The following is a 72,089-nucleotide window of genomic DNA, read 5'->3' on the forward strand; positions in this document are numbered from 1 at the left end:
CTTCTCTGGATCATTTCTTCTTATACACGGAGCGTGTTTTAACTCTACGCGGAGCGTGCCTGATCCAAGCCCTGCGTAGATGACCTCCTGGACTTCTCTTTGGATCAAACCCTCAAGTACGCGGAGCGTGTAATAAGCCACGCGGAGCGTGCCCCACATGTTGTGTGGCACAGTTTGGCCTCCTTGCTCGCTTGTTGCTCGTGCTAGATTCTTCCTCCGACTTCCCTCGTCCAGACCCGATCCTAGGGAAAGATGCCTCGCATCATACACTCTCTCTTAAAAAGAACTTGACCCCAAGTTGCTTGCCACATATTGATGAGACGTGTTCGTTGTGAACAGACCCAAGCCCTCAAATCGAACCAAGGTGTTGTTCGAGATAAATTCAAGGAGTCCACTCCAATTATTGCCGGACTCATCTCCTCCTCACGAGCTTTTCCCCATATCTCCACAAGTGCCTCACCCCGGACTTCATTTTCCGTGGTACTCATCTCCCAATCTCCACCAATCTCGGATGCTCTACCAACATCGAATGGTATGTCTTGGCAAAGCTTGTCAAACCACTTCCCCATAACTGCTTGGGTGATCTTCCAACGTCCCTCATTTGGTTGCACGGACCACTCATAGACCCTCTTGATCTCCCCATCACGAACTTGAGGAATCAAAACAATCTTCTTCCGCTCTTGGCCTACCTCGAATTGAATGCCCCGACGACACGTATCAACCCAATTAGAATCAATCTCACAAATATTCTTCAAAACCCCAACATGATCTTGAGTCGAATATGCCCGGACCTCAATGTACCTCACGCCATCAACCCGGATGCTAGGCTCAATCTCCACTCGCTCATAGCCAAACTCAAATGACATGTCCCGTTGCCATATATCAACCCAAATTGGAGCGATCCCTTGAGTACTCTTCACAACCCAAACATGACTTTGAATTGAATATGCCCGGACTTGGCTATCACTCATTCCACTAACTCGGCTATCATGCTCATTCTCTCCTTGCCCATGGCCCACATCAAACGGAATATCCTGGCGACATTTGTCAACCCACATCATAGTGAACCCAAGCACACACATAGTAGCTCCTCCCTCACCTTGGGTTAACAATCCTAGAACTTCAAGATTTGCCGCCTTATTAACTTGGCCCTCAATCCCCATGTTTTGAATTTCTTCTACCTTCTCAACATCTCTCAGGCGGCTATCCCCATTCATCAAAGACTTCATAAACCCCACTCTCTTCATCACAAGATCGCTTCTCATTGACTCCTCATAAGGTTGATGCTTCCTCAACAAGCACAACATATACCCGCACACATTCATGTCAATAAGCATACAATAGTGAATTTCGGATTTACCAAGTCTTGACTTCCTTCCATCTTCTCTATATTCCCCGGGAAGCCATTCCCCCTCAACAAACAATCACCAAAGCCCACAACAAGATCAACCCTTATGGTCCCATCATAGGAAATGTTCTCTCTCAACATAAAGTTCACATCCCTCACAACAAGCTTACCTCTCATAGCCTTATCATAGGGAAGGCTCTCACTCAACATAGAGTCTACATTCCTCGCAACAAGATCATCTCTCATGGGCTCATCATAGGGAATGTTCTCCCTCAACATGAAGCTCACACTCCTCACGACAAGATCACTTCTCATGGGCTCATCATAGGAAAGATCCTCCCTCAACATGAAACTCCCATTCCTCATGACAAGATCACTCCTCATGGGCTCCTCATAGGAAAGATCCTCCCTCAACATAAAACTCCCATTCCTCATGACAAGATCATCCCTCATGGGCTCCTCATAGGAAAGGTTCTCCCTCAACATACACAACCAAGCTTCCAACACATATATTTCAACAAAGCACAAAAGAATAAGTTCAGATTTTACCCAATGAGTGACTCGATTCTCTTGCATGTGGCATGTGCTAGGCATCTCGGTGCTATCAATAGGCTTCATAGAGTAACCTTCCTCTTCCTCTATAGAGCTCAACTCACCACATGTAGAGCTAGGTGCACTATCTCCCGGATCCCATGCTATGTCTCGTGGTAGCCTTCTCAAAGGTGGAAGCCCTTTAGAAAACCCCTTAGGTGGCTCGTTGAAAGACATGTGCTTGTCACCCTTGGACATCGGCTCAACTTCCTCACTTCCAACTTCGCTCTTTCCCTTCTCAATCGCATTCTCTTCCTTAGTTCTAGCTTCATTAAGAGAAAGGTTAGGTAATTCCTCCATGGAACCCAAGTCAAGATGATTCAATGTCTTATCCGTTCCACCAATGCACCCATTCATATTCAACTCCCGAGTTGGCCAATCTTCCAAAGTGGTCTCCGTTTTCTTTCTAGGAGAACTCTTTAAAGGTGTAAGGACATATCGGATTCCGCCTTTGCGGATGGTGTAGGTGTTGCTTCTTCCCGCATGTGAGGCATCACAATCAAATTGCCATGGCCTACCAAGTAGCACATCACAAGCACCCATCTCCACAACATCACACATAGCTTCATCCCTATAAGCTCCAATAGTGAAAGGAACTTTACACCAATGAGTAACTTGAAGCTTTTCCACCTCGTTGACCCAACCAAGGTGGTAAGGTCTAGGATGTGGCTTGGGAACCAACCCAAACTGGCTCACGGTGGACCGACTAATGATATTCACTCGGCTTCCTCCGTCGATCACCATCTCACACTTCTTCCCAAGAACTAAGCATCGAGTTCTAAATAATCGATGACGTTGGCACCCTAGTCACCAAATACACATTGTGTTCCTTGTCATCATCATCAACTTCATAGGTGTCTTCATACTCAACACTTCCCGACTCATCCTAATCTTGGAACCGATTCTCTTCATCATCACAAGCATCTTCATTTTGGTTCCACCCAACATTCCCCAACTCATATTCATCTCAGAACCGATCTTCATCATACTCATAAGTGTCTTTGTTTTGGTTCCACCCAACATTTCCCGACTTGTAGTCATCTCGAAACCGATCTTCATCATCATAAGCTTCTCCACTTCGGTTCCACTCTGTTGGTCCCGTGTAATTAGTTCCAATGGGGGGTTAGGAACTAATATAATTTTTTCATTTTAATTATGCTGACTGAATATAATTCTTTGAGTTTCACAGCTCAGTTTTGGTCAGCACGGCCGAGTGAGGCGTAAGACGGCTTTAGTCAGATACTGACTAGAACTGTTTTACTTGCGAGTTGGGAAATGACACTTTTGTGGTCAGCTTCCAACTCAGTACTCTGATTTACTCAGTGTCAGTTTAAACAATTTATATACTGAGTAAATATAGCAAGCAACACATACAGATATATATTGAGAGAGAGTTAGAAGTTACTCAGCACGACTTATCCTGGTTCGGCCTCTCCGTCTACGTCCAGTCCCCAGAATCCCTCCGGGCTTTTTCAATCCAATACTAGGCTCTTTAAAGGTAGAGCACAAACTGTTTACAAGGCAATTGAATATGCAAGAGTATCGTCCTCTATTCGTCTACTCAACTCCTACTAAGTGCTATAGCCGAACACCTAGATTTCTCTACCGCTGAGTACTTAAAACCGAGTACTCAACACAACTCTCTCAATTTTACAATTGATACAAACTTGTTCTTTTTCAGACAAAGAACACTTTAGATGATTACAAAATCAATCTAGCTTTTACACAGAAATGGAAATTTGGTGTAAGATCTTTTTCTTGTTTTGATGTGCTTTGTATGTATGCCCTTTTTCTCTTGTATTTTTGGCAAAGGATCCAAGAAGTGTACTTGTCCTTTTATAGTTGAAATCTGAAGACACAATCATTTGAATTCGGATCTATCCGTTGAATTCAAACGGCTCTTTGCTTGCGTCATTGTTCTGGTCAGCTTCAGATTTGCAGGCCAATCCTGTCATCTGAATTCGGCAGGCACCAGGCTTGTCTTCTTCCCGCAGGTTTGTCTTCTAGCACAGATTTCGTCTTTTAGTTAGCGGACAGTTGACCCATGCGTCTCGAAACTGTATCCATGCATATTTCCAAAGCTCTCTGATTTAGCGCAGATCTCTATCGGATCTTGTCTTTTAGCAAACGGATCATTGGTGCTGTCCTGAAAAACACACAGCTTGACTTTGATAGCCATTATCTTTGATCGTTGCTATTTCCGATACTGAGTTGCTTTTTCACTCAGCTTCCACGATCAGCTTCGTTCTGCAAGATATAGCTCCGAAGAAGACTTCTCTTCTTTCATGCTAAGTTGCTTTCTACTCAGCTTTTGTGATTAGTTTCATTTGTAGGCTTCGATACCGAAAAAGACTTTCCTTCTTTCGTACTGAGTTATTCTTTACTCAGTCTGTGCTATGTTATCATGCTGATTAAGTTCTGTCTTACTTGATTCCTGTTCTTATAAATATTTTTATACTTAACATTGAACAAACCCATTAGTCCAATTAAATCAAAGCACTTAAATTTAATTGTCTTAATCATGGATCATTTTGTCAAATCAAAATTATGTGGAAAAGTGTTTCAACAAACTCCCCCATTTTGATGTTGGCAAAATATTTAGTTATGGAACTCAGTTTTAAAATTCCCCATGATTGAATTACATTACATTCTTCTGAAATTACTCCCCCGTAAGGGTTGCATCCATTATCTTAACTCTAAACCTTCTAAGATTTAATCGAGTAAAAGGTAAGACATGCCTATACTGACTTAGTTCAATTCTACACCTTCCAAGATCTAATTCAGATGAGACTAGGTCAGCTTTCAAAAGAGTTTAATGCTTGGAACATGTATTTACTCAGTTTGATACGCTGTCAGTTTAGGTATCAGAGAGATTACATATATGGATTCATGTATTAGAGCAAATGTATTCATGTATCAGAGCAAGTGTGTGTTGAGCATTTTTCTCATGCATGTTCCCTTTTAATTTTAGTGTGTTTGTTCTTTTAAGATAGTTCAGCATATAGCATAACAAGTAAGCATCGCATATAGATAAGTCAGTTTAAATGAAAAGATGCTTTAAAATAGATAGATTGTCAGCATACAAAATATGAAAGAACATACCAGATAAACTACAAGTCAAGTATTAAAACTAGACAGTCTTACTTCTTCCTGTTGACTTGAGCTTGGTGAGCAGGATTAACTTTGCCTTTTCCTTTGTCAGTTCTTTGTTGCTGACTGCCGGATGCTTCCCCCAAGTGTTGCTGAGTTTCATCAGCTTGGTCTTTCTCCCCCGTTTTGCCAGCATCGGGCTGAGGAGGAGCGAAGGTTTCATTAAGAACAGCACGAGTCAATTTCACTGAGTACGCCTTAAGTTGTTTCGTGCTCTCCCTGAGACCGTCGAAAACAGGAACGCCATCGTCTATAACGGAGCTGGGGACTCGAATGGATGCACTAAGCATACTGAGAAGATATTCTTGTGATTTCCCGATCCAAGTGATCGTGTCAGTCGGCCTGGCATAAGCTTGATGATACATTTTGAGCAAAGCTGAATCGTTGAACTGACGTTGAGCATTAGTATAGCAGACCTGTTTGAAGGTGGCTTGCGAGTATTGCAGAATTTCATTAGTCTTCACCAGGTCAGTATCCATCTCTTCTTTACTCAAGTTGAGTAGACGGATGGCTTCGCCAATTTGCTCGATGGAACACTGGGAGGAGGAGGAAATTAACTCACGAGCACCAGTCAGCTCAGAGTTCAGCTTGGTGAAGTGTTGATTTAGCTCAGCAGAAGTTGCATATACCGAGTTCACAGCTGACAGATTGTGGATTTGTCCTTGGAGGGAATCCATTTGGTTCACCATCATTAACTGGAGTTCAGCCAGCTTCTTTATTGAGTCTTGTTTGGGTTGTTGAGATTGAAAGGTGGTCATAACACTCACAAGATCTTTGAGACCCTTGATCTCGTTCAGGAGCTGAGTGACAGAAGAAAGTTGGGGTGACTCAACATTAACAGACCCAGCAGCATCGGCATGAGATTGGTTAAGATCCTGGAGTAGGGATTGAGCTGATTCAATGATTCTGCACCCAGACTCAGTTGCATGTAGGTAAGTATAAGTTGTCTCAGGATTTTACTCAGCGGTCGGAATATGAGTAGTACCCGATGGTGGAGGAGTAGGTTATTTTCCAGAACCAGATGGGCCAACTTGGTTAACAGCGGGACTTTTGTTTAAGTCAGTGTCAGGAGCTAACTGTTCAACATTCTGCGATACTGGGTTAGGAAGAGGTGGATCGGCAGAGATGTTGACCTGCTCAGTATCAGTCTGAAGTTGAATTGGTGTAGGAGGAGACACTTCAGAACTTACATGGACATGATTTTCCTTTGCTCGCTCACCTTCTTGAGCAGCTTGAACTTCGAGCTCTTGCTCGGCAGAAATTGGATTTTCAGGAGTCTTGGCTTGTTCCTCAGTATGAGTAACAGAGGCTTGCTTTTGTGTGAATTTATCTAGAGTTGGCTCGACGACGGAGGAGAAGAATTCGTACTAAAGTCCAGTTAGGTCAGTGATTGGTTCTCTAAGTGGAGAATCAGCCAATAGGTCTAGAGAGTTGGACTTGTGAGCTTTGCGTTTGAAACGCTTTTCAGAACTGACCGTTCCGGTTGGAGGTGAGGGGTCAGCAGCAATTGAATCAAGAGACTCGGAAGAAGAATTGAGCCATAGGGCAGCATTAAGACTCCTCACAGCTTGAACTCTCACTGCTTGGTCAGCTTGTGGTTCAGTTGGCTCAGCATCAACTGACTTAGTTTGCTCAGCAGCATCCTTATCTTGCTCATCATCAACATTAGCTATTTTCTCAGTTTCAAACTGACCTCCAAAATCTCCCAGTTCATCTTCCTGGTCAGTAGGGGTTTTCTCAAGATCAATCTCTTGACTTCTCACAAAGTGTGAATCTTCAGAGATTACACAATCAAGAGGCAGTGCATTGATCGGGGTTGGACCAGATACTTTCTTCTTCTTCCTCAGAGGTGTCTCCAGAATTTCCTCACTTTCGACTTCCTCAGGCTCAACTGGCCTTTTCTCTGCTGACTTAGGTACCTGCTGACCTTGCTTAGCATCAACTTTCTTAGCACTGGATATTATTCTCAGCTTCGTCGGAGCTGTGTTGATATCCTTTGCTGACTGCTCAGCTTTCCGCTTTTTGTCTTGTCGATTTCGGTCAGTTGGTTTCACCAACACTTTCTTTCCCTTCTTAGATGCTATATCCTGTCTGTTGGGGTTTAGTGTCCTATAGACAATTGTTCTAGGATACAAACTTAATGTAAATGAATTGTTCTTTATATCATTTGTTTAATGAAATATATGTTTTATAACTATATAAAGGCAATCCCTTTTAAGCACTAAATAAAGTCTAATAAAAGGAAATCTGTAAGTTTATTTAAAGTGATTATAAAGTGTTCATACAAGCATGAAGTGGGACAAAACTTTATAATAAACTGATAAACTTAAAACCACCCCAAGTCAAGTGATATGTTTGGGATTGACATATCACTGTTGAGACTTGTATGTAACAATGTCTTCTGTCCGACAGAAAGCTGATCTCACAAGCTTCATATATACAGATATCTGGACAGTTACATAGATCCGATGAAACATTGTTCATTAGGATTGGGGATCCGATTTGAGATAACAGGATGGGTAGATTCATCCTTGTCACATGTTCATCTCATTGGTATTAATAGGTATAACTAATCCTCAGTCCCAAAGGAATATTAATTGGTATTCTGGATTACGGAATGTGATGCTTTGACTCTGGTGTAACACGATCCTTAACAGAGATGACTCTGGGGTGTGAACAGTAGACGTTGGGTATCACAGGAAGTAATTGCGGAGTCGTTATATATTGGATTGAGCATTTATCACCCCCGATAAATGGGAGATACATCCATGGATCGCTTGTGGAAGACTCGACTCTAAATCCTTGCAAGGTGATAGCTTAAGAGTAAGAAATACAGATTTCACTTAACCTATCTTTTTGAGTTGACTCGACCTGTACAAGTAAAATGAACGTCTCGCTATATGTGACTTGACATCACCCATAGTCATAAGATTCAGTTCAAGGATGTAGTTGATAAAGGATCGAATTATACTGTAACTAATACGGAAAGGTTAACGATAGAATCAATCTGTCTTCTTATAGCTCTGGAGGAATGATTACGGACTTGCTAATCACATACTCTGTACATCATTCCGTTATGCAAAGATTAAATATAATTCTTTGAAAATTAATTTAATGTTGTTGCATACGGCTAGAAGCAATAAGAACCTAATGGATCACACATAAGACTTGGAACCTAAAAGAGAGATAGATGTTAATTAATTGATAGAAGCCCAATTGAGCCCAATAAGGCCCATGGACATAAGGGGGTCGAAATTCATGTAGTGATATACATGAATAATTAATTTGATTTTGTTAATCCTAATTAGATTAGGAATATGAATTAAATTAATTAAGAGATAATTAAATTAGGAGTTTTAATTAGATTAATATACTCCTATTATTATCCAATAAGGTTATTATTATTATCCTTAATATATTAGATATATAGTGAGATAATAATTAGGAATTCTATTCCGAATGGAATTCCTATTCAGTAACCTAATTCTATCTAACTAGGGATTAGATACAAGAGATTATAAATACCCATTCCCTTGAGATTTTCAAAATCCAAGCAAGCCATACCCTACTTGTGTTTTTCGAAATTCACCTAGTCCAAGAGAGAGAAAATTCGACACCCCTAGTTCGAGGACGAGATTTCTCTACGGCTTCGTTTGATCAATTGATTTTCATCTATTTCTTTTATCCTTGATCTTGTGTTGATTAATTAGAGGCAATCTACTTTGGTTGCTATTCAACGGTTGATACTAAATTAATCTTCCCGTGTTTTATTTCGTGTTTGGGAACTCGAAGAAGAAAAACAAACAAAAGGGAGAAATTCGTTTTACTACTCCTACATCAGGTCAGTTCACGATTTCGTGGATTCCCGGAGATTGAACCGTCGGATCGTCGCGATTTTTGGACAGGAGCTTCTAGACATATTCTTCCACGTTTCCACCCAAGGGATTGTCATTCGGAGGTTTGGAACGTCTGTTTTGGATAGGGGCAGATTGGTAGACAGTTTCTATCTCTTTTGAAGTTGTGGGCACTTCGTTTGCAACGGTAGATAGAACTTCTAAAAGGTATTTCTTCTTATCCTTCTTTATATGAAATAACGGTTAACGGATCTTGTGGTTAAATGGAAATAGGTTAAAAATTTTATATTTCCGCTGCTGTACCTTAGCCTAATTTCCAACACTATCCTTCTTCAATCATGACCCCCTTTCCTTTCTTGGGTTTGAGGGGTTGGTCATAGACCAAGCCGAACAGTATGGCTGCAGTAATTTCTGTTCCCCAAACATTGATCTCTTCAACTAAGCTCACCCTATAGTCTTTGAGTATCTTGGTGATTAGTGAGCCTAACCTAAGTGTGCCCGTACTTCGTTGGAAGGCCCCGATGAGAAACACATGCATATTAAGTGGTTGGTAGGTCAGTATGTGCCAAATGAAGCACTGCTCAAAATTAGACGCTGAGGATGTGGAGTTGACTTTGGGGAAAATGAAGTTTGTCAGAATATAATGGGCCATCTTCTGATTCTAACCCATAGAAGTGCTAGCAATTTCTCCTACGTGACCAGCGGGTTTACAGAACTCCGAAGGGTAGTCAATTTTGGTGTGGTCATTCGTGGTTCTGAGTTTGGTTCCTTCATTGGTCAGTTTGAGCAATTTAGCGAGATAGGGAGGATTGATGAATATTTCTTTTCCCTTGACCTTGGAAACCATGTAATCACGATCATCATCAGCAGCTCTTAAATTGGCGTAGAATTCCTTTACCAATTCGGGATAAGTGGGTTCTCGAAGAGAAAACAGTCCGGCCCAGCCATTTTTCGAAATCAATTCGCAAAAAGGTTTTTAGGCTTCTACAAACCCTTTAGAGAACCAGCGAGAATGGTCGATCTTCCAGCCCCTTACACTGCTGAAGACAGGAGAGTATGTTCTTTCAGTGGGTTTCTTCTCCTTTTTCTTCTGTTTCTTTGAGGATGTTACTTGGTCATCTTGGGGTTTCTTACTCGGAGTAATGACCTTGGACATGTTATGCTGACCATGTTCTTGAGACTTGGTGGGAGTCTCGACGTATTCCTGCTGAGCAGGAGAAGGTGGATTTTCATCGGAGAGGTTGTCGTCGTAACCGGCACCGGAGATGTTCTGAGAGTCCGACATGATTTTTCTCAGAGATTTTTGAGGGTATTTGAAAATTTAGGGATTTAGAGAGAGATGGAAATCAGATGCCAGAGATTTCAAATGTAAAGAGATGTGAGTGGGAATTCATCCACTATTTATAAGGATGTCGAGTTGATCTGATACGTTGGAGTAGCCGTTTTACCTCGAGATGATCAAACAACAATAATCTGGCATTTATGACATGTTCGGCGCATTTGTTTTCTAATTATTGCGCTTACGTCATCCTAGGTGGCTATTTATGGCGCGTGTGCTAGCATTTAATGTGAAATGGATTTTACTCAGTATTTGGAATTCGAAACGTTTGAGATACTGAGTGCTCAGTTTTACGTAGAAGAAATTTTCATACAAAAGTAACTCAGCCTATAGTAATCACACAACATGTATGTCTAGTTAGCATAGGGTGATTCTATGTTGTACAGTTTAGCTCAGTTTGAGTGAGTTACTTAGCATGCAATAACTACTCGGCATATAGTATAATCATTCAACATTTGATCAAGAATTTATTTAAATGGGATTACACATACCGATAGCTTCCCTTAATATGCTAAATTGCTCATGAGCCAGAGGCTTAGTGAAGATATCCGCAAGCTGTTCATATGTTGGTACGTAGGTCAGCTTAATCTCACCCTTGAGTACATGGTCTCTGATGAAGTGATGCCTTATGCTGACATGCTTCATCCTGCTGTGTTGGATTGGATTTTTGGATAGGTCAATAGCGCTTTTGTTATCGCACTTGACTTCAATTGTTTCTGTTTTGACTCTGTAATCCTCAAGCTGTTGCTTAATCCATAGGACTTGGGCCACACAGCTTCCAGCAGCAATGTACTCAGCTTCGGTTGTAGAAAGGGCAACTGATGACTGCTTCTTACTGAACCAAGACACTAGACAGCTTCCAAGGAAATGACATCCTCTAGAAGTACTCTTACGCTCTAGCTTGTCCCGTCCATAGTCAGCATCAGTGTATCCAATGAGTGTGAAGTCATTTGAGTTTGGATACCACAAACCTATTCATCTTTTAAAGACATTTTCTGAAAGATCCATAGCAATCAAAGAAGACCTATGGAGGTTGAGTTTGAAGCGCAAGCAGAGAGGAGAGCTATAGGAGGATTGGACACAAGGGCTTGAAGAAGCCTAAAGTTAAGACTGAGTGGGTTGCCCAGAATGAGAAAGGGGGGACTATGGCACCAGAGGCTGGTACTAGCAGTGCAGAGGTAGAGAACGGGGACAAAGATGGGCCTCTTTGGATACCACAAACCTGCATTAACTGAGCTCTGCAAATATCTAAAAATTATTTTCACAACTATAAGGTGTGATTCTCTGGGGTCAGATTGATATCTAGCGCAATAGCATACTGAGTACTGAATATCAGGTCTACTAGCAGTAAGATAGAGTAGAGAGCCAATCATACCTCGATATAACTTACTATCTACTGACTTACCTTTCTCATCCGTGCACAGGACAGTGTCAGCACCCATTGGGGTTGATATGGGCTTACAATCTTCCATATCGAATTTCCTTAGCATTTTTTTGGCGTACTTAGACTGACTAATGAAGATGCCATTCTTCCCTTGCTTGATTTGAAGTCCAAGGAAGAAGTTGAGTTCGCCCATCATAGACATCTCGAACTCAGTTTGCATCTGTTTACTAAATTCTTTGCACATAGATTCGTCAGTAGCACCAAATATTATATCATCTACATAAATTTGCGCCAGCAGGGTATTTTTACCCTTCTTCTTAATGAATAAGGTTGTGTCAGCTTTGCCTTTGACATAGTTCATGGTCAGCAGGAAATTGGTCAACCTCTCATACCAAGCACGAGGTGCTTGTTTCAGGCCGTACAGGGCCTTCTTGAGTTTATAAACGTGGTTTGGAAACTTTGGATCTTCAAACCCAGGAGGCTGATTAACATATACCTCTTCGTTTATAAATCCATTAAGAAAAGCACTTTTGACATCCATTTGATATAGTTTGAAGTTCATGAAACTAGCATATGCACACAATATACGTATAGCTTCTAACCTAGCAACGGGAGCAAAGGTCTCACCATAGTCAATGCCCTCTTGCTGACTATAGCCTTGGGCTACAAGTCGGGCTTTGTTTCTGACTACATTGCCTTGCTCATCTAGCTTATTTCTAAAGACCCACTTTGTTCCTATGGTCTTTTGATTCTTAGGTTTTGGTACTAAATCCCATACCTCATTTCTTTTGAACTGATCAAGCTCCTCTTGCATAGCATTGATCCAATGTTCGTCGTGCTCAGCTTCAGCGAAATTCTTTGGCTCATGAACTGAGACGAATGCAACATTGCTGAGATATTTTCTAAGCTGATCTCTTGTCATCAGCTTGTTGTCAGCAGCATCAAGAATGGACTTCTCCGAATGTCCTCTTGGAATTTTTATTTCTTTGGGTAATGTTGAGTTGTCTGGAATAGGTGTTTCTATAATATCTAAAGGAGTAGATTGGTCAGCAAAGGTAATTTTGGTGTCGTGTTTACCTTTGGTTAGCCCTTCCACTGAAGACTCAGAGGCTCCATTTTGGTCAGCGGAAGCTGAGTTTGGTTCATCTTCGGCAGACTGAGTTGTCTTTCCTGCATGATCAGTTTCATCGAACTCGATATGGACATACTCTTCTACAACTTGAGTTCGTTTATTATACACCCTATATGCTTTACTGTTAGTTGAGTACCCTAAAAAGATCGCTTCGTCAGCCTTAGCATCAAATTTAGCAAGGTTATCTTTTGTGTTGAGCATAAAACATTTACACCCAAAGGCACGAAAGTAACCAATGTTGGGCTTTCGTCCTTTCCAAAGTTCATAAGGAGTTTTCTTGACTATAGGTCTAACTAAAGCCCTATTCAGTATATAACATGTCACACCCGACCCTAAACGACCTCAATCGGCATCGGGCATGAAATAGAAAGATCATAAGCAATACTTAGGAGTCTCCAATTTAACCCAATATCATTATATTACAATTGCAATACCAAAGTTCTAACCATAATTCTAATAATAAGCAGCCAACGTCCAAACTTCGCCTAAACGGTCGGTAACCTTCTCTATATACTGTACTTTCTCACCTAAAAACATTAAAACATTTAAAAAGGTGAGACAAAAATCTCAGTAAGAAACTATCAGCTATAAAAACCAACTTTACTTAACATAGCTACATATATACATTTGTAAATGGATTTAATCAAAACCTTATAAAATATACTCAAAACTTAAGCTTATAAGATAGTCATCAAAACCTTATAAAATATACTCAAAACTTAAGTTTATAAGATAAAATTTGTGTATGTGTATCCATCCTCGAATTCCACCCGTGTAGATCATAACATCAATCATAACAATATCGAGATATCTCATTTATATCTCGTTCCTTGCCTAACAGTTAGGACTACCAGCCGTGCACTCTGGTCATGCCGCCATTAGATATGGTCTTACAAATACAACTCCTACCCCGGGAAATCCTAGATGGACAAAACCATTAAATCTGTCAAAATATCACAACTTCTAAAAATCATATTTGGACTTCAATCCAAAATAATAACAATAACCGCAACAGATTTCTCAATCCAAAAACAATTCGTAAGAAATCATCAAATTCATTTTATTCAATATAGATATATATTGAAACCAAAAACATATATGTATATATGTAAATCAACCAAATTAAGCCTTAAATCAACATAATCAAGTAAAATCTGAAATTCGCATAGAAGCAGAATCAATAGCTTCATTTAAACCGTAATTTCACAATAAAAAGCAAAATCATGAAAAACCTCAATTTTACAAACTTCTTGCATAACCCTAAAATATCAATTTCTGAAACTTCTTTGATTATATATATATATATCTATATACATAAACCTCAAAATATAGTTGATAATTACTTACCTTGGCTACTAATTAAAGACCACAAACCCGTTCAATTCGCCTCTAAACTCTGTCTAAGACATTTTCCTCCAAACACTGCCGAAACTCAAAAACTCTTCGGCTAGGACTTAGATCTATACATAAGGATGCTATGGTTTCAATTTCAAGTGATTCGAATGGTCGAATCTCCGTAAATCAAAGAAACGGTGAGGAAACGGTGAGGAATCGATAAATCTGCAGAAGAAACAGAAAGAAGAGAAAAAGAAAAAGAAAAGAATGGAATAAAGTAGAAGGCCGCTGAGATTTGGGATATATATCCCAAATCCGGTAAAGATTCCGTCTGGTCCTTCATCTTTATATAATCTTTAAAAATTACCCTAAACTTTTAATTTACACCTAAAACCATCGAATTAACTCCAAACTTTTTCTATAACACCAAATTAATATCATATACCCAATAATTATAATATATATTACTATCAAGGTATAAATTCTAGAAATTTAGACACGGACGTGACAATTCTCCCCACCTTAAAAAATTTCGTCCTCGAAATTCACGTTCTCTAATCTAAATTTTCTTCCTCAAATAATCTCTAAGATCACAAAATTATTTCACATTATCAAGATTCCTCATAATCATCATAGACCACAAATTCTAATGTTTTTTTCCATTAACTTCATCATTTATCCATATCCACATCACTGTAATTCTCAATTTCAACCTAGTTAATTCCACCACCATAATCCACAATAAAACTTCAAATATCATTCGTATCTTCCTAACAGACACCAAATCTCACTTTAATAAATTTAAATCACAATTGATTCCATCAATTGCATATATATCAATTATATTTCACCTATCTCCAAGTTCTACAGACTTCAAAAATATCACTTTTGAACCGCTAATATGTACGATCTTATATTTGTCTTCAACTTCAAATAATTCCAATCAATAAACATCATACACCTATAATCATATTTCATCATAATAATACTTAAATCTATAATTTTTCACTCCAATAACTATTTATATTATAATCTTCAATCATTAGCATCAACATCATCATCACTCTTATAAGAGTCATTTCATAAACCTCAACATTAACATCACCAATATAAACCTCATTATGATGATACAATTTCCTATCAATAAGACTAATTTCCATAAAATTTTAATATCAATATCACTCTTATAATTTTCCAGTTAACTCCTTAAAATCAATTAAGGTAACCTGCTATTTTTTTTATAATCATCACTATATATACCATCAATCCAACCAAATAAACTTTAATCGTTTCTCCAAACGATATAATCAAGAAATATAGAGTACCTACATTATGATAATAAATATTTTTTTTTCTTCTCCAAACTCCAAATAATATCTTTATACCCATAAAAGTCAATAAATCTATAATATCATTCGATTTTCTTATTTGATCTATAAACACTCAATTTGATCCTTATATAAATTAAACCATAATCACAAAAACTTCAACTAAAAATAACTTCTATTAACAATATATGTACTGCAAAACTTCAATTCTCAACATATATATCCTCTTATATCATATTTATCACTCAATTTCCTACCTCAAACTGTGCTTAAGGTCAGCAAAATTTGTCCTCAAAATTCATCTCTTAATTATTTCCCCAAACACTATTTAAGCTTACCAAATTTTCATATTTAATCATCAAATCATGAACTCCAAATATATTCTCTCACTTTACTTTTCATTGATCACTAACATCGGTATCTCTCTAAACATCATTTATATAACTCTCAATAATTCTAAACCTCAACCCAATGAAGTTCACCAACAAAAAAGTAATTTAAATTTCAAATCTCATTTATTTAACTTAAGATTCTCCCAATTATTAATCAACTTCCAAAACAATTAAATGAAACCTCCATATTTTATCTTTCTCAATCCCATCTTTATTATCTTCAATTGATCACTTTATCATTTCCTCAATTTCCCATATTCCTAAGAAGACCAACTTATCATGTAAACCAGTAGCAATGTCTCTCAAATAAGGAGAAAAATCAAAGCAAAAACCAAATTCTGGTTCAACGCTAAAATGACCAACATATGCCGTTTTCAGCATAACTTTTTCATACGGAGTCCGATTACGGCGATTCAAAAACCCTGGGAAACGTAAGATAATAATAAAGAACTTTTATTTAGGACTCCATGACAGATTCGGCCTATATCTGGTCTAAAAAAGCATAACAAGATTCAGGTACGAATCTGATTTTCCAGCAGCACATATATAGACAAATCTCTATATCTCTAGCTCAATGTTATGACTTACTCATAACCCATATCACCAAAATTTCATACACCTAGATATTGCTAACCATCAAATCTTATTTTTAGTCCTCATTAGCTAGTTACTCAATCCTCGACTAATTCCAAATTATTTCTTAGCTATCACTAGATATTCATATTCCTCAATTACTATCAATCTTAGGTCCGAAGAATTTAACCTAGAGCTCTGATACCAAACTGTTACACCCGACCCTAAACGACCTCAATCGGCATCGGGCGTGAAATAGAAAGATCATAAGCAATACTTAGGAGTCTCCAATTTAACCCAATATCATTATATTACAATCGCAATACCAAAGTTCTAACCATAATTCTAATAATAAGCAGCCAACGTCCAAACTTCGCCTAAACGGTCGGTAACCTTCTCTATATCCTGTACTTTCTCACCTAAAAACATTAAAACATTTAAAAATGTGAGACAAAAATCTCAGTAAGAAACTATCAGCTATAAAAACCAACTTTACTTAACATAGCTACATATATACATTTGTAAAGGGATTTAATCAAAACCTTATAAAATATACTCAAAACTTAAGCTTATAAGATAGTCATCAAAACCTTATAAAATATACTCAAAACTTAAGTTTATAAGATAAAATTTGTGTATGTGTATCCATCCTCGAATTCCACCCGTGTAGATCATAACATCAATCATAACAATATCGAGATATCTCATTTATATCTCGTTCCTTGCCTAACAGTTAGGACTACCAGCCGTGCACTCTGGCCATACCGCCATTAGATGTGGTCTTACAAATACAACTCCTACCCCGGGCAATCCTAGATGGACAAAACCATTAAATCTGTCAAAATATCACAACTTCTAAAAATCATATTTGGACTTCAATCCAAAATAATAACAATAACCGCAACAGATTTCTCAATCCAAAAACAATTCGTAAGAAATCATCAAATTCATTTTATTCAATATAGATATATATTGAAACCAAAAACATATATGTATATATGTAAATCAACCAAATTAAGCCTTAAATCAATATAATCAAGTAAAATCTGAAATTCACATAAAAGCAGAATCAATAGCTTCATTTAAACCGTAATTTCACAATAAAAAGCAAAATCGTGTAAAATCCCAATTTTAAAAAATACCCGTATAAACCCTGAAATATCAATTTCTGAAACTTCTTTGATTATATATATATATATATCTATATACATAAACCTCAAAATATAGTTGATAGTTACTTACCTTGGCTACTAATTAAAGACCACAAACCTGTTCAATTCGCCTCTAAACTCTGTCTAAGACATTTTCCTCCAAACACTGCCGAAACTCAAAAACTCTTCGGCTAGGACTTAGATCTATACATAAGGATGCTATGGTTTCAATTTCAAGTGATTCGAATGGTCGAATCTCCGTAAATCAAAGAAACGGTGAAGAAACGGTTCGGAATCGATAAATCTGCAGAAGAAGCAGAAAGAAGAGAAAAAGAAAAAGAAAAGAATGGAATAAAGTAGAAGGCCGCTGAGATTTGGGATATATATCCCAAATCCGGCAAAGATTCCGTCTGATCCTTCATCTTTATATAATCTTTAAAAATTACCCTAAACTTTTAATTTACACCTAAAACCATCGAATTAACTCCAAACTTTTTCTATAGCACCAAATTAATATCATATACCCAATAATTATAATATATATTACTATCAAGGTATAAATTCTAGCTTTGTCATTTTCAAGCTTTTTAATCAATGTTATGAACATCTCAAATGTTTCATCCTTGCTACTCATTAAGATGATCCAAGTATACCGAGAGAAATCGTCTACAATGACTAAGGAAAATTTCTTACCTTCCAAGCTGAGTGGCTGGACAGGTCCGAAAAGATCCAAATGTAGTAATTCCAATGGTCGCTTGGTTGAGACAATGTTTTTACTTTGAAAAGACTTTTTTGTTTGTTTACCTTGCTGACAAGCATTACATAATTGATCCTTTTCAAATTTCAATTTGGGCAATCCCTCAACTAGTTGCTTTCTAGCTAATTTGGCAAGGAGGTCCATGCTTACATGACCAAGTCTCCTATGCCATAGCCAGGAGTTGTCCTCTTTAGATACTAAGCATATATTTTTGGAAAACTGTTTTTCTAAACTCAATATATATACATTGTCAACACAAGGGGCAATTAAAATCAAATCGTTTGTTTTTCCCTCGAGTATCCGACACTGAGTGGCGTCAAATATAACCTTTCTTTCGCTGTCACACAGCTGAGCTATGCTCAAAAGATTATACTTGAGACCTTTGACTAAGGAGACTGACTCAATAGTGGGGTTACCTCCGATAGTACCTGATCCTACTATCTTACCCTTTTTATTATCTCCAAAGCTTACGTTACCACCTCGTTTAAGTTCAAGTGTGATGAATTGAGTTTCATCACCAGTCATGTGCCTCGAGCATGCGCTGTCAATATACCACAGTTTTGATTTCTCCACGCACCTCAGGCTCACCTGCATTTTGAATCATTCATCTTTAGGTACCCAATTCTTTTTGGGTCCTCGATGGTTAGCATAGACAGGTGCTATATCATGTTTTAATTTGTGACGGTATATATTTATGGTGTGGCCTTGTTTACCATAGAAGTCACAATGAGTTACCCTTTTAGGGTGATTTTGTCTTTGGTCAGCACCATTGTGCTGAGCATGCCAACATACCTTGGTGGTATGACCTTTCTTTCCACAGAAGTCACACTGAGTGAACTGTCTATGCTGACCAGTACCTGAGTACTCAGCGTGGGATTTATTTTTAGTTGAACCTTTTATTTGGTTCTGTAGGGTTGTGACATCCTTTCTCAGTTTCTTTGAATCTGATTGGACTTCCGAGATAAACTTGTGCATGATTTCCATGTTATCATGCAGAGTTGAGTTATCCTGGAGAAGATATCGAAGGTCACTGATTTTGACCTCTTCAATCTCGTCACACCGCCTGCTGAGTGCCTTAATTTTCTTGTTACACTTTTTAGTCAGTGTGCATAAATCACTCAGGGCGTTAACCATTTCATTTCTAAGCAGGTGTAGAGATGTTACCTCATTGGAATGTTCCTCTTGGTCAGAATCGTCAGAAGGATCAGCGTGCTCAGATTGGCTTTGGTCAGCAGCATCGTCGGCCATGAAGCATATGTTTGCTGTCTCATTTGCATCAGCTTCTGATGAGGTTGACTCATCACTGTCACTCCATGTGGCCACTATTGCCTTTTTGCTTCCCTTCTTTTCTTTCTTTAAGTTAGGGCAGCTTGACTTAATGTGCCCAGTTTGATGGCACTCAAAGTACGTGACAGGCTTGGAGCTGTCCTTCTTATATCCATTGTCACTGGACTCAGCTTTGTACCTATCACCTCTTTTGTAAGGCCTCTTGCTGTTTTTATCATTCTTTCTGAATAGCTTCTTCATCTTCCTTGTGAACATGGCCATTTCCTCATCATCTGATGAGTCAGCTTCGGTTGAGTCATCTTTCATGACAAGTGACTTCTGCTTCTTGTCTTCTGACTTCTCTTTAGCTTCAAAATTTTTCATAAAGATCTCATGAGTCAGCAGAGATCCGATCAGCTCGTCATACTTATATGTGGTCAGGTCCTGAGCTTCTTCCACAGCTGTCTTCTTAGCTTGCCAGCTCTTGGGGAGACTTCTCAGGATTTTCTTCACCCGCTCCTCTTCTGTGAAGATCTTTCCTAGTCTCTTAAGCTCATTTATAATATTGGTGAACCTTGAGTTCATCTCTGAGATGTCTTCGTTTTCGTTCATCTCGAACAGCTCGTACAATCTCATATGTTGGTTCACTTTGGACTCCTTGACTTTGCTTGTGCCTTCATAGGTCACCTCGAGCTTTTTCCATATCTCCTGTGCTGACTCACAACCTGAAATTTTGTTGTACTCTGCAGCATCTAGCGCACAGTGAAGCATATTGATAGCCGAAGCATTTTTTTGTAATTTTTTAAGGTCATCTTCTGACCACTCAGTTTCACTCTTGACAACCTTTTCATTGTCAACAGTTTTGTACAGCACATATGGGCCTTGAACTATTGCAAGCCACGCACTCATGTTTGTAGCTTGAATAAAGTTCTTCATCCTGTTTTTCCAAAATGTATAATTTGATCCGAAAAACAAGGGAGGCCGACTAATTGATAATCCCTCAGGGAGTATCTGTGTTGTTTGATTTCCAGGAAGGAAACGAGTGCTGTTCTCAGCCCTTTATCGGGATCAGCTCAAGATAGTTATATCTTTGAGTAGTGAGCTATTATGCTTTGATACCACTTGTTGGTCCCGTGTAATTAGTTCCAAATGGGGGGGGGAGGTTAGGAACTACTATAACTTTTTCGTTTTAATTATGCTGACTGAATATAATTCTTTGAGTTTCACAGCTCAGTTTTGGTCAGCACGGCCGAGTGAGGCGTAAGACGGCTTTAGTCAGATACTGACTAGAACTGTTTTACTTGCGAGTTGGGAAATGACACTTTTGTGGTCAGCTTCCAACTCAGTACTCTGATTTACTCAGTGTTAGCTTAAACAATTTATATACTGAGTAAATATAACAAGCAACACATACGGATATATATTGAGAGAGAGTTAGAAGTTACTCAGCACGACTTATCCTGGTTCGGCCTCTCCGCCTACGTCCAGTTCCCAGAATCCCTCCGGGCTTTTTTAATCCAATACTGGGCTCTTTAAAGGTAGAGCACAAACCGTTTACAAGGCAGTTGAATATGCAAGAGCACCGTCCTCTATTCGTCTACTCAACTCCTACTAAGTGCTATAACCGAACACCTAGATTTCTCTACCGCTGAGTACTTAAAACCGAGTACTCAACACAACTTTTTCTTTTTCAGACAAAGAACACTTTAGATGATTACAAAATCAATCTAGCTTTTACACAGAAATGGAAATTTGGTGTAAGATCTTTTTCTTATTTTGATGTGCTTTGTATGTATGCCCTTTTTCTCTTGTATTTTCGTCAAAGGATCCAAGAAGTGCACTTGTCCTTTTATAGTTGAAATCTGAAGACACAATCATTTGAATTCGGATCTATCCGTTGAATTCAAACGGCTCTTTGCTTGCGTCATTGTTTTGGCCAGCTTCAGATTTGCAGGCCAATCCTGTCGTCTGAATTCGGCAGGCACCAGGCTTGTCTTCTTCTCGCAGGTTTGTCTTCTAGCACAGATTTCGTCTTTTAGCTAGCAGACAGTTGACCCATGCGTCTCGAAACTGTATCCATGCATATTTCCAAAGCTCTCTGATTTAGCGCAGATCTCTGTCGGATCTTGTCTTTTAGCAAACGGATCATTGGTGATGTCCTGAAAAACACACAGCTTGACTTTGATAGCCATTATCTTTGATCGTTTCTATTTCTGATACTGAGTTGCTTTTTCACTCAGCTTCCACGGTCAGCTTCGTTCTGCAAGATATAGCTCCGAAGAAGACTTCTCTTCTTTCATGCTGAGTTGCTTTTTACTCAGCTTCTGTGATTAGTTTCATTTGTAGGCTTCGATACCGAAGAAGACTTTCCTTCTTTCGTACTGAGTTATTCTTTACTCAGTCTGTGCTATGTTATCATGCTGACTAAGTTCTGTCTTACTTGATTCCTGTGCTTATAAATATTTTTATACTTAACATTGAACAAACCTATTAGTACAATTAAATCAAAGCACTTAAATTTAATTGTCTTAATCATGGATCATTTTGTCAAATCAAAATTATGTGGAAAAGTGTTTCAACACACTCTACATTTCCCAACTCATCATCATGATGGAATCTACCTCCATCATACTCATAGATATCTTCATGGTAGTTCCGTTCAACATCCTCCAACTCATCATCACAATAGAATCTACTTTCATTATCTTCATAAGGAGCCCCATGTCGATCCCACTCAACACGCCGACGCCCATTCTCATCATAGTAGACCCCATCTTCGTCTTCCTCATGAGCGGCCCCATATTGGTTCCACTCAACTCTTTGATGTTCATCCTCCTCATGGTAAACTCTACCATCTTCATCATAATCAAACTCATATGCACTATGACAAAGTTCACCATCCTCACAGATTTCATATTCGGAAGCGTGCTCTCTCTCTTCAACCTCATCCTTGAATTCACCTTCATAATAATCACACTCCTCATGTCTTACTAGCTCATTCTCAGATTGGTTCTCCTCTTTAACTCCTCTTCTTCATGGTTGTATTCAAATTCATTTCCATCTTCATCCACGATCCGTCTTTTCCCACGACCTCTCGTTTCCTTCCACTTCTCTTCATAATTCGAACCGACTAATTCACGTGCCAAGTCGCCCGACTCAAAAGACATGCTACAACTCAATATGGTAGAACCACCAACATCTCTCCCATCACCATAGCCATCAATCTCCATACATAAACTAAATTCATCTTTCTCCTTAAAGAGATTAATAAGCCCAAACTCCTTCTCCCCCTCTTAAAGACAATTATCCTTAATGTCCTTAAGCATACATATGTGGCTATGCCTAAGGGGCATTTCATCAAACACTTGGGGAGTACCCCTCTCAACATGGGTTTCTTCAAAATTTCCACCTCTCAATCCCCACTCCTCCTCATTCACACATGCATTTAAATTCTCATCAACAATTTCATTAACAATAAATCTACAATGAGAACTTAAATCTACTTCAACATCACAAACAACCAAACCATCACTAATAATAGGCATACCCACAACTTCCACATCAAGAATTGAAAGCTTTGGATTTACCTCTTCCTTGTATAATGGAGGAAAGATTTGGGGTGAACCTTGAGAAGACAACATGGAGGTTTCTTCATCCTTTTTCCGTTGGGCCCGACGTTGTCGCCTACGTTTGTTTCGGTTGTCTCTTTGTAGCCTTTCTAGCCTTTCTTTCTCCAAGTTCTCTATAGTCTTCCTCCTCATCTCGGCAAGCTCAACATCCATCTCCCTTGCTTCGGCTTGGAGTACTTCAAGGCTCTTGGCGACATACTCTCTAATGGCTTGTAGAAAACTCGGTTGAATCATCGTCGAAAGAAGTCTCCATTAGGATAATGATCGGCTCTGATACCAACTGATACAGCGTGGATTTCACTGAATTCGTGACGTGTTAGTTTTAATCGTAAACTAACAAAGATGTTCTTCTCTAGTTAAACTAGAAGGAGTGAATCCCAATTTCATGGACTAAATCCATAGGAATAATAAAATCCCCATTGTTGAAGGTAGAACCTTAACAAAGCTTCTTGAAGAAGAATTATATTTGATTGATAAAAAGTTAAAGCATTACAAAGAGAAATAGATGAATTTATATCATCTCAAAAACCCTAATTGCCAAATTACATAAAAGGCAAATTACATAGCTAATTAAAACATAAAGATAAGGGGTAAATGGGTGAAATATAAAGGGTGGCATGGATGGTAAATAGGGAGTGGCATGGTTGTAATAAAGGAGTGGCAAAGGTGTAAATAGGGAGTGGCAGGATTGTAAATAAGGAGGAAGCTGGAGTAAGGAGCAAGTTCCTTAAGTTGAAGGCACGCGGGGCGTGCCTTGGCTGTTGAGCTCTTCTCCGGATCAGTACTCATTATACGCGGGGCGTGCCTAATTGTACACGGGGCGTGCCTTGGTTGCTGAACTCTTTTCTGGATCATTTCTTCTTATACACGGAGCGTGTTTTAACTCTACACGGAGCGTGCCTGATCCAAGCCCTGCGTAGATGACCTCCTGGACTTCTCTTTGGATCAAACCCTCAAGTACGCGGAGCGTGTAATAAGCCATGCGGAGCGTGCCCCACATGTTGTGTGGCACAGTTTGGCCTTCTTGCTCGCTTGTTGCTCGTGCTAGATTCTTCCTTCGACTTCCCTCGTCCGGACCCGATCCTAGGGAAAGATGCCCCTCATCAAGTTGAAGGTGCTTATATGGCAAAGGGTTCATCTTCAAAAGAAAAAGCTCAGTCCAAATGTGATATCTGTAGCAAGCCCGGTCACCATAAAGACGATTGCTAGCACAAAGGGAAGCCTCACTGTCACAAGTGCAAAAGGTTTGGGCATATGCAAAAGAATTGTAGAACCAAGTCTGAAGAAAGTGTCAAGTTGACACATGTTGCCGAAGAAGAAGAAGAAGAAGAAGAAGAAGAAGAAACATTTTTTGAAATTGGTGAGATGTGCACCAATATGAAGCATTTGGAGAGAAGTGCTCTAATTCTAGAATGGTGATGGGAAGTACATCATCAAAACAAACTTTGAATCAAGAGGGAGTGTTGATATTTGATTAAAATACGCTTAGCAGATACAAGTTGGGTGTTTGTAAATACTAAGGCAATGAGGAGTTTGTTGGAAATGTGCCTTAGTTAGTTTATTAGCGGATAATGTTTTATTTAATTATTTGAATTCAGGAGAAGTTATTTAGTTATTGCTTATGTTTAGGAGAAGTTATGAAAGTCAGTTGTAACTGATGTTTGTATTGCTGTATAATTTCCTGAAGTTCAATAGAAGTTATTGTTGGTTCCAAACTCTTTGTATTGGTTCTAAACTCTTAAAAGTTAATTACTACAATCTCACTCCCTCTAAAAGGTATCTTTAAGATATCAAGGAATCTAACTCACATAATACACTCCTTTACAATTTTCTTGCAATACTATTGTAATGAACCGATCCGAAGTGTATGGCACCATGGTGGAAGGCCTGAGCAAGGAGCGGTCCTACATGATGACGATGGGGGAAGGAATGAACTGAATCACACATCAAAAAATGGAGAGAGAGAGTGACTGTGGCTTATTAGTAAGGTGGGAATCCAATATATATAGACGCATTTTAAAGATGTGAGGCCCAAAGTGTTGGATTTGGGCCAAAGTGGACAATATCTATATGGTATTAGACCAGATTGTTACAATTGGTATCAGAGCCAACACTCCATGTACAATGTGTCGTTCGAGGAAAAACCAGGCAGAAGCTAAATGGCTTGTAACAACCTAGTCCAGAGTGGGTGGCCATGGGGTAGAAGTCTTGAGTAATGAGTAGCCCTAAGGGATGGAGAAGGGAGAAAGAATGAACTGAACCCCGCATCAGAAATGGAGATAGAGTGATTAAGGATTATTAGTAAGGTGGGAATCCAATACATGCAGATGCGTTTAAAAAATGTGAGGCCCAAGGTGTTGGATTTGGGCCAAAACGAGCAATATCTACATAGTATTGGACCCCATTCTTACAGTTGGTATCAGAGCTTGTTGGGATTTTATGTCCTATAGACAATTGTTTTAGGATATAAACATGTTAAATGAATTGTTCTTTTATATCATTTGTTTTAATAAGATATAGTTTGTTTTAGCTATATAAAGGCAGTCATCTTTTAAGAACTAAATAAGTCAAATAAAAGAAAATCCTAAAGTTTATTTAAAGTGATTATAAAGTGTTCATACAAGCATGAAGTGAGACCAAACCTTATAATAAACTAATAAACTTAAAACCTATAATAAACTAATAAACTTAAAACCACCCCAAGTCAAGTAATATGTTTAAATAGGGATTGACATAATACTGTTGAGACTTGCATGTAATAGTGTTTTCTGTTATGAAGAGAGAGCTGATCTCACAAGCTTCAGATAACGAGATTTCTGGACAATTACATAGATCCGGTGAAGGAATTCATTAGGATTGGGGACCCGATTTGAGATAACAGGATGGATGAATTTATCATATGTCACATGTTCATCACATTGGTATTAGTAGGTATAAGTAATCCTCAGACTTAAAGGAATATTAATTAGTGATTCTGGATTATAGAGTATAATACTTTGACTTTGTTCAAACACGATCCATAACAGGAAGGATTTTGGGTGTGTGCGGGCAGGCATTGGGCATTACATAAAGTAATATTTCTGTTGCCCCTGTGTTTGCCTATTTTCCTTCAGAGCTGACTCTCTACATACGATGTGTTGTTCGAGGATGAACTAGAGGGAAGCTAGTGGGCCTATAATGACCCGGTCCGGAGTGGGTGGCACCAGGCTAGAAGGCCTGAGTAAGGATCAGCCCTAAGGGATGGTGATGGAGGCAGGAATGAACTGAATCCCATATCAGAAATGGAGAGAGTGTGATTGGGGCTTATTAGTAAGGTGAGAATCTAATACATGCAAATGTTTTTTAAGGCCGTGAGGCCCAAGGTGTTGGATTAGGGAAAAATTGAATAATATCTACATGTTATTGGACCAGATAGTTATCATTGGTATCTGTGCCAACTCTCAACATACAATGTGTAGTTCGAGGATGAACCAGGCAAAAGCTGTTGGTCCTGTAACGACACGGTCTAGAGTGGGTGGATTTGGGATAGAAGGTTTGAGTAAGATGCAGTCCTAAGGGATAGCGATAGGGGCAGGAATGAACTGAATCCAACATCAGAAATGGAGAGAGAGTGATTGGGCTTATTAATAAGGTGTCAATCCAATACATGCAGACACGTTTTAAAGTTGTGAGTCCCAATGTGTTGGATTTGGACCAAAGCAGACAATATCTATATGGTATTGGACCAGATTATTACAATTGGTATCCGAGTCGACTCTACACATACGATATGTGGTTCAGGGACAAACCAAGCGGAAGTTGGTGGGCTTATAACAACCCGATTCGGAGTGGGTGGCGCCGGGGTAGAAGGCTTGAGGAAGGTGCAACCCTAATGGATGGCGATAGGGGCATGAATGAACTGAATCCCATATGGAAAATGGAGAGAGAGTGACTGAGGCTTATTAGTAAGGTGAGAATTTAATACATGCACACACGTTTTAACGCCGTGAAGCCCAAATTGTTGGATTTGATCCAAAGCATACAATATCTACATGGTATTAGAACAGATTGTTACAAATGGTATCAGAGTCGACTCTCCACGTACAATGTGGTTCGAGGATGAACTAGGCGGAAGCTAGTGGGCTTGTATCGACCCAGTCCAGAGTGGGTGGCGTCGGGGTAGAAGGCTTGAGCAATGAGCATCACTAAGAGATGGTGATGGGGTAGAAATGAACTGAATCTCACATTAAAAATGGAGAGAGAGTGACTGGGGCTTATTAGTAAGGTGGGAATCCAATACATGCAGACGCGTTTTAAAGCCGTGAGGCCCAATGTGTTGGACTTGGACCAAGACGAACAATATTTACATGGTATTGTACCAGATTTTTATAATTGGTATTAGAGGCAACTTTCCACGTGCGACGAGTGGTCCGGGGACGAACTAGGCATAAGTTGGTAGGCCTGCAACGACACGGTCCGGAGTGGGTAGCGCCGGGGTAGAAGGCTTAATCAAGGATCAACCCTAGCAGATGGTGATAGAGGAAGGAATGAACTGAATCCCACATCGGAAATGGAGAGAGAGTGACTAGGCTTATTATAAGGTGGGAATCCAATACATGCAGACGTGTTTTAAAGCCGCGAGGTCAAAGGTGTTGGATTTGAACCAAAACAGACAATATCTACATAATATTGGACCAGATTGTTATAATTGGTATCAGAGTCGACTCTCCACGTATGATGTATGGTTCGAGGACGAACCAGGCTGAACCTGATGGACCTGTAACGACCTGGTCCGGAGTTGGTGGCGCTTGGGTAGAATGCATAAATAAGGAATAGCCCTAAGGGATGAGGAGACCGGAATAAATTGAATCTCACATTAGAAATGGAGAGAGAATGACTGTAGTTTATTAGTATGGTGAGAATTGAATACAAGCAGAAATGTTTTAAAGTCATGAGACTAAAGTGTTGGATTTGAACTAAAACATAAAATATTTACATGGTATTAGAATATATTAATACAACTATTCTATTGCTTTCTCTCGAGGGCTGAGGAATCCATCATTGAAATCCTCTGTATCTGTTCTCTTACATAAATTCATAAGTAGCTTTCACCTAGATATTCCACAAAGGCATTATAATCTTTTAGAAGGATTTTACTCTCCGTTTTTTTTTTTTTGGAAGAAATTCACTTTACTATTAATTATGATAATAATAATAAAGCAAGAAATGTAGAAGTACATATTTTAAGAAGAAAGAGGAGGGAATAATTAAGTGTAAAACAAAGAAGATACATAAATAAATATTAAAATGTTAAAAAGAATAACAAGTACAACAATACATTAATTAATTTAGTACTAAATGTTTTTTTTTTCTTCTTCCTTTTCGGTCCCAGTCAGTGACTTGTTTACAAAAATTATATGAGCAGTCTTTGGTATTAAATACTAGTAATTAGGGATTTGTTTTTTTTTAATAGAAAGTGAGTGAAATTCAAGAGCATATATATGTTTTTACAAGGAAAAAATAGGTGGCAAAAGCTATATAAGAGAGTTATTGGATTAGGTGAGGATGATGTGAAAAGGTAAACACAGTTAATAAATGATCATCAACACCTAATCAAATGAGATTTATGTGGTTTTGTACTTGAGCTTTCTTCATCTCAAGTGTGGACGAACTTCGTCATATTAAAAAAAAAAAAAAAAATTATACGACAGAGATTGGACTGGAGTATGATTAGGGGTGAGCAATTTTATATTTACTGAACGCTTTTTTTTAAATGGAAAAACTGTTTTTAGAATTTAAAAAAGCGATGACAAATTAATTAAAAAAAAAAATTATCCTTCAACGCGTTAAAACTATAAAAATATTATCACTTTTTAGAAACTAAAATTGAACTAATCGAAAATTAAATATATTTACTCTTTTCACGTTCGAGACTTTTAATGTTTTAGTGAATACACCGTCGACACTTTTAATGTTTTAGCGAACACACCGTCAGACATTTTTAATGTTTTAGCGAACACACTAAAACGACAGTGTGTTCGCTAAAACATTAAAAGTGTCCAACATGAAAAGAGTAAATATATTTAATTTTCTATTAGTTCAATGTTAGTTTCTAAGAAATTATAATATTTTTACCGTTTTTATTTTTAAATTTTTTATATTTTTCATAAATTAAAATTTAGTTTAAAAACTAAGTCATTTGAATCTGAAAAATAAGAAATTAATTTTTTTAATGGTAAAGACATAATAAAAATGAATTCAAAAATGTTATCAAAATAAAGAGTTCATTTAAATTAATTAATAATGATAATATGTTTTATAATTATTGAAAAATAAAATTAAAATAAATAAAAACTTTCTAAATTAAGATGAGGTTGGGGGAATTGAACTTATGACCTCTTGAATAAGAGCATACATTCTTAATCGCTTATCCACCTTTAAATAATATTACATAGAATCAATCTATACTAATTTTAAGGGGGCTACAATTGACAAAACAATAAGTACTCAATGTGAAGCAATTTAAAAGATTTTATTGATTGAAGATGACTTTTACAAAAAAAAAATCCTCAAACTTGTTTTATTATAATATAAGCATCACATTCAATCTTTTTTTTAAAAGAAATATCTCCTATGTAATGCAACTTCTCACTAGACATATAACCTAGTCTTTTTTGCTATAGACCTACTTCATCTATATCATCCACAGCAGATAACAAAACCGAATGATCAACCTATAAAGAAGAAGAAGTTGTGTATTCACTTTAAAAGAGACGTATAAATAAAGTTTACAACCCTGAAGTGTGCAGCTAAGATAAGCTAGAGATAGTTATAATAATAACTAATTACAACTGTATTTATCTAAGATAAATACAGAATATGCATTGAATAATATCATAACAGTAAATGACTAAGTCAGTCCTTATCACACAAATCACTAAGTCAGTCCTTATCATGTTCCCTCAAAATGGGCTGCTAGGAAGAGAGACTAATTTTGTGAATTAAGACAGCAAAGGTGGAGCGTGGCAGCGGTTTTGTAAGAGCGTCTGCAAGCTAATAAGAGGTGGAGATATAAGCAACATGCAGAAGGCCAGTATGCACATTTTCACGAACAAAATGGTAGTCTAAAGCAAGGCGCTTCATCTTCGAATGAAAAACGAGATTAGCATGGACATATGTAGCTCCTGCATTATCACAAGATATAACTGGAGTAGCAACATATGACAAGCCTAACTCTTGAAATAGAATACCCAACCATAAGACCTCAGTTGTTGCGCAGGCAACAGCTCGGCATTCGCCTCCATGGAGGATTGTGCTCATGTACATTGTTTCCGAGATGTCCAGGAGATAGGATTCTTCCCAAGGTACACAATATGTCAAAATATAATCATCTTGATCAAGAGCCCAATCTGCATCAGAGAAAGCATGGAGTTGGAGTGGAGAGTCTTTGTGAAGAACTAAGCCCATATTTAATGTGCCATTTAAGTATCATAGAAGGCGCTTCAAGGCAATCATATGATCATCGGTTGCACGGTGCATGTACTGAGCTAATTTATTTACTATAAAGGCAATATCTGGTCGAGTTAAGCTAAGATACTGCAAACTATCAATCAATGCACAAAACTCGGCGGGATCTGGAATAGATATGCCTGTCAATGTGAGTGGAGGGTGAGTGGCTTGAGGAGTTGCAACATGTTTAGAATCATCCATTTTAGCTCTGCATAGAATATCAGAAAATATATTTGTTTTGACTTAAGAACAAGCCATTGGGATGAGGAACAACTTCAACTCTAAGAAAATAAAAGAGTGTGCCCAAATCATTAAGAGAAAAACGAGATGAGAAGTTTCTTATGAAAGCTTCAAGAATAGATGGATCATTACTTTTAACTATTATATCATCAACGTATACCAGGAGATATATAATGGAGCCATTTGAATAAAGAGTAAACAAAGAAGAATCTGAAACTGATTTTTTGAATCTCGTCTAAAACAAAAAAATTCACAACTCGTGATACCAGGCCCTTGGGGCTTGCTTAAGTCTATATAGAGCCTTATTCAATTTGCACACATAATTCGGATGAACAAAGTCACTGTACCCTGGAGGTTGAGATATGTAAACTTCATCTGTGAAAGTACCCTGCAAAAAAGCATTGTTAATGTCAAGTTGCCGTAGAGGCCAACCTTGACTCACAGCAAGAGACAAAATCAATCGCAGAGTAGCTCGCTTAACAACGGGACTGAAAGTCTCCTTGTAATCAAGACATGTGCATTGATGGAAACCCCTAGCTACAAACGGGCTTTGTACCAAATAATCTTTCCATTTGAGTCGCGTTTGATGCGAAAAATCCATTTACATCCAACAACATTGAGATACAAAGGGTGAAACAAGATTCCAAGTTTTGTTTCGAACAAGGGCATTCAATTCAACATCCATCGCTTGTCTCCACACTAGACTTTTAAGGGATTGGGTGATTGTTTTTGGAATAGACTTAGAATGAGTTACCTGAGCATGAAGGGTAAGTTTAGTGATGAGTTGGCTGATATTGTTTCGGAGAGGAGTGGTCATTGGGTGACTGGCAAATTGGAGAGGAAGGTGGAGATGGAGAGGAAGAATTTGAGGATGAGGACTTTGTAGTAGCCGTAGTGGAATGAAAATATGAATTTTGGTTTGGGAAAACAGTCGTGTGTTGTAAATTGTCAGTATATAAAATGAATAATTTGATATCGATTATGTATTTTGTCCACTATTATTACTTCTTGAGAACTATAGCCTTACAAAGTACACTTTTTACCCAAAAAGTTGACCTCAAACTTCATATCTCTAAGTAACTTACTCACTGGCATCAAATTATATTTGAAGTGCGGTACATAGATTACATTCTGTAACTTGAAACCATACTTAAATATCATACCTCTTGTATGAGTAACTTTCTGCACTAAACCTCAAGCAAATAAACATTTCGAGGAACATATAGTTTTGCAAAATTTTGCATTTTCTCACAAAGCTTTACTTTCATGTGTGATGTAGCTCCAGAATCAACTATCCAGGACAAGTCTAATGCATTATGACAAGCCAAAGTAGAGGTGTGCTTACACAAGCACCAGCAAAACAAGAGAAGTTTAATGGACCTGAATCTCGAACCACTTTCCTTTTCAAAATCTTGTTGACCTCTCTTTGAACAATTTGCTTCATCCGAATCTGAATTTGTGACATTGAGTGGTGTTTGAGTGTCCTGAGTCAAATTATCTTATTTAAATTTGTAGCCTTTGGACTAGTCAGGATAACCTTTGAGATAAAAACACTCGAATTTCTCATGATCTTCCTTTTTACAATGATGACAGAACTTATCTTCTTTCCTTTTAAATCTTGTCTTATAGTTATACTTGTAATTTTGTTTGACATTTTGCAGCTGAGATTTTTGACCTCCAATAGTAACATTCACAAAATGTGTTTGCACTTTAACATAAACATCTTATTGCTTCTCAATGCGTTGTAACATTGAATAAGCTCGATTAACTGTAAACAGGTGATCCATAAGAAAACTGCACTAACGACTCTTCTTGACACTTTTCATGTGCGATCTTGAAAGATTCTCCACATTTACAAGAAACAGTAGACTTCAAAGCAACATATGCATCCTACATCCATTTAATCTTGTTAAACAAACTGAACAAAACACAGATTCCCCTGATTAACTACATATATCTCTCTTCTAAGATGAAAAATCAACGGACTTTACTTTCTTCATATCTTTGTTCTATCTCCTTCCACAGATAGTAAGAAGATGGAACATGTAACACCCTGGTTCAATACCATGTAGATATTGTCCGCTTTGGTTCAATTCCAACACATTGGGCCTCACGGTTTTAAAACACGTCTACATGTATTGGACCAGGGTGTTACAATTGGTATCAGAGCCGACTCTCCACGTACAATGTGTGGTTCGGGGATGAACCAAGCGGAAGTTGGTGGGCCTGTAACGACCCGGTTCGGAGTGGGTGGTGCCGGGGTAGAAGGCCTGAGCAAGGAGCGGCCCTAAGGGATGGCGATGGGGACAGGAATGAACTGAATCCCACATCGGAAACGGAGAGGGAGTGATTGAGACTTATAAGTAAGATGTGAATCCAATACATGGAGATGCGTTTTAAAGCCGTGAGGCCTTCATTGTTTAGAATGAAATTAGTTTTATGTTTCGCACTTAAAGCAAGTAACGTAGTTTCCCAGAAATATTGTTTTTTCTTTCAGCGGATAACAGAGCTAATAAGAACAAGATATGGATTATCAGGATTCTTGGAATTTTGTGTAGAAGAATATTGGTTACTAGACTAAAGTTCATTGTCTTGCGACTCATCAACATTGGATCGATTCTCATTGTTCTTCGATCCTTTGCTCTGATTTCAATTGTTCTTCGTTGTGTGTTTGCAAAGCTTGCAAACTCTTCTTCTCGATGAACATTAACACCTAGTTCATGATGAAAATTGTGTAACAAATCTCTAGATCGATAGCTAGACTCTTTGATACCATGAAGAAAGATAAACAAATGAAGCTTTATTTCTTATAAATAAAAAAATTTATTGTACCATATCAATAAAGTCAATATGTCACGTTATCGAAATAAATATACCACGTCATCAAAACTATCACCCTTAGTCAAATTCTTTCTGCTAAATTGACAAAGCCACGTGGATTTTTTTTTTCTTTTTTTTTTCCCTAAACTTTATCTGAACCTGGTAACATTTTTCTAGTTTAACCCTGTTCAAATGAATTGCCATATGAATCAGCAAGGTGCAAGAAGCATTCAAGCAAGTGCATGAAACACCTTTAGAGGCCAATATGTCCAACACAAACCTAACCCCAAAACACAGCCAAAAGGCCCTACCAGAATATTCTGGCCTGCTATTCCAAACAAGAGGGGGAATATGTCTTAAGGTTTGAGTTCTGAGAAACAGTATATCCTTGGATTCCACATAATATTCCCATGAATTACTGATAGAAAGGAGATGCTTTCTTTACACCAAATTCCATGCTTCTTAAATCAATTATGAAACCATTTCATTTCAAGGCAACATATACAAATACATGAGTTATGTCTCAACTGTAACAATATGTTCTAAATTTCCTAAAACTAGAACATGATCACCCAAATGCATTACTCTTTTTCCTTCCTCATTTGCAATGCTAAGATGTTCACAAGGATCTACCAGCATTCTTGCTTCAGTTGATTTGTAAGAAACAGTATGTATACGGTCGAATCCAATAAGCTGCATTTGAGGAGTGCCTTTAGATACCTGTGGCATTTTAGAGAACAACATTACAACATGGCTTCCATCCATATCTCCAACATTTGTGACTGATATCTGCACGTAGAATCTCAGAGAATCGCAAGATTTCATCTCATCAATATATACATAACTGAGTCTTTCTCCTTCCTGGTGTAGTATTCTCTTCCTGGAATTAGGTGTCAACGATCCTGACAGACTCAACTTCCTTGGACCAGCCAAGAGCTTGTAAGTGTAATCAACATAGCTTAAGCCTTGACCAAACCCATAGACTCGATCTCCGGTGTAAAATCTGTATGTCCTTCCAGGATAACCGCGGAAAGGATCAGCTCGCATGTTCATGTCGTTCATTGGTATCTTGGTGAATGACTCAGGATACCAAGTCAATGGAAGTCTTCCACCTGAAATTCAACATGCAAACATCAGATAAAGTTCAGGATTAGAACACAAAATGTTTTTGGTGGTGCTTCAAGTTGAAACCACTGCATAGCATTTCAAATGAAAAGGTGCTATTGAAACCTGACTGATGTACTTTCTCACAATTTGTCATGTTGGTCCTCTACATTAATTTAGCAAATTTTGACCCATCTACTTCAATTTTTCGTAAATAGTGTGTATCACACACACGTGCAGCGCATGGTTAAACTAGGTCCTCCAATTGTGTAATGGTGCATTTAATTCAGAACCATGAATCAAGGGTCAGAGAATGAAATAGAGAATGAAATTTAAACCTGGATTATATTCTCCAAAGATGATGTCTGCAAGAGCTCTTGGACCAGCTTCACCAGGATAACCAATCCAAAGAATGGCAGCAATACATGGGTCTTGTTTGGCAAATGATATATCAAGCGGTCCTCCACCAGTAAGAACTAGAATTATGGGCTTCTTACTAGCTGCTGCAAGAGAAGATACCAGCTCCTTTTGTTTACCGGGTAACAGAAGACTAACTCGGTCATGGTCTTCAGTTTCTTGTGACAAATCAAGTCCAGCAACTACAATTACAAACTCAGCAGTTTCTGCTACACTTATTGCCTCATTAAATTGAGCGTCAGAATTACAAGAAACATTAGGGCAACCAACTGCATAAGATGTCTCGCTTATATAGGTTTTAAGTCCATCAAAAAGGCTTTGTGGATAACATGAATATCCTACAAAATTTAAGAAACTATCAGTTTCTCATAGCATATAAATTTTCAGAAAATGCATTAGAAGAAGTATTCATGAAAGTGGAATGATATCAATATAGCAGCGAAATTAACTACATATACAAGTCATACCTGTATAATCACCACCCAAATTGGTCGAATCGTTTGCAAGTGGACCAATAATAGCTAAGGAAAGAACAGCTTTCTTATCCAAAGGCAGAAACTTCTTATCATTTTTTAAAAGCACAATCCCCTGCCTTGCTGCTTCAAGTGCTAATGTCTTATGTGCTTCAGTGCATACATCTCCTGGTCCCAGTTTACCAAACCGTCCTTTTATAGGGTGACCGTCAAATAGCCCCAATCGAAGTTGAACTGAGAAAAGATTGAAAAGAGCTCTGTCTATATCCTCTTCTTGCAACTTACCTTCATTAATTGCCGATTGAGCATTGCGAATCACATATGTGCCACAGTTAATATCCATACCTGCATACAAGAACTCCTTGTCACAATTTGCATTTGTGGCTAAAGATTGTGGCCAAGTTCAAAACAAACAAGAGAGAATTATACATGCCTGCTTTAAGAGCAATAGCAACTGCATCAGCAGGGCTTTTTGAGTAATTCTGATACTCGAAAATTGTGGCTACCGCATCACAGTCTGAGACAATGTATCTGTATTTGTGAGAATTTCACTTTATTAATTCAATTCATATCATTTCACACAGTGAATGGTTTTTAAAGTCTTTACCCTTGAAAGCCCCATTCAGTTCGAGCTTTCTGTAAAAGATCCTCTCTTGCACATGCAGGCACTCCATTAACTTCATTATAGGAACACATTAAGCAGCTTGCTTTACCTTGTTGTACACAACTACGAAATGGAGGCTGATATGTATCCTCTAAATCTTGTTCTGTAACCTACTTAGCAATGATAAATTAATAATAAAGATCCAATTTTGTGGACATTGCAACTGAGAATGCTCAACACAATGTAAATTTAGGGATTAAAAATGTGTTTTGTTTTGCCTAATAAATATTCTGAAAGAATGTAACTTTACTCAAAATTTTCTGATAAAACATATATTAAAGAAGCCTATGAATTAGAAATCTTACCACAGCATTGAAGGAATATCTACTGAAATTGCCCCATTTTTCAAGGTCATAAGCAGTTAAATGCTTACAACAAGCAGATAACATAAGGTCATCATCACCCATACCATCTTCTCTCAAAACTCTCTTCCCTCCAAATCCATATCTACTTCTACGATCAACACTTTTCTTCTTCCAATTCCCACCTTGGAAACCCTTAACAAACTCAATAGCATAAGCAGAAGCAAGCATAGGATCCTCACCAGGAGTTTCTTGGCCTCTCCCCCATCTAGGGTCCCTAAAGATATTAACATTTGGTGCCCAAAATGTCAAGCCAGCTTGGCCTAAATTATACATGGCTCTAGCCTCAACAGCAATTGATGATCCAATTAAGAACCAAAGTGTCCTATTAAAAGCAGCAGCAGTAAGAATAACTTGAGGGAAAGCAGTAGCTGAAGAAATTGGTCCATTACTGAAAGAAACACCAGGGCCATTGGTGGCAATTCCATGGAGAGATTCAGACCACCATTCATAATTAGGGATTCCAAGTCTAGGAATGGAAGATGCATTATCAGAAAGGAATAGGATCTTTTCTTGAAGGGTGAGGAGAGAGATGAGAGAGTGAGCTCTTGTGGGTATAGATAGGGATTGATTACAAAATGGGTAGGAGTTATAGTGAGGTGGGTGACATGGAAACTGAAGGATTTCTGATTTGGAGATGGAGAGTTGGAGAAACAGTAAGATGAAGAAGATGAGAGTGTTTGACATTAGTGTTGGAAGTTAGTTAAAGAAATTAGGGAATTGTTTTGGGAATTTTCAACTTTGATAGGAAATTGGGAATTGGATTCATTTTTCTCACTACTTATGTCACATTACTAATAATAATAATAATAGTATTAAACTTTTCTAAATAAATTGACATATGTATTTTATCATTACTATCAAATAATAGAAGGAAATTAATATCAAATAACAATAAATAATAATAAACCATAAGCAAGCAAAAAGCAATTTAGGCCACTCTTGCTATTCTTGCTCTTTCTCCTTCTATTCATGCTTTTCCCGGGCATTGCTGTCTCACTTCACGCTAGAAAAGCACCTTCCTTCGGCTCCTCCAGCGCATAGTAACTTACGCTCAAAAATAGCACGCTCTATCCCCAGCACGAGGGTAACGGACTCTATAACCTGCTATAGGTTTACTATAAGGTTCTCCTACAGCGCTGACTGACTCTCTCGCGCTTGCTCTAGCTGGTTTACCCCAATCCGTACCTTATTCTTACTATAGCTCGAGGGTTTTCGGGATAGATGACTGAAAATCCTACTTAGAGATCGCAACTATAGTCAGAGTTGGAGTTCCCATCCGTCGAGGCCTCATTTTACCTGCCAATTACGGTGGATCCGTCGGATTTCAATCTCCATTAAATTAGTTATACTATACATACATAGTTTTTTCACTAGGGGTTTTTACCGAATTGTTCACAAGCCCGTCAGAAGCAACCTCAGCAGAAAGCCACTCTTCCAGAGTCTCGTCCATCGTGCTTAGCTTAGGCGACTATTTAATAGCCTTTAGATCTTCCTGTGAGTTAGGCCGAATACTCGACTATATAGGATAGGCTAGGTTGGTTATTTCCTCTGTTCTTTTTTATATACACTAAACCTAAAGTCTTGGTTTCAATGACTCCCCAAGCCATGACCTATTTGATCCTTCAGAACCAGCTTCAGCATTCTGTGAAGATCAAATGGAGTGGAGCGAAGGAGGATAAATAGCAGCTTTGGAGAGCCTTAAAGACGGATGGAAAACAAGAGTTTCTTTCTCTCCCGCGTTTACTAGAATAGCTTGTTCTGTTGTTTGTCACTTAATTTTAATTCAATTCAATTCGGTAATTTATCATTACTTATTATAATTATAATTATTTTATTATTATTATTAGAATCATTATTATTTTTAGTAAAGTTGAGTTTACTTAATTTCGGTCAAAAAAACAGAACCTTACTCGTAAAGTTCAAAATAGTGTACTCCCTCCATTCTCAAATAAGTGTCGTTTTAGAATTTTCACACAAATTAAGAAACATAATTAATATGCACTTAAATTAATAAATTAACATTGATTAACTAAATAAAAATTCTCTCTCCTATAATGATTGGAAAGTAAACTTTGAAAACCGAAAAAACACATGAATCAAGACAAAATTTAAATGCTTAGACCAAAAATCTATACTAAATTTTATTGAAAAACGAAAACGACACTTAAAAAGGAACAAAAACAATTATCTAAAACACACTTATTTGAGAATGGAGGGAGTAATATTTTCTTAATGTTTACAAGTTTCCAATTTCACTCTTAATGTTTGAAAATTACATCAATTTTTAGTAATTATTAACTTAATGCTCTAGGAAATTATAAATATAGTTATTTCTGCTCCAAATATGTCTTATGTTTTCATTAATTATTAATGGATCAAAAAGACGCGTATACATAAAAAGAATCATAAAAATTATCGCGTATTATGCACTAGATTAAAGATACTATAAACATATGATATTTCTTTTATGCTTTTTGACGTGTATGTATTTTTTATTATCAATTGTTGATGTGAAAATAATGAGATTAATGATTATATAAAGTATCTTGTAGTTATAGTAAAATTGGTCCAACATGCAAATCTTTTATATATAACTGCATTATTTATAATATTAGAAGTAAAATTGTTATTGATTATCCGTTGAGCATGTTTTTGACATCTTATCTCTAATACCATTTATCTCTAATAATGGTGATGATGATGAATTTGTACACAATGATGCTTTTCGGTTTCTCAATCTAAATTTGCTCTCCATTATTCATTGCTTCAATAGCTTTTTGGTGATATTATCATACTTATTGGCTTTAGTTTTTATGCTGGATGCAAATTCTTTGTTGTAGCATTTTTTTTTTTTTTTTGATAAATGTTGTAGCACATTTTAATTGAGGAAGAAGAGAGAAAAAAAAGGAGAGAGAGTAAGAGACAAAGTGAGAATGAGAGAAATAGAGAAAAAATAAATAAATTATATATATATATATATATATATTTGATTTTTTAAAAAATAAAATGAAAAAATTGAATTGGGATTCTCATAAGCAAATTGACAGCATTAATAAAAAAAACTTTGTAATTTTATAATCATCATAATTACAAAGTAAATTTACAAAATTGGCCTAATGATAGACTAATTTATATTTTTAAACTCATTTAGATATATGCTATTAAATTAGATTTTTTTAATATATTTTCCTAAAAATACCCTTATTCACATAAACTATTCACCTACTTTGTGAACCTGCTGACCAAGTCTCAATTCTGATAATCTAGCACATGATTTTAAAACACTCGACAGGGTGTGGAGATCAATAGGCTTTCTTATATCAAAGTGTCGATAAAGGAGTTTTTTTATACCCATCTTCTTGAATGCGTGATTGTAGTTTCTGACAAAATTTCGAAGGCAAACTAATGAAATGTCATGGGTTCATCCAACCCCAAGCTATGGTGGTTCATGGCATTCAATATGTCGCCATGTTAATCTGAAATGACGGTTAAGCCAGGCTGTTGAGACACGTGCGTCCGGATAAAATCCATAAACCATGCCCAGCTAGATTTGTTCTTGCTTTGAACAATTGCGACTGAGATTAGAAGTCTTCATTTTAGCTAGGAACTGTTGTTGTGTATTGACTACATCCGACTTCAAACGGTAAGCTAAATTGGTGGGTAGATTGACTACTGCCACCTCCACCTTCACCTTCATTGTGAATTAGCACAACTTCATTAGTGGAAAATGAAGTCATGCTATATTGGTATTGAACATTATTATTCCAATTTTAAGTTTTTGTATCGTTTGACTAACCATAATTTGACATTGGAAAATACCTTGGAATTGATCACTAGGTTGGCAATCTAGCACTAAAATTTTTGACAGTGGCTAATAGCTCGTTCCAACTATTGATGGCCTTTTAATGTTCCGTGTATTTCCATAACCGATCTGAGTATTCACAAACTCATTGTATATAGGAAACATATTTGATGTCGTTGCTTGTTTGTTACTCTTTCAATATGAAGAAATAATTAACTCTACTATGTTGCTCAAGTTATCGTAAATGAATTCAACATCATCGTCATTAGATATAATCATATGGGAGAATGACAATGATGATTTTTTTTTTGATGATAATGCTAATATTTCATTAAATAAGAAGAAGATTGATAGTACAGCAAGAAAGCAGTAAGGTACAACACCTCACATAAGTATAGGCAATGCCTAATACATGATCCACTAAGGTAATAACATGACTACAAAAAGCAAAAAAAACCATAAAAGGTACCACTCGCATAAATAACAACAGATAAGTCATATATTTCTCAAAACTCCAAGTTCGCAGCAAAGCATTTATAGTCCATTCTCTAACATTAGAACCATTCTGAACCTTCGGATCTAAGTCCCTTCTTTCGCAATCCCGTAGATCTAGTGGTCTACGGATAAGATCTACCTTTTCCGCTCTTGCTACAACAGAAAAGGTTACAAATGAAAAGATTACGAACAACAAATGCAGTTCAAACGGAGTTAGAGATCTGAAAAAATATATGAAATCCAACTAAATAACAACTATCAAAGTAAAATTAGGAAAGCATAAAAGAAGGGGGCTTCCTTCTTCCTCCTCAACGGTTTAAGGAACTGGTGAAAGGAATAGCAAAAGGTTTGCAAAGAAAGGGGATGAAAAGGAAAAAGAAATGGAGAGGGCAGGAAAGAAGGGGGGTGACACAAAGAAAGGGGGTGAAAAGGAAAAAGAACAAGGGGGAGGGCAGGGAAGGAGGGGGCAGCGGAAGTGTTGAGGAAGGACCTAGAGAGAAGGCATAGCTTCTCTCACTAGGTCTTTTCTACGAGTTTGCCAACAAGTCCATCTCTTACAAAGAAAAAAAAAATCTTACTATTGTCTAATTCAATAGTTATTACAATATTAGATAAAAGTTCGGTAAGTAATGGTTTATTTCTGAATTTTAGCCGTTTACTTGCTGTAGATGTGGTAGACCAATTATATTTAAAACTCAAGCCACTAAAATTCATATTCCTGCACAAATTTACGATATAATTAATATATCTTATCACTATATAGTACCTACATATAAAATGATATTTCTTCTATCAAAATTGTTATTATGAAGCATATTACAAAAATACATAAACAAATAAATTAGTATAATCAATTTTGATAAATTAGTAAACTTTTTTTAAAATAATTGCTTGGTTACTTAAAAATAATAAAGAAGAAACCTCATCTCACCCCATAACCATGATTTCTCCCATTATAGATAGAGTCTCAACCACTAGTAAAAAGTTTAGGCTTAATATCACTACACATATACTAGCATTTTTATTTAGAAATTTCATATAAACTAACATTTATACTATTATTAATATCACTACACATATACTAGCATTTTTTTTTATCTAAAATAATTCTAACTATATATTCATAAATATTTCATATAAATATTCTACTCATTCATACACAATTTAAATATTTAAAATATTAATATACATATGTTTTTGTAGAACTTTTGAATGTAGTGTCAACAAATTCATGACCAAATCTTATCTCATAAATAAAACAACATATATGCACACATTTTTTTTTTATAATAATATGAGAATATAATCAACTTTATATAAAGTCATCACTGAATCATTTACCATCATTCACGGGATTTAATCCCGTAAATGAGTAGTCACTGCTCCCTTGATGGGAGCATCGAGCTTTATTGAAACTAGTAGCATGTCTACCGGTTAAAGAATTTGGATTCTGATTCTCATTATTGTCTTCTTTCTTTATCAAAAATGCGGAATCTGTGTCAGCTACATTCTGACACAGATTTGAAACCGGTAGTTTGGCTATCGGTTTTAAAGAAAAATAAAAATAAAATAAAATAAATTTGGTCAACTAAAAACTGGTAGCTAGTTTATTGGTTTGTTTACAAATTAAAATCGATAGAGACTATCAGTTCATCCTGGTTAACAGAAGCCTCACAATGGGCATTTTGCTTAACCAAACTAACTGGGGGCAAAATCTTAGTTTATTAAAGTTAGAAAATTCTTCCACAATTATAGAAAAAAAAAAACAAATTCCCAATATTAATTTGACAACTTGAAGATTAATAGCACTTCCCAATTATAAAAGATAATTCGTTATATTTCTTCGTACGTATTGTCTTATGTTTTTGTAATGTATTATTTATCTTTGAATTTGTTTAAAATAATTTGTTAATTTCTGAAAGTGATATATTAGCTTCTTAACTTGATCAGAGTAATATATTTATCCCTGAATAATTTGCTTAAAGTATACGCATTTTAATTTATCAAAAATTTTATTAGTCTGTTATGTAAATTTTAGAAGATCAATATATTATTAAACGTTTTGAAATTATGAGTAGACAATTGACTTTTTGTAAATAAGTATAGAAGTCTAGAAATAAAACTTATTTATAATAAGAAAATTCTTTATCTAAAAAAAGAATTCAAATAGTATAAATTTTTTTTGGAAAATTTACATAGAAATTTATATTTAAAAAAATTCTCTATAATTATGTCAAATAATAATTTAAAAGCTTAATACATAATTTGCCTTCTGAATTTGTCCAAAAAACTTGATTGGTCTCCTGAACTTTCAAAGTGTTCTAATAGCCCATTTAACTTATATAAAATGTTCATTTAGCCCCTTGAACCTACGCAAAATGTAATCAATTGATCACTCGGTTGCAAAAAAAAAAAAGTAAGTTAAATATGAAAGATGTATTGCATGTATCTTAAAAAGGAGTAAAACAACCAAAATCGGGGTATACGATTTTAATATTAGCGAATAGAAGTTTTATAGTTGAACAAGTAATAATTTTTTTTAATCTATTTTTGAATTATGTAATAACATTCTAAGATGTGTGGACTATATCTTCCGCATTTAATTTACTTTTTTTCTTTGCAACCGAGTAATTAATTGATTACATTTTATGCAAGTTAAAGGGGCTAATTGAATATTTTATTCAAGTTGAGGGGGCTATTGAGACACTTTGAAAGTTTAAGGGATCAATCAAGCTTTTTGGATAAATTAAATTAGAACATATAATCATATTTTATTTGTGATATATAGAAAATAGTGACATATCAAGAATTAAGTTTTATAGTATGATTTAGTTATAATTTTATAATTAAATATAATGATGGGAAATTTACATATAAATTCATATTTAAAAACTATCTACAATTATTTCAAGTCATGATTTTAATTATGTCAAATTAATAAAATCATTAATTTTAATATATTTTAAAGATTAGAGTTTATAAATTAAGAATTTAAAATATATTATCTAAAGCTTAAAATTTATGAATTGGGATTTATAATTTTTAAATTAGACCGTAAAAATTTTATTTGTTATATATAAAAAATAGTAACATGTTAAAAATTAAATTTGATAATACGATTTATTTATTTATTTGTAATTTTATAGGTAATTATTTTTTTTTATAGGTAATTATTATATTTAGGTAAACCTCTGATTTTTACTTAACTAGCCCAACTTTTTTACTAAACTAGGAAGCTTGTGGGGCCACAAGCCCAACCTTCTACTTTATTGGCCCAATTGCAATGTCTATTATCTCCGCCTATTACTGGGCGGGCCTATAATATATACTTACTCCATTCTTAAAAAAGAAAAAATAGTTTTCATATTTCTATTTTCTAGCTTTCAAATTATAATATTTCTTATTATAGTTAATTTTTTAGTTTCTCAATACAACCCTATTTAATGTAAATTATTATCAATACACTATGAAATTTTTTATTAAATTATGCTTTAAACAATATAATTTACCAATAATTATTAAAAAAAATTGATAGAATAATTATTAAATTTTTTAAATAAGGATGTAATAGAAAAGTTATGTGCAAAGAAATATTCTAAACTATCCTACAATATTTTCTTAAACTACATACAAGCTGAAAGTGCACTATCTTATTTGGCATGGGAATATTTTACTTTTAAAACTAAAAATAGTATATTTACAATTAAATTAGTAATTGAACAATTAATTAATAAAATGAACTTTAATTGAGAGATTGAGCAAACTTCAAATTGATTAATCAGATTTAATTATAAAAAATGTAAGAATATTCTCTTATGAAACACATTCCTGCATATCAAACAAAGCTATTGTATAACCAAGTTAAATTAAATTTTTTTATAGAAAAAAGAAATAAAAAAAAAGTCAGAAATGTGGTGGATTGTTATGGTTGTTTTACTTGCACAAGAATCTTAGATGTTGAATTTGTGGGTAAGCTTGTCTTACATGTTGGATTTAATTGACTTCAACCAAAATGTTAAATTATAAGAATCTACAACCAAAAGGATATTTTAAGATTTATGCAGATGCCAATAGACCATGGTTATATTATATTATGAACTATTTTATTCATCAATGTTTGGTCACATTGTATATATGCCTAAATAACTCCCCTAATTGATTCAATTTTCAACAAGTTTAGCAATTTTTATTTTTATTTTAGAATCTTAATAAATGGTTTTAACTAATATATATGTTGTTGCCTAAACACTTGTAGATTTTTAAGGGGATCAATTATTGAGAGCTTGATGATACTAATGATGCTAATGGTGAGATTAATAGCTTGGAGGTATTAATTGTGAGTTTAATAACTTTAGAGTAACCATCAACGTTGTTTTGATAAGAGTATTAGTCGTGAGATTAATAACTTTAGGGTGGTCGTCAATATTGTTTTGAGTAAGGTATTTTTATTTAAAGAAAAGAAAAAATTTATTCATCACTTCTCAAAACTGATACAAGAAATGGAAGGGATAAAGCATTTCAATTTCCGTAATCTGATATAGAATCGGTCGTTCTAAAATATGAGCTACTAGATTCATAGATCTTTTGACAAACCGAACACAACAGTTATAAATTCTCTTATAAGGGATTTATAGTCAGAAACAATAAGGTCTAACATAGAATTCAAATTCTCTTGATTATTGGTAGCATTGACTAAAAGTTGATAATCTGATTCTAGAATGACATTTTGAAAGCCATTATCCTTCAACCAGCTCAAAGCTTCCCAGACACTGAGGCCCTCAGCGATAAGCACATCATACATAAAAGGCAGACTACTATTTCAAGCGTGAATAAAACCAACAGTCTTTTAACATAAAATCATAGCTAACTCGTTGAGAAAGCGAAACAGAGCAGTGTTAACATTATGATTAAAGAGCCAAAAGGAGGTGGAAACCATTTAATTAAAGAAACTAGAGAGGACCATGAAGGACACATCAGTGACTGGTAGAGAGACCAGCAAGAAAGAAAAGTAGTAGCCGAACTACAAATCACACCAGCCAGTGAATGATGATTCTGCCAGACCACCTGATTTCTGTTTTGCCAAATCCCTCAACAGAGAACAGCCGCTTGTAAAATCAGAGGAATTTTTATGTTCCAAAATATGAGACTAGAAATCCACCAGATTAGAGAAAAGAGGACTAATATATCGCCTATAGGTGAAAAACTCTACACTTGTTTAGCAATCAAGTAAGCTATGTGATAAGCAGTTTCATCATAAACACCACAAAAAGGACAAACCTCATAGATAGGAACATAGCGTGATTTTAGAGCAGTTCTCGTAGGAAGACATGAAGAACTTGACCCTCAAATCAGATCCTTAACTTGAGGGAGGATTGTAATCTTGCAAAAAAAAAATTCCACAAACTAGAATTACTCTCACCTTACTGTTGAACTTGATTGGAGAGAAGCTTATATCCCTCTTTGAGTGTGTAACGCCCTTTTTTTTTATCTCCTAGCCAATACCAAGCATCTGTACTAATTTGTCTACTCAAAGGAATTTGAAGGATCAGATTAATATCCCATGTGATGTTTTAACATTTTCTATTGTCATGTTTTAAAATTCACATCGGTGAACTTTTCAAGCCTTTCAGTATGGCTGACAAACGTTGCCCTGGTCTTGGTAGACGAGTAGCCTTTCGAGTTAATGTGTTCTTCTTGGACTTAGAACCATCTGTCTCCTATCTCAACCATTGTTCTAAAATTCAAGCATACAAGTTAGAATCAGAAAATATTATTAATTTAAACAAAACAGAAAACGAATAAATAATAAGCATAAACATTTTTTTTTTGTATTTTATAATTTTAGTTCAATCTATCTTAATATAAATTTTTGTTCGAAAGTCTGAAATTATATTTCGTTCGTGAAGGTATTCCAATCAAGATATTTCTTTACACCTTTTGGAAAATAAGAAAATAATTCTATCTTAAAGATTGTCGCAATATTAGTCCAAAATAGACATAAAATAAAACAAAAAACAAAAAAAAAATATTATTAGTGTGAAATTACTTAAAAATGGATTGAAATTAGAAAATTTATGTTAACCTTTTGACTAATTGAAACTCGGAAGGAATAGTCTGAGGCCTTATTATTTTTAAGACGTGTTTCTCTGCAATTTGTTATCTCATACAACATAAATGTGGGGGAAAATGATCCAGGTGTAGAATTTATCACCGGAATAGAAACAAACATCAAACATTGGAAAAAACTAAAAGTTTTGAGACTAAAAAGAAATTAAGTAAAAGATAAATTTAGAAAAGTACATGAATAATTATTTCACTTATTGTTTTGTACACATCAATCCAAGAAAGAAATCCAAAAGCTAGATATATAGGCAAAGGCAACGTTTTGGATTAATTTCCAGAAAAAGCAACGCTTCCAAAACGTTGCAATTGTTTGAATTCCAATTTCTAAATAACAAACTCCCAAACGAAAAAGGCAATGGTTTTTCAGACTAAGGCAACATCTCCATAATGTTGTAAGAGTTTGGATTCCAACTTTCAAATAACCAAAACCCAAACCGTTTTTTAATTTTTTAATTTATTAAAAAATTAAAGTTAAAATAATTATGTATTAATCTTTTATACAACATTTCTAAACCATTGGCTGTATTTTTAGTTAATCCATAATTTTGAGAGGCTATAGGATAGGAAGTATAATGGAGTATGATAAGAAACTCTGAAACATGTGTATAGCAGCCCTTAGGAAGGGCCCATAACATATGATATGACCAAGCTATGTATGGACCGTTGACAAACTAGGTCAGGTCCGGATTCAATCTGTTGCTTAAAAACACATCAATAATATAATATTCATCTATTGGACTTCACCTATGATACTAAGCTATTTCGCTGCTGCTTTTGATATAGTTGTTATTATTTTTTTAATTTTATCTTATGATTACATTATTCCTTAATTTGTTTTCTTTTCTGTGGCATGTGACAGGTAAGAAGTAGCCCTATCATATTTCCTTTTATTATTACTTATTTATCTTATGATTACTCTTAGGTCATGCAGCTTACATTACATGTCCCATAGCAACCTATAATCTATTCAACTATATATAAAAAGTATATAGTAACTTTTATATTGCATCCACATCATTTTATTTTATTATGTTGTTATATTATTTGTGTTTGTTTCATATATATATATATATATATATATAAGATTTTTTTTAATTCAAACAAATTGAATAAAAAAATTATACTTTGTAAAATAAAAAATGTTGCTTTTATGTGAAAAAAGAGTAGCGTTAGAGAATAGAAAGGCGTTGCTTTTGCTTTAAAATAGGGTTACATTTGTATAATAAAAAGTGTTGCACGTAATTGCAAAGTGTTGCTTTAACTTATTAAAGAAAGTTCCCTCATCGTGACAAGAAGACTTTTATTTTCTTAAAGGATTCATCATCAATATCTCTATAATTAAAAACCTTAGAGCTAAACCTTAATTTATCAGATTTTTATGTTGAAGATATGAGTATTAAAATTGTTTTATGTTGAAGATATGAGTATTAAAATTGTTACTGATAGATGTTTATGTGGTTGAAGATGATTTGAGATTTCATTTTGAGTTTATGGATAATGAGGTTGTAAATGAGGATTTGATATTTGTGTGAAATGAGGAGTAATGCTTTTTAGTAGGTGGGTATCTTGGGAGGATTGATTTTATGTGTGGTAAGAGTGGGGAAGCTCGTGTTGGAAAGGATGCTCTTTATGTGTACGAGAAAATTCCCCTCGCAAATAATTTCACTTGTATGCTTAAAGAAGATGAGAGTATTGACCTTGAAGAAGGGGAGAGTTGCATTGAGCTAGCAATTTTCTACGAGGAGAATGACAAAATTACTTCATGTGTGGAGGTTGAAGGATATGGTGATGGAAAAGATGTTGGTGGTTCAAATATGATAAAAAGTAGGAAGTTAAACGAGTTGAGACACTTGGAAAATCAAGTAACCAACTTGAATCATAGAGATAGTCAAATAGAAGTTGGAAATGTGGGGAGTTTTGTTAAAGATGTGCCAATGTCAAAAGGGGATAGTGACATGATATGAGAGATATACCTTGGGAAAGTAACTTTTTGTAAGTGAGATTAGGTTGAGAAAGAGAGCGGGTTTGATAATTAGTTTGAGAATTAGAAGGATGAGTTCGAGAATGAGATTGATAAGGAGAAGAACTAGCTTAACGATGAAGTTGAGATCGGTAAATTTTATAAGTTTTGTGGGTGAGCAAAATTTTTCCAAAAAATGAACGCGCTCAAATTGGATCGAGATATAAAAGTCTAATTCATTCACATCACCTTCTGAAAAACCGAAGAGGATGAGGACCGCAGAAATTTAGAAATTAAGGTTGAGGATGAAGTTCTTGCATACTCAAGCATCAAGAGGCTTTTAATCACACCGAGTAGCGAACTTCAGCCTCAACAAAATGATCATTTCAAGATCATGGAGGAAGTGAACTCGAATGATTGTCAAGTGGTCCTCCTGAATTGGTTGCGAGCAACAACACAACCCTTCTATGTTAAACCTTTGAGTCAATTCATGACCGATGAGGTTATTCCATATTCGGCATGCAATTTAAGCTCAAGTTCTTTTTAGAGAGAGAGAGTTTATAATAAGTGTATCAAGTTGATAAAAAAAAAGTATTAAAATGGGTAATTAGAAAAATTCAAGTTAAAGAGATTCAAATCGAAGCAATATGGAAGCATCAAAGATTATAACAATTTTATCGATTTGGGGAATGCCGCTCGAATGGGACAATCGAGAACCACAAAAAGAGTTGCAAGTCTTACAAATGCATCAGGAATCAAATAAATTATGAATGATGGAATTGCTATTCCTAGATGTAATTTAGGTGACTAATTATGAAATACAAATTCCATAAAATAATTTCTATAAAAAAAATTTGAACCATGTGGATAATTAGCTTCTATAATTTGAAAATAATGAGCTTCAAATGCTCGCGAACCAACCTTGACAGTACTTTATGATAACTTTCACTATTAGTTTATCCTAAAAGTGACTTCTTTTTGTTCTCATATAAATAAAAAATAAGTATGGACCGCTAGACGTAGGTGGAGTAATTAACACACAAGTAATTGATTATAATTTAATTAATGTCAGTATTAGGCTAACCTTAGAGGCAATGATGCAATCATTTCAAAATAACTTGATATGGAGGGGATTAATTTAGTGCAATATTGAGTCGAGCCGAGCTTGGACCTGCTCAGACTCGACACATTAGAAAATTGACAAGTTCGAATTCAAATTCGAGTTCAACATTTTGTTCGTGAGCAGCTCACGAGCTGTTCGCGAGTTTGTTAACGAGCATGTTCACGATTTTTGCTCGTGAGCAGTTCATTAATTCTGTTCATGAACTTCGCTCGCGAACAACTGTTTAATTATGTTCATTAATTATATTGATTTGAATTTGACAAAAATGTAAAGGTGGTGAATTATATTATGACACTTTTTGATAAGTTAGACATGTGAATGTAGCAACTTAAGCACAAAAGACATGGAGACTCAATAAAGATGAAAACATATGCTACAACTAAAAGGTAATTAATAATGCTAATTCATGATTAAATTAAGGTTTGCTAATCAATAATTTAATACTAATACTAACCCTAGCTAGATCAATTTCAACCACAATAAGATAAATTGATATGATCAATTAATGCAAAATTATATTCATCCGTTAATCACACACAATTGTATAGTAAAAACCAAAATGGGTTAGTAAATAAATACAAAAGTTTAGTTGTGTATTTTGAGGACAAAATATCACAGGTTCATGTAATTAAGATCGGCATTGATCATCATTCTCCTATTAATAGTCAAATTATTAACATAAATCCAACAATTAGTTGAATTAACATTAATTCAATGACGGAACTGAGAGGGAAAGTCGGGGCTTGAGTCGCGTGTAGTTTTAGGAATTTAGTTCAAAATAATTTGCGAGCTCCTCTGTCGAAGAGTAAATGAGAAGAAGAGCGGCTACCATAGGGGTAGCAGTTATTAGGTTAATGGTATATTCGTATTGTATCAATTATTAGGGAGGGAATAAAATAGATATTTTTTAAGAATTTTTATTCTAATATTTGGTTCAACTTTTTAGGTGTAGAATAGCAATTCCATGGAATGCGTATGCCATAAATGAAGGAATAGAGATTCCTAATCAATATCATCATTTATTTTCAAAATTATCTTCTAGCTAATTCCTTAAATCCTATAAATTTTGACAAATTCATAATTTATATCCTAAAAAACTTGAAAATAGAAAAATGTAAAAAATGTAAAACATACGAAAAATATGAAAACGCGAAAAACGTGAATAAAACAAAAATGTTAAAAAACACAAAAACACGAAAAACGTGAATAAAACAAAAACGTTAAAAAAACACACAAAAAAACACACAAAAAAATGTGAAAAACACGAAAAAACACAAAAAGTGAATAGCACGAAAAGAAACAAAATGCGAAAAATACAAAAACGTAAAAAAACACGAAAATGTAAAAAAAAGGAAAAACACAAAAACGAGAAAAAATGGAAAACACAAAAAATGCGAATAACATAAAAACGTGACAAAACGCAAAAAAAAAAAAAAAACTTGAACAAACGCGAAAAACAAGAAAACCCGGAAAACACGAAAACATGGAAACAACATTAAAACACATTTTTTTACGTTTTCGTGTTTTTAACATTAAAATGTTTTTCACATTGTCGTGTTTTTTCACTTTTTTCCACGTTTTCATGTTTTCCACATTTTTTCACGTTTCCATGTTTTTTTTTTACATTTTCGTGTTTGTCGTATTTTTTCACTTTTTGTGTTTTTCACCTTTTCATGTCTTTAATGTTTTCGTATTTTTCACGTATTTACACGTTTTTGTGTTGTTAGCAGTTTTTTCACGTTTTCAGTTTTCCATATTTTTTTCAGGTTTTCGTGTTTTCCATATTTTTTCACGTTTTTTGTGTTAGCGATATTTTTGTGTTTTAACCTTGTCACCTGTGGTTTGGGTGCGAGCGTGCCACAGAAATTAATTCTCAATTAATGTGGATGGCTAAGTTTATGGATTATGCGCGCTAAAACTTGAAATTCAAATGAAAGGATTGGCAAGGGACGCAATGACTGAAAAAGCATCCATTGGGTTCCTAGCGCCGTTATAGAAACTTTACTAGATAATTTAAGGCTATTGCAAATAAGTAAAGGAAATATAAGTGCGTAACTAACACGAGATTTGATTGAAAAGTGACCTATTTTATTGATAATAAAAGAGTTTGAGTATAAATGTTCAAGTAAAGGCAAATAATTACAATTGAAATGATTTGATATAGCTAAACCAATTGAGAAAATAAATGTAAGCAAATCAACAATATAATCAGGAATTGAAATGCACAATAGCAATAAAAGTAATGGAAATGGAATGAGTAGTTTAAACGACAAACTTAGAGCCAACATTTAGCTATCTCGATGAAGCTTTGAGCTGCGGTCGACTTTAGATCCACGAACACTACGAACACCTCGAGCGATCGGTGAAGAGCGAGGCTAACTTCGTTTGTGGATTTCTGATTTGAGTGTATCAGGAATAGAACGAGTAACTTAATAGGGAAAAAATTAGATCATAAAAGTGTCACACTTTGAATGGCTCATAAATGAATTTTCGGATACAGATTGATGCACAACAAAAGCCTAAAATGAAATTTAGGACATTGAGAATGAGTGTGTGTGAGGATCATGGTCAGAAACAAATTTTAAGGGTCTGGAAACGTAAAAGTTAGGCAGATTATGTAAAATAATTTTGGGTCCATAGAATGACTTATAAAACAAGTTTTCAAATACGAAATGAGGCAAAACGAGAGCATGAAGTGAAATTTAGGATGTTAGGAACAAGTGTGAAAAAATTGAGGGCAGAAACATAAAGTAAAGAGTCTGAAAGGTAAAAATGAAATTGTTGGGCTTAAACTATAATACTGGACAGAACGTATGAAAATGAATTGAGGTGCAAAGAATAGCTTGTAAAACGAGTTTTCGAACACGAAATAATGCGAACCGAAAGGCTAAAATAAAATTCAAGATGTTAAGAACAAGTTTGTACAGGAATTGAGAGCAAAATATGGACGTAAAAGATCTGAAATATGAAAATAAATTTGTTGGGCAGAACGTATAAAAATGGATAGAAACTGATTTAGTGAACGTTCAGCTATGAAAGTGTTAACTTTTGAACTTAGGATTGATAATCGTAGAATAAGAACTTGAAAACGGGGCTAAATAGTAAAATGAGGCTAAAAAGTAGTTTTTGAAGTGAATTAGAGCTTGAAACTACTTTGACCCTTATTTATAGAATTTTCCAGAATATACATGTCCACTCCCCCTTGATTCACTCATCTTCTTCCCATTATTTGAATTCATCTCTCTTCCTAATTTCACTCCCATTCTTTACGTTTTATTCTTTTAAATGTGTTTGAAATTATATTTTTTACAATTTGAATTAATATTTTTGTAATTTCTTTATAATCACATTACAGTTTGAATTAGAGTTCTTCCAGTTGGAAATTATAAATTTAACCATAATGTTCCCAAGCAAGATCAATTATAGTTTTACGTTACTAAAAATTTAAAAAACAAGTTTGACTGTTATTTAACTGTCACATCGAACCTTCCAAATGACTTTGTCGATAAACTGAAATAGTTTCATAAGTTTTTTTTGTTAATTATTTGTAACTATATTAGTAACACAGTAAATATTTTAGACATTTTGACCATATTTTTTGTGATTAACTTATATGTGACAAACTTAGTTGTTAGTATTTTAATATGTTTTTTCGTAAGTGTGTTAGTAACGCATTAAATATCTTAGACATAATTGAATTTGGAAATCTGAAGTGACAATTAAATAATAGTTGAAACAGTCTTTTCAATTTTTGATGACGTTGGTAAAATTGATTTTACTTAAAAATGTTAACTTAAATTTGTATTATTTCATATAGTAAGACTAAATAACCACTTTTCAAAATTAAATAGTAAAGTTTACAAAGTAATAATTTGAAGTATAAATTAAAATTGTCAAAAGCAAAGAGATCGGTTATGATTTTTGCTTCTAAAATTTTCACAATCAAATCATATATGAATCGGTAGCTAGTCTATCGGTTTCTTTATAATTTAAAATCGGTAAATAAATTATTGGTTTCATCTCATATTAACAGAACTCCACAATAAATATAATGCTAATTAAGATCTGATATCGGAATATCCTCAAAGTGTCTGAATACTGCTTTCAGTGACCTATAAGATAGTAAACTGTTAGACAGGGGGCCGGAAACCGGCGAACCCTGTCACGTCCGTATCCGAAATTTATGGAGTTTATAATTTAATAATTAGATTATAGATAATTGATTAATTATTTGGATAGTAAATTAAAAGTTTAAGGTAAATTTTAAAATAAATTATAGATTAGAAGGATGAATATGGATATTTTCTATTTTATATAACTATGGATATTTATACGATGGAAAACCATTCGCCAACGGTGAAGGGATAGCCAAACCGAAACTCGGTTTAGTGAAGAGATGAACTTTCCCTATCTCTCTTTTTTTCCCTTCTTCGACTATCCCCCTCCCTTTTATTATTATATGATGTTTCATATATAAATAAAAGATGATTAAAAATTTGCTTTTTCCATTGAGCGTCTCCTCCCACTCCCCTTTGTTTCCTTCATTTTATCATTATTTTATATTTCATATATAAAAAATGAATCATCCATAAAATGACACTTTGCAATTTACAAATTAAAGACTTAAAGAAACATGTCATTTAGTAAATACATTTAAACATACACAATTAAGCACCCATTATTTTCATTTATTAATTTATTATTATTGTTATCATTGAATATAACCTTTCATGCCTGATGCCGTTTAGGGTCGGGTGTGACAAACCCTCTCTAATGTCTAAATTAGTATGGGAATACAAAGCTTAAGAAGAATGTAAATGAGTTTTAGTATATAGAATTGTGTATCTTCCTCTTTGAACTGGACTCCAATATTTAGGGATGAACTTGGATACACGTGTCGCTATCATATTGGTCCGGAATCTAAGTTCTCGTACCAAATGGCTTTGGCGTGTGTTTGAGGTCCAAGGCCACCTATCCCTGTTATTTCTGTCAAAAGCTTCCAGATCCTTAATGGGCCGATCCAATAGTATGATCAATGGACTTTTGAAAACCATCCGGGACCCCATTTTCATTATATACCATATCAAGATCCTTATAAAAATCTATTTCTTATGAAGAATCCATTATGAGACAAAATCCAAAAATAAGAATAATGAGTAAAAATTTAAAAGTTGGAGTCATGTTTTTTTTTTCACAGAGAATGAAGGAATTAAAAGTTAAAATCAATTATTTGTTTTGTACTTTAATTAAATAAATTGAGTCGAATGGCATCCAAAATATCCAATACAAATTACATTATTAGGAAGTACTATATAGTAACGAATATTTGTTTTTGAATGTCTCTTTAAGCTAGATTTGTGCATTATATAGCAGTATATTCTTTGTACGATCCATTAATAAAAATGTCTTCATTAGTTATCATATGTTATGCAACACATTAATCCCAACATGATACTATAATCTTATGTCAATGTCAATGTCATCACGAGAAAGTGAGGATAACTTTTCCATCAATATTACTATCATCTTCACAATTCATTTTCATTTTCTAATGTTTGACTTATTTTTAATTACAAAACTATATAATACTAATGAACGGTGCTAAATGTATAAAGTTCGGAGCATTTTTCAGGGTCCAGGTTAGCGCTACTTTAAAAACAAATAGTTTCCAATAACCTAACATTTAATTTTTTAATTAAAAAAAGCAAATAATTGATTTTGTAAAAAAAAAATCAGTTCAAACATAAGCTAAAACCTATATCTTAACAGGTTTAACTATTTTAAAATATTAAAATAATACTATAAATATATTAATATAAAAAAATAAGAAAGATTGTTAAACCGAATTAATCACTGTTTAAAGATGGAACCGACGGGTCAAAACTCTCCAAGCTTTGTGCTAAATTTGCCAATGTATAGTGGTCTATTTATACGACCAATTTATATCGTTTTTTTTTACCGTTTAATTAGAAATACATATTTTGACAGATTTTCGAAAGGAATTTGATATATACAGAGGTTCCTTAATTTTTATTTTATTTTCTTGTATTAAACCTTTAATCTTTTATTTGGACACATTGAGAGGGCGTTTGTTTCAGCTTTTCAGATGAGTGTTTAGCGTTTTACTCCAAACCGCATGAAATATAGCATTTGGTTAGATTTATATAACCGCATTTTTTAACATTTTTTCTAAAAACTACAGAGATTTGGAGCTTTTCATGGACAGTTGTTTGTAGTTATTTGTATTCCTTCGTATTTCCATAAAATGTGTTTATTTTTTAATATTATTTCTATTTCTATAGCATAATTACCAAAAGAACAAAGTTTTGTTGCGTTTAATAAAATAAATATTGTTCTACCAAAAAAAAATAAAATAAAATAAATATTGTTATTTTTTTATCTTTTGTTTTTATTAATTCATGTAATATACTTTTTTATTTTATAATTTATTTGTTGATTAATTTAAAACATGTCAATATTAGACATTTAAAATACTAACAACAACAGTTCAAATAATTTTACTAAACACGAATAATTAAACAGCTAACAACAACAGTTGAACTAAACAGAGTCTAAATCTATAATATTTTTTTGTTATATTAAACTATTTTGCTTGTAAATAAAAAATAAAGAAATGTTTTTTACGAATAAAAAAGGGAAATTGGCGATGTCATAGAGAAAAGAAAGGAGGATTTATTTTGTTGTGGGGTTTGAATAGTAAAGTTCCATATAGGAAGAGAACAGTCAGAATGTAGGTGAAGGAAGAGAAAGGGAAGGGACCCACTGAAACAAAGAAAGAATTCAAAAAAGAAAAGCGGTTTTGTGGATAATAATGAGAAAATTGTGGGCTGGTAGCTGCGCTGCGGGATTCACCAAAATATTAGGGGCAGAAAGGACCGCCATAACCGACAAATACTATCAGATATGGAATACCGTGTCGTCTTGTTCATTTCCATTTCTATGCGCCTCTGGTTTTCTTCTTTTCTTCCCTTTTCTCATTCACCGCCCAAATCTTTCTCCTTCTACATATACCCGCCTCTTCACAAACCCAATTACTTACTCACGTAATCGAGCTCAAGCCTGAATAGGTTCGACTTTAACTCGTTAACATCTGCAGTCGAGAACACATTCGAGCTCGAGCCTGAATAGGTTCGAGCCTAAATAGATTCGGCTTTAACTAACATTTCGAGTCGAACCTTCTGGAACCAAGCTTTTATCAAGTTTTAATCAAATTTCTTTTACATACATTGGATTATTATTATAACATTCTTTATATATATAAATATAATGTACTTAAATTCTCTAAGTCCTCTGGTAAATCTGAAATAAAACATAAATAGAGTGTCCCTAAATCAACTTTTAGAGATAATCAACTTTTAATGGGATCAGGTATGATTGTTGTAATGAGTTGATGCTTTGACGAGATAAATAGAGATCGCTCGGACCAAGACTATGAGACTGAATCGTATTGGGAGCTGATTCTCTATGAGCTCTGACCCTGGATGGTGGCTCGGACTCCATAAGTGCCACGTGAGTGTGGTTATCTTCATCTGATATCAAATGTCCTCAAAAGATCAAGTTTATCGTTATTTAGGATGGGAAAGCCCTAGCCTCAGGGGGTGAGGTGATGTACTTGTTTAGTCTTACTGGATGAAAAGAGGGCTCATGCTTTAATATGAGGGAGTCTGATCTTGATATTTTGGGATTTTCAAGAGCTGAGGAACTGATAAGGAAATTGTGCGGACTCATATCGCTTGATTTGCTCGCCTTTTGGTCTGCTCTTACCTGCGGTTATGTAAGAGCGTGTTTATCTATGTTGAGCGTCTTTTGAGTTAACGACGCTTTGTCTATGGTCGCTACATGTCATGTTTCACATTCTTTAAGGGCGCACACCAAAAACAGTTAACGCTCTTTTATCATTATTGTTAGTAATGATGATGGTCGTCGTTTCACTTTATTCTCGTCCGTATAAAAAGGAGACGAGGTTTGGTGAGTCTCTTTTTACATTTCGTCCATTGCCTTCTTGCTCATATTTTTCTAGCGATTTTGATTTGAACTAAATATTCTTTGATCTTGGTTTTGCTTTTCCAGTTGTTTCATTTTTTGTTTCTGACCATCCTGGTTTGGAAAGGATGGATGTTCGTCTTCTCTCCGCCTATTATAGGGTGAACACATGCCATAATGGCATCAACGCAAGTTCTAGCATTAGCAAGCTATGGAGGACTCCCTCAATAAGAAAATATAACTAAAAATTTCAGTTTCATGCATGGCTCAATTCTCACAACCTAACATTTAGATATGCATATGATTCCTTTATGGAAGGTTTACTCATGTTGCATAATTAACAAACAACAATACTTTACCATACACATAATCAATCCAAAATATCCAAAGTCTGAGCAAAAATGCAACTAATAACCTAAGCAAATAATAAAACCCTTCATACATGAAATATCATCCTAAATGTCTCTAACATCTAAATAAACTCCATAATTGTAACTTGCAAGTAAGAATGGAATAGCTAATACTCAAGGCAACATGGTGTCCGAAAAATAAGCATAAGAACTTTAAAAAATCATATAGATATGGTAAAATTTTAAATTTTAAAATTGGCTTCTCCCCTAAATTTATTTATGGCACTGTCCTTAGAGACATATTACCTATAAGTACCACAACTAAATCGACCTTTACTTACACTACGAGCTTCAAAATTAAATATGAAAAATTAAAAAACATACCAGATGTGTAGATGCAAAAAGAAATTATTTCTCAGAATCAGAGGACTCTTCATTAGAGACTGGTAGGGGTCAAAAACCTTTATATTTTAGTACGGTTTTAGGGATTATTTTGTATCTTTTATTATCTTTTTATTTGCTTTAATAGTAATTTATCATTGTTTTATCAATTTTAGATTATTAAATCACTTTTTAGCATTTTATTAAATATTCCTAATTTTTATTAAGTATTTTGCCACTTTTAATGAATTAATTTTCTATATATTATTTTGAGCTTTTTCTGTACCCAAAATTAAGAAATTAACCTACTAAAATTAAATCAAATTTGACTTTGTAATTAAAATGGATTTTTGGTAGGATAATTAATTGATTTTGGGTGAATTATCTAAATAATATTTTATGAGATTATGTGGAGATTTTTAGAGATAAATGTGGAGATTTTTAAGGATTAGAATCAAGATGCTTTTCTGACCAGATTCATTGGACTCGGCCTTTCTAACCAGATTCATTGAACCTACTCAATAGTTCAAATTCTAATAAAAATCCTGCATAATATTTTGGCAGATTTTTGGAGATTATCTTTGGGTTTTTTGTATTTAAATAATTGGATTTTCTATGTCCAGAGATTATTAGATAATGTTTGAAGAGTTAGTTTTTCATTAGAATAATTTTTCATTAATTAGTGTTTCATTAGAATAGCTTTTTATTAATTAGTCTTTCATTAGAATAGTTTTTAGTTTTTCATTATAAAAAGTTTCATTAGTTAGGAATAATAAGTTAGTCAGTTTTATAGAGAATCAGTTTTTGTAATCAGTTTTTCATCAATCAATTTTTAGTTTTTAGTTTTAGTTTTAGTTTTAGAAGATCTTTAGCTTTATGTAAAAATTAGCATAACCCTACTTTGAAGAATCTCTCTTCTTCCTCTGTCTGCTATTGAAGAACTTCAACCTCCAAGCTAAGGGATTATTCAAGGTCGATCATCCTTCAAGTTTTAAGAAGACGACTGCTTGGTCGATGGTTTCCCTGATAGGGATTTCTTCTCTTTTATATATGTCTGCCTTTGATCTTTTCTATAAATCCTAGGTTAATTGTATCCTCACAAACACTGCTTTCATCTTTAATATAAATTCAAGTATTAATTTATTCAATTGATTGTTATTTGTCTTATGTTTATGCTTTGCCTTTTTGGTTTAAATCATTCAAAAATCCAAATATCATCTAGGTACATATTGCGAGTCGAATTTGATTAACCCTAATCAAAGAACATATAAGATTGACAACCTTATAGTTGTAAGACCCATATTGCTGAACCTTAGAGCTAGTTTCGGCCTCACAGGAGAATAACGAACTAGGAACCTCAAAAGGATAAGCCGGTTTAATCGCCTTAGATTTAAGTGACTCAGATTAGGTTAACAATTGAATGTTAAATTAAGCTGGAATCTATATTATTGTATCACTCCATCCCATTCCAGGTTAAAATACATTGCTAAAGATCACTTAGGAGTAGACTTAACTTAGATAAGAGTATATTTAACTTAAACAAATCAAATCTCAAACCCCACATCATCTAGATAACATTAGAAGCCTAGTAGTTTGGTACTTGCGGTATAAATCATGTGGATTCGATACATAGACTTGTACAGATTTATTACTTGATAAACGACGGGGTACACTTATCCCTTAGTGAGTCCTCGAGCGTTCGTTCGGGGGCGTATCAAGTTTTTGGCGTCATTGTCAGAGATTTATTTTCCAACAATACCGAACCAAAGGTCGAAATTGTTAGTTTAGGCACTTTTGTGAATATTTGTTTTTAAGTTTTATTGTTATTTCTAATGATTCTTCTTTTTTGAAAAAATGGCTCAAGACGATAAGGTGTTCGTTAAGCACTTGCTTGACTTAATATCTACTCACAAATATCAAAATGGTGACTTGTATGCTTCAATTAAAGGTTTATGCATACAAAAAGGGGTTCTAGTTGATTCAACCGGGGAGGAATCAATCAAAGAACCTAGTTATGTTGGTCAAGTTGAGGAGGTAATATCTTTTCCTATTAAGTAATTGTGTCAGCCTTGGTTCCTTGTCCCCTAGCCTTGGTGCCTTTTCTTCTTGGTCTGAAAAGATCGTCGCTACAGGTCAATATTCTGTCGCTGAAAATCAACATTCCGTCATCGAAAAGAATCATACCGTCGCCAAAGATGGAGTTGTTGCCGCAGAGAGCTCAAAACTCAGCCAATTTCGGCAAGAGCATACCCACACGCCGTGTCACTTAAGTGGCACGCCGTGTGGGTCAGTTTCTGACTTTATACGTGCATTTTCTTCTTGCCGGCTCCTCGTGCCACTCCTCCAGATCAGACCCTACTCCACACCACGTCCGGAATGATGGCACATCGTGTAGGGCTGTTTTGGCCCATTTTCTCGCTTGATCCCACGTGCTTCGTTCTTCCTCCCGCTTCCCTTGACCGGACTAGACTCTTGAAGAAGATGCTCCGCATCAAGAATATCAAAGAATGGAATAGAAATTCCTTAGGAATAATTATTCCTATGTTTGGTTGGTGGAATAAGATAGAATGAAATACATAATTTTTTCATTCAAAAGACAACATTACCTTCAAAAGTATTATTATAAATTGTTCAAATATTTAATATATATTATTTTAAAAAATATATAAAAAACATAAAAAAAATGGGAACATGAAAGATGAAAAAAACACGAAAAATAGAAAAAAAAAATCAAACAAAAAAAATAATAAAAACACGAAAAACAAAAAAAATTGTAAAAACACGAAAAAAGAGAGGTGGAAAACAGTAAAAATGCAAAAAATAAAAAATAAAAACATAAAAACAACAGAAAAAAATGAAAGTGGAAAAGGGTAAAAACACGAAAAACATATAAACGGGCTAACATAAAAAAACACGCAAAACATGAAAAAACACAAAAAAAAGTGTAAATGGTAAAAAGCAAAAAAAAATGTAGAGACGTGTAAATCTGTGAAAACGTAAAAATAGGGAAAAAATGTAGAAAAAACCCATAAAAACAAGAAAACACGAAAAACACAAAAAACACAAAAAACGTGAATAGATACACGAAAACATGAAAAATATGAAAAACAGAAAAACTTGAAAATTTGTTAAAAACACGAAAATGTGAAAACACACAAAGTGGAAAAATACGAAGATCGCGAAAAGTAAAAAAAATGTTAAAAATAGGAAAACATGGGAAAAAAGAGGAAAAACACAAAAATGTGAAAAAAAGCGAAAAACACGATAACATGAAAACCATTAAAATGTGTTTATTTTTTAACGTTAAAAACAAAAACATGTGAAAAACATTTTTAATGTTAAAAACACGAAATGTGAAAAATGCGTTTATAACGTTTTTTCATATTTTCTTGTTTTTGGCGTTTTTTTACGTTTTTTCATGTTTTTCAAGTTTTTTTGTTTTTCACGTTTGTTCACATTTCCGTATTTTTCACGTTTCGTCATGTTTTCGTGTTATTCACGTTATTGTGTTTTTTTGCATTTTTTCGTGTTTTCACATTTTAGTTTTTCGGGTTTCCCTTTTTCACATTGTCGTTTTTTCGCGTTTTTGTATTTTTCGCATTTTGTTACTTTTTCGTGTTATTCACGTTTTTTCATGTTTTTCGTATTTTTTCACGTTTTCGTGTTTTTAATGTTTTCATATTTTGTTTGTGTTTTTCGTATTTTTATGTTTAACGCGTTTTTTTACGTATTTGTCACGTTCTTGTGTTTTAGCATTTTTCGCGTTTTCGTGTTTTTCATATTTTTTTACATTTTTTGTATTTTTCGCGTTTTTGTATTTCTTTTTCGCGTTGTTCATGTTTTGTGTTTTTTTCATGTGTTTGCTTTTTTTGCGTTTTCATGTTTGTTCGCATTTTCATGTTTTTGCGGGTTTTTTATATTCTCTTGTTTTGTTACTTTTTCACGTTATTCCCGTTTTTCGTTTTTCATATTTTTCGTATTTTTACATTTTTTAACGTTTTCCTCATTTTTCCATTTTTCACGTTTTCTATGATATGGGTTATGTCAGTCTTGATCACATGCACCTTAATGAGCATGTAGAATTTGCTCATTCACTATTAGATTTAGGCTTATTAGAATCTTAAGGTGGAGATTCAAAGTATCCTGAGGCTTAGATTTAATAAGCCTATATCTAACGATGAATGAGCAAATTCACTTGCTCATTAAGGTGCATGTGAAAATTCCTGTGGGTTATACATTTGCCAAAATTTATAGGATTTGAAAAATTGGCTAAAGAGAAGTTTGAGAATTTAATGGAGAATAATTTTGTAAATTACAATAATACAATGTTAGGAATAGATATTCCTTGTATAAATTAAAAATAGTTATTCCATAAAATTAAGGAATAGGGATTCCATGGAATAACTATTCTATAAAAAAAATTAAACCAAAGGTGGAATAGCTATTCTATTCCCTTCTATTCCGCAAACCAAACGAGTCCTAAGTTCCTGAAACATAGGTGTCGTTTATGCTTACTTTGTTTTTTTAGAAAGTAAGTCTTACTTTGTTTTTTTCACCATTAGATGATGGAGTGTAACATGCATCTAATGGTGAAAACACACAAAGTAAGACTTACTTTGTCAAAAACAAAGTAAGCATGGCCTCTACCATGAAACATATGGTTAATTACTAAAATAAAATTATACAGTAAAACCTCTATATAGGAATACATTTGGGACTGGACTATTTGAATAACAATTTGGAGGTTATTACTAAATAAGTTTGGTAATATAAGTTATTATCAAGTTTAGACCGAGTTTTTTTATAACAAAATAGGGGTTATTCCTCTATAAATTATTGTTATGCAGAGGTTTTATTATACAACTATTTTATGGTTTTAGTATTAATTTATTAAAATATTTGTATGGTTGCAAAGAAAAACTTAATAAAATATTTTATCGTTACACAACTATTACAGTACTAACTATTTTATGGTTAATTACCTGATTATAAAGTACTCAAAGGCCATAAAATCACTGAAATAAAATTACACCACTATTAAACTGTTTTTACTTTTATTTATTTATGGTTACTAACTTACTAAACTTATTATTTTTCACATAAAATAAGTTGCAATAACTTTAACTTATTGATTTTTAGTCAGGTAAGTTAGATTTTGTTTCTGTAAAATAATAATATTTAGGAAATTAGGATAGATTTTTTAATATATATATATATATATATTAAATATATAGTTTTAGGGAAATGTGGGATTTTAGGAGGCTCCCACAAGGGTTTTTTCAAGGGCGGAGTGAGGATCCTCACGGTTCGGGAGTAGTAACTCCCCATCCAAATTTAGCCATTGCAGGTGAAATTTCCCCCGCATTCAACTCTTCCCCAAAATAATTTGGTGATTCCACATCCTTATCAGTTCGGATCCCCACGATTTTTTAGAATCTCCGCCCATTGTCACCCTTAAGAGAGAAGGATGAAGGAGAAGTTATGGATGAAATAACAAAAGGGTATCCTGGTAATTGAACATAAGGTGGGTCCGTATTTTTTAATGGAGGAATTGGAAAAAAAAAGTGATGTATCATGTTAACATGTTTGACCGATCATTTTTCTTGTCTGTATATTTTAGTGAGAGGCCACCCTAAATTGTGGTATACTTGAGTGATAAAAAAAAGGTTGATAACTTGTGAAAAATCTTCAACCGGAGCTCTTCCCTGTGAGGTACCATTGGGTTCGACTGGGGACACTCCGATGCTTAAGTCAGTAATGATTCTAAGAATAAACTATAAGCACAAAAGTAAGGAATCAGTAAGTCTACCTTGAATACCTCTATGTGGAGGTATTTATATGTGATTCCTTAACCATCGAAGTGGTAAATGGTCAGTATTGCATTTAATGCCTTTTAATGCGTTTAATGATACATTTTTTATGTCTGATTGTTAAGGTTTTTAATGGGCCTTTTAATATAGTCGGCTCATAACTGTTTCCTGACAGATGGCTTAGTGGTAACACAAGCGTATCTGCCTTGAATGGCGGATATAAACCCTTCATGTCATGTCGGGTCTTTGTGGCGTATCTATATAGCAAGATTCCCTTATTAAGAATAGCTTCTGACATACACTATGTCTTTGACTTTGGCGGATGGTGTTCCATGGCAGAACCTTTATGCCAATTGATCCCTGTATTTATGGATTTCCTGGGGTTTTGCCCTAGAGGTAATTTCCGGATGTTATCAAAGGTTGTACACCGATATGTGAAACAAAGAAAATTTTATACACCACGTGTGTAATTTACATCAAACTTGGGGGAGGGAGCAGTCGATTAGTCGTTAGGGTTTGTATTTGAACTTTGAATTTTTAATTTTCCGACTAGCCAAAGCCTCCAAAGCAGTCATTAAGCGTTTTTTATGGGCCTTGTGAAATCTAACTAGTTGAGAATTAGAATCGAGGACTAGTTACTAATTTTCTTTCTTTTCCAATGATCATTAATTATCTTTTGAATTAAAAACTAATGAAATATATAGTAATTAAAAAATAATTGAGCCAGTTTGTGAGATTTTGGTTTGAAATTAAGAAGTTTACGCTCAGCTCATTAATGTTTGAGTCGATCCCGAGCTCGAGTCAAACTTTGATTAAGCTTTGACCAATCCTAACTTATTAACACATATATGTACAACATATGTCAATTGTTGAAATTCAATCGGTTAATAAAATGTAAGATCAAAAAAAAAAAAAAAAAAAAAAATCGGTTAATAAAATGACAAGATGAATCCTCAACTACTTAGTTTCAAAAACTTTGTTACCATTATCAAAACCATTTCAACCAAAAAATTTAAGCTAACAGATTAAATCTCAATAATAGTTTTTATCATTTTATCTAAAATCAACAACTTTTTATATAGTGTTTCATATTATCTATACATTTTTTTACATCTTTCTTCTTAAATTTACCTTCATTTATACTTAGGGCTGTAATCGAGCCGAGCCGAGCCGAGCTTTGGTCTGTTCAAGCTCTGCTCGCTATAAAATTAACGAGCTCGAGCCCGAGCCGAGCTTGCTATAAAATTAACGAGCCGAGCCCGAGCCGAGCTTTGGCTTGCTCAACGAGCTTGAGCCGAGCTTCGAGCTTCGAGCTTTTTTCGAGCCCAAAATCCTCTTTTGGACTTGGTTCATTAAGAAAATTATCTAACCATGAATTGTTTGTGAGTAAATTGTTAATTATATTTGTGAAGTTTACTCGCAAATAACTCTTTAATTGTGTACATAAACAAGCTCACAAGCAAAGTTCGTGAATAAATAAACAAGATGCTTACAAATAGTTCGTCTATTACTCATTTATTATGTTTGTGAACGAACTCATCTAATAGCAAATGAAATAATATTAAGTTTAGACATTTGTGAACTAACACAAAACTATATAGTTTTCTACAAAACTAAAATTTGTTCATAAATGTTCTAATCGAGCCTGCTCGCGAGCTTTCGAGCCGAGCTTTGGTCTGCTCAAGCTTGACTCGTTTACGAACCGAGCCAGTAAATCGTGTTCACGAGCGGCTCGTTTACAAATTGAACCGAGTTGAGCCGAGCTTTTATCGAGCCGATCACCGAGCCGCTCATGAGCGGCTCTGTTCATTTACAGCCCTATTTATACTAGGAGAGAGGTCTGTACTGTATCAATTGAAACAATCTTATAGTTAACTCACAATAAAAAATAAAAAATTTAGATGAAAAATATAGTTATACAAGAGAAATTTTAAGGTTAAATTAATAACTTTAAAGATATTAAAGTACCAAATGGCCCAAAAGGTTAAACAATAAGATATTTTTATACTAAACAATTTATTAGTCTTCATATTTCTACATAATATATTATTCAGTTTATGTATTTTTAGGAATAATTATATAGCTTCCAAATTTAATTTATGTAATCTCTTGTAGTCTTTATGTTAGAATCAAGAGTCAAATTAGGCTACATAAAATTTAAAATGATAAAATTACTCTTTATTATAATTTATAATAATATATATTTTTTCTATTTTTTATTTTTTCATATAATCATAATCTCACCAATATATAAAAATTAATATATTAATTTTTATATAACTATAGAACTTTAATTAATCGCGTAGAATTCATTAAAAAAAAATAAATAAAAAGTACCATTTTGAAAAATTATCAATATTCATAACGGTGTCTAACATTAGTTTGAAAATACTATATTTAATAAAAAAAATGAGACAAAAAAAAAGTAATAAAATATAATAATGTAATTTTTTTCCCTTTTATCAAGGAAAAGTTTAGGTGATGATAGGTCTATCCACTCCCAATTTGATGTAGATTGAAATCGACTGAAGGTTTTAATCGTAAACCAACAAAGAATCCAAACTTCTCTAGCTTAAACTCGAAGGTTGAGTAAACCCAAGGATTGATAATCCAAACTCCAATGGAGGCTCTTTAGTTTAATTCATTCAAAAGTTCCTAAACATTACAAAGAAGAGAGTTTAAATACTCTCCAAAATAACAAGAGAAAAGACTAAAAGCCCATGAATAGGGTTTTGGGCAAACATATGTAGAAGGGTAGGATAGGAAAGGAGAGAATCCATGGTAGTTTAGTAATAAAGGGTTAGTGGAAAAACAGTAAATAAAACCAACAGTAATGGTCCCCTCTTGGTAAGAACTTGGAGGAGAAGTATCCTTCCAACCGAGTACGCCCCGCGCCCTAGGAATTACGCCCCGCGTATTTGAGTCTCTGAACTTGGGGACGCCTGATGATGCTCCTTACGCGTGCCATCTTCGGGACTACGCCCCGCGTAGTTGAGCTCCTGAACTTTGGGGTTCCGTCGGTTGGGCTTTACGCGTGGCGCCTCCGGAGTTACGCTCCGCGTAGTCGAGCTCCTGAACTTGGTGGCTTTGTGGGTTGGAATCTACGTGTGGCGTCCTAGGCATACGCCCCGCGTCCCTGAGCTCCTTGACACTCCTTTGGAAATGGGGATCACCACGCTTCGTGTCTTGCTAGGCACGCCCCGCGTGCTCTGTTGGTTATCTTGGCTCTTGCCTTCCTTCGGTGGATTCTTCCGTGTTCCGCCTCGTAGCTCCGGGCTCGGGCTTGGAGGAAGGATGCCCTCATCATTCTCTCCTTCTTTGAAAGAGTCGGACTCCGTCTCGGGTATCTTAGTTGGCAATGATCCATCCGGCTTCCACAAGCTCAAATCATGCACGTTAAAAGAAGAAGACATTTTCCCAAGCCAATTGGAAAGGGTTAGTTGGTACGCATTGGAACTAATTTTCTTCGTGATCCGGTAGGGACCATACTTCCTTGGCCTCAACTTGCTACTTGGGGCATGTATAAGTCGTTTTTTCCCCAAGTACACCATCACCTCATCCCCAACCTCAAATTGTATATCCTTTCGGTGCTCATCCACCTTGGTTTTAACCCGATTATTTTTCTCCTCAATGCTATGTCAGACTTCTTGGTGCATTCTATGATATTCGTTGGCCAAGTTGTGTGCGGCTACACTCTTCTTCTCCCCTTCGAGAACCTCACCCAAATCAAGTGAATGGTTGGGTGCTTTGGTGTATACTATCTCGAAAGGGGACTTCCCGGTAGTGGAACTCACGACGGAGTTGTAGGCAAACTCGGCTTGGGCGAGCACATAATCATCTTGGGTTTGTCTCGACATTTGCTCCTCAATAAATTTCCCAAGGTCCGATTTACCGCTTCGGTCTGTCCATCCGTTTGGGGGTGAGCCGTAGTGCTAAACTTCAATGTGGTTCCAAGAATGGCCCAAAGAGTCCACCAAAAGTGGCTTACAAACTTCGTGTCCCTATCCGACACTATGCTCTTTGGGACCCTATGCAGCCTCACAATCTCACGGAAAAACAACTTGGCGATGGCGGTGGCATCATTAGTCTTCCTACACGGGATAAAGTGGGCCATTTTTTAGAATCTATCCACCACTACAAAGATAGAATCCATACCCCGTTGAGTCCTCGGCAGCCCCAACACAAAGTCCATGGAGAGGTCTTCCCAAATAGTCTCCGGGATTGGGAGATGCATACGTAATCCGGCATTAGTAGCATGCCCCTTGGAGGTTTGGCACGCCTCACATCGCTCCACGATGTATGCCATATCTCTCCTTACTCTAGGCCAATAGTAACGGGAGCTAACCGCTTCAAAGGTTTTGTCCTTTCCAAAGTGTCCCCCCAACACCCCTCCGTGTAACTCTCGGATCACTCTTTCTCGTATGGACGTATTTGGAAGGTAAAATTGGCTACCCCTCATGAGAAACCCATCCACTAACTGATATCCACTCTCTTCGGTACCTTTCCTACACTTCTCCCATTCAAGCCCAAAGTCCGGATCCTCCTCATACTCTCCCTTGATGTGCTCAAAATCCACTAACTCCAAGGCTACTGTTTTCAGGAGAGCTATCCTTCGGCTCAAGGCATCCGCCACTTTATTTTGTTGACCCGCTTTGTGAAGAAGTTGGTAAGGGAACTTATCCATGAAAGTGGACCATCTAGCATGCATGGAGCTCCGGAGTTGCTTTTGACTTCCCAAGTATTTGAAGGCTTAGTGGTCGATGTACAACATAAACTCCTTTCCGATGAGATAGTGCTCCCACGTCTTGAGAGCCCGCACTACCACATAGAACTCCTTGTCATAGGTGGCCCACTTCTGTCTCGAGTCACACAACTTCTCACTAAAATAGGCTATGGGCCTCTTCTCTTGCATTAATACTCCCCTAACTCCTACTCCACTCGCATCACACTCAACTTCGAAGAGCTTATCGAAATCTGGAAACGCTAAAACCGGAGCGGTACTTAGTTTTTCCTTTATCAAGGCGAAGCTGCTCTCTTGCTCATCTCCCCACTTGAAGCCTCTACCCTTCTTCAAACACTCGGTCATAGGAGCCACAATAGCACTGAAATTCCGAATGAACCGTCTATAGAAGGTAGCCAACCCATGAAAGCTTCTAATATCCCCAACGGTCTTCGGAGTCGGCCACTCCCGAATAGCTTTAACTTTCTCTTCATCAACCCGGATACCACTCCCACTGACCACATACCCGAGAAACACCAAGCTCTCCATCACAAAGTCACACTTCTTAGTGTTGGCAAAGAGTTCGTTCTCCCTGAGCAAAGCTAGTACGGTCCGCAAGTGCTCCACATGTTCTTCCAACGTCTTACTATGGATGAGAATATCATCAAAGTAGACCACCACGAACTTCCCAATCACCGGACGCAATACTTGGTTCATCAATCTTATGAAAGTGCTCGGTGCATTGGTCATCCCGAATGGCATCACTAGCCACTCATACAGTCCATCACGCGTCTTAAACGCCGTCTTCCATTCATCTCCCGCCTTGATCCGGATTTGGTGGTACCCACTCCTCAAATCAATCTTGGAAAAGACCTTGGACCCACCCAATTGATCAAGCATGTCATCAAGTCGGGGAATCGGAAACTTGTACTGAATAGTGATCTTGTTGATGGCTCGGCTATCCACACACATCCTCCACGACCCATCTTTTTTGGGTGTCAACAAGGCCGACACCGCACATGGACTCATGCTCTCCCTAACATAGCCCATTCTTATCAACTCTTCCACCTTCTCCTTCATCACTTCACTCTCCTTGGGACTCATCCGATAATGAGGTAGACTAGGCAAGCTAGCTCCCGGCACAAGATCAATATGGTGTTGGATGTCCCGTAGGGGTGGTAGCCCATATGGTAACTCCTCCGGGAACACATTGTTGGTCCCGTGTGATTAGTTCCAATGGGGGGTTAGAAACTAATATAGCTTTTTCTTTTTAATTAAGCTGACTTAATATATTTTCTTTTGTTTGTTAGCTCAGCTTTGGTCAGCACGGCCGATTGTAACGTAAAATAGCTTTAGTCAGATGTTGACTAGGACTATTTTACATATGAGTTGGGAATTGACACTTTTGTGGTCAGCTTCCAACTCATCGCTCTTATTTACTCAGTGTCAATTTAAACAATTTATATGCCGAGTAAATATAACAAGCAACACATACAGATATATATATATATATATATATTGAGAGAGTTAGAGATTACTCAGCACGACTTAACCTGGTTCGGCCTCTCTGCCTACGTCCAGTCCCCAGAATCCCTCCGGGCTTTTTAAATCCAATACTAAGCTCTTTGAAGGTAGAGCACAAACCGTTTACAAGGCAGTTGAATATGCAAGAGTACCGTCCTCTATTCGTCTACTCAACTCCTACTAAGTGCTATAACCAAACACCTAGATTTCTCTACCACTAAGCACTCAACACCGAGTACTCAGCACAACACTCTCAATTTCACAATTGATACAAATTGTTCTTTTTTGAATGAAGAACACTTTAGATGATTACAGAAAATCAATCTAGCTTTTACACAAGAATAGAAATTTGGTGTAAGATCTCTTTTGGCTTTTGTGTGCTTTGTATGTATACTCTTTTTGTTCTTGTTGTGATCGGCTACAGATCCAAAAATGATTATGTCCTTTTATAGTTGAGGGCTGAAGTAGAAATGATTTGAATCTTTGGATTTGTCCGTTGATCTAAACGGCTCCTTTTTGAGACAAGGTTCTGGTCAGCTTCAGACTTGCAGGCCAATCCTGTCGTCTGAATTCCGCATGCGTCAGGTTTGTCCTATTGTTACAGATTTCATCTTCTTGTGCCAGTTTGTCTTTTAGCAACAGAACAGTTGACCCATACATCTCGAAATTGGCTTTTGCGTAATTCCAAGGTTTCTATTATTGGTGCAGACAGTTGTCGGATCTTGTCTTTTAGCAAACGGAACATCCATGCTGTCCTGAAGATCACTCAGCATGTCTTTGATAGCTATTGTCTTCGTTTGTTTGCTAATGCAAATACTGAGTTCTCTTTTACTCAGCCTCCATGGTCAGCTTCGTTCTGCAAGACACAGTTCTTCAAGAAGACTTTTCTACTTTTGATACTGAATTGCGTTCCACTCAGCTTTGCTGATTTGTTTGATCTTTAAGCTTTTATTCTGAAGATCTTCTATCACGTCGAGTTACACTCCACTCAGCTTGT

The 72,089-nt window shown here is 35.4% G+C and overlaps 1 protein-coding gene across 1 annotated transcript; it reads right to left on the reverse strand.

Moving 5' to 3' along the window:
• Positions 1-34,165: 34,165 nt before the first annotated feature.
• Positions 34,166-37,554, reverse strand: LOC136231024 (probable beta-D-xylosidase 6). Its single transcript, XM_066020252.1, has 6 exons — positions 36,741-37,554; positions 36,379-36,545; positions 36,205-36,302; positions 35,766-36,116; positions 35,220-35,636; positions 34,166-34,889 (listed from the first exon to the last, which is right to left on the reverse strand). The coding sequence occupies exons 1-6, from the start codon at positions 37,482-37,484 to the stop codon at positions 34,294-34,296; spliced, it is 2,373 nt and encodes a 790-aa protein (XP_065876324.1). The 5' UTR covers positions 37,485-37,554; the 3' UTR covers positions 34,166-34,293.
• Positions 37,555-72,089: the final 34,535 nt, after the last annotated feature.

The sequence above is a fragment of the Euphorbia lathyris genome, chromosome 5 (genome assembly GCF_963576675.1).
Source record: "Euphorbia lathyris chromosome 5, ddEupLath1.1, whole genome shotgun sequence".
Taxonomy (NCBI): domain Eukaryota; kingdom Viridiplantae; phylum Streptophyta; class Magnoliopsida; order Malpighiales; family Euphorbiaceae; genus Euphorbia; species Euphorbia lathyris.

What these genes read in the sequence shown, in the direction of transcription:
- LOC136231024 (XM_066020252.1), bottom strand. Translation starts at nt 37,484, where the DNA reads ATGTCAAACACTCTCATCTTCTTCATCTTACTGTTTCTCCAACTCTCC. An exon ending in ACTGAATGGGGCTTTCAAGG is followed by an intron (nt 36,303 to 36,378) that starts GTAAAGACTTTA and finishes TCACAAATACAG; the next exon opens with ATACATTGTCTCAGACTGTG. An exon ending in CTTTGGAGAATATAATCCAG is followed by an intron (nt 34,890 to 35,219) that starts GTTTAAATTTCA and finishes GTTGAATTTCAG; the next exon opens with GTGGAAGACTTCCATTGACT.